The following is a 62,063-nucleotide window of genomic DNA, read 5'->3' on the forward strand; positions in this document are numbered from 1 at the left end:
AGTATAACTAAGAGCAAAACTTTTTTTTTTTATTGCTGTCTGTGCCCCGGTTTAGGAAGTTCACCCTCTCTATTTGACCTGTTTTTGAAAGTAAAAGCAAAAGAAAATCCCATCTTTTGGGTTGTCCCCAGAAAAGTAATAGAGAAGAAATCTTCCAAAGGGGACACTAGTTCTGGTAAACTGGGGGTCCCCAAAGAAATTCCCATAATTTGCAGAGATTTCCTCTTACTTCCGGTTTGTCTTATTGTACCTTCATTTCCTGTTCCATAGTCACAGAAAAATATCTGACAGGCAGTATTAGCTTATAGTTCTACTTTAAATGTCAGCAGCTACAAATACTGTAGCTGCTCACTTTTAATACAAGGATTTTTTAATCGGCGAGGTTCCAGATGCTGGCGTCTTAACTAAGGGAAACCGGTAGTGAAGCCTTGCAGCACCACAGCTATTTTTCCATTGCATGTGTACGAGCCACGCTACGCTTTGTTAATGAACCTGTGATGCTACCCAGAAGGCTGCATGGGAAGGAGGATGAGGCAAAGTTCCACTCGGATTTCTGTTGCGATATTACCATAAGTTGGAGCTGGTACCTGTCAAAACTAGGTACCTGACCCCCCCCCCCCCCAAAAGAAAGTGCACATAGTTAAAGAGGAAGGGGGGAATGATGCAAACAACAATTAATAGAGACGCGCCATTCGTACATTTTGTCACGCATGTGCTCACGATTTTCTGCTCAAACTAAAAATTGTAAAAACATAGAATAGCAAAAATATATGAATAAATAACTGTAAACTAAATTCAAAAATAACTAATACATTAATACAAATTTTAAAAATATGTAATACATACAGTAAATAAATGATAATTAACCCCTAAACTTATAAAATATTAAATTTAATTATTATAAATAATAATAGCTAAACACCCAAACCTGAGAAAATAATAAAAATGAATTTTATTATATAGGATTTTTATAGCGCAAACAGTTTGCGCAGCGCTTTACAAAATGGGGGCAGACAGTACAGTTACAATACAATTGAAAACAGAAGAGATCAGAGGGCCCTGCTCATTAACTCTTACAATCTAGAAGGGAGGGTCAAGTGGAACAAAAAGGTAATAGCTGTGGGGGATAATCAGATGGAGAAAATTAAAATATAGTTGTTAGGTGTGGGTAAGGTAGGCTTCTCTGAAGAGGAGGGTTTTCAGGGATCATCTAAATGCTAATAGAGGACAGATTGGGTTAAGGAGTTCCATAGGATTGGAGAGGCTCTGGAAAAGTCCCTGGAGGCGAGCATTATAATGATTTGTGTAATAATATTGTGTTAGGGTTAGGGTGTTTGTTTATTTTTTAAGGGTTAGGGGTTAAGGTTAGGGCTTAATTATGTATTTACTATATTTATTTATGAATATTTTTATTTATTTGTGTATTTTACATTTATTTATTATTAGTGGTAGTCAGGGCTTTTTTTCAGGGGGAACTTGGTGGAACTCAGTTCCACCACCTTTGGCTCAGACCCTTTGGTGCCTGCTCACCAAAATCACTTGTAAACACAGAAGGCTGGTTTCTGTGTTTACAAGTGACAGCTCTGCACTCTGTGTGTAACCCCCCTGAACTCTGCACTCTGTATGTAATGCAATCCTGGTATTTAATGCCCCTTTAAGACCCTTCTACTGTTTGTGAAATCTGAACGGAGTCATGGTTGAGTTCCTGCACCTATTTTCTGCGAAAAAAAGCTCTGGTGGTAGTAATAGTAGTAGTAGTATTAACACCTTAACCCTAACAAAAATAAATAACTCAGGAAGCTAGTCCAGCTAATACTCATTCATACAGCTAATGCAAATTCTTCTGCAGTTAATGCTAATTAGGGAATGAAAAGAAAAATTAGCATTAGCTGCATGTAACTGGACTGGTGAGTGGGAGTGGACCACAACTGCGGCTAGCAAGGATTTCAATGCACTTCTTTATGTGAGAATCCAGTATTGGACCCCAGGCGTCACTCCACACAAACAGGAGTTTGGGGGTTCTCTACATCATCTCTCTCTCACATAAACAAAGGTGTTGAGCTTCTAAGGTTGGACGCATTACAACATGCGACCAGAGCTTAGCGTTTATAATTATAGCGTACACGAGAAAATTCCAATGCACTTCTGTATCCAAGTGATTATCACTTTAACGTAAAGAATGCAATACGTCGCCAAGGGAGCAGGTATGAAATACCTTAACCCTTAGCATAGTAAAGTTAGGGAGAACATGTTCAGTAACTTGGGACATAGGCCCATAAACAAGTTATAACTTATGTCAAGCACGTAGTAAATAGGAATAGTAATACCAACTAGCAATTGCATAAGAGAGGCGAATATAGCTCAGGTAATTTGAGAGTGTATGTCCCTTTAAGATATTCCTTAGCAGACAGTCATAGGCACAACAGTCAGTCCCAAGCAGTATCTTAGTATCCAACAAGCCAGAGTTAAATACAGCAATGTTTAGAAGCAATAAACCTAGCAGGTCTTTCTAAGGCACTACAAGTGAAACTACTTATCCGTTTGCAGGGCTTGAGTTTAGCAGCAAGGGATTCCGTAGTGTAGGGTGTCAGCAAGAAGAACTCTTAGGTTTTGTCCGCAGCGATGGCTGCCTGGACATAGTGAAGGTCTCTGCTAGCTGGCCATAATGTTGCTGTCTCACTTGAAATCCAGTATGGAGAGCGTTGGTACCTGTATTGTAGCGTGGCCAATACGGCTGACAATAATAGAAGAATGTTTCTATTTAAAATGAATGCCTTTATAGGCTGGGAACAGGTGCAGTGCATTAGCACTGATTCCTCGGAAGCGATGGTGAGCGGCGCACTTCCGTGTTCCAAGCTGGAATGCACGCAGCACCGGTTAAAGACGACATCGCGCGGGCGCCGCATGCGTTCCAGCACGGAACGCATTACGGCGCTGAGAGGAGCGCATGTTACACTGCAGAAGAATTTGCATTACCTGTATAAGAATTAGTGTTAGCTTAACTAGCTTTCTGACATAGGGTTTATTTCTTTATTTTATTTTTTTAATACTAATACTACTAATAATAATAATAATAAATATATGTAAAAATAAATATACAAATAAATAAAAATCATAAATAATTAATAAATTCAATAAATTAATACTAAGTAATGGTGAATAAATATTTAAACCCATAGAGAGGAAGAAGGGGTGGACTTTGTAGGCATATTTAAAAAGTTTTACAATTTTATTAATGAAAAACATATAAAAAAAAAAAAGGACTCAGTGGACTTCAGTTGGAGGGCTCCAGAGAGGCATAAAGATAACAACACCCCATAAAAGATAATACAAATAGTAACCTGAAAGGGAACAACCCTATAGTTATAAACCAGATAGATAGATATAGATATAGATATATATATATATATATATATATATATATCAGTTCAAAATATGTTAATATTATATTTCAAAGGATCAGATGACTTGCTCGACTAGTTTCACGTTAACAAACCCTTCTTCTGGAGCTGGATAGGCAATGGTATTAAATATGTTGTACAGCCATTGAGACGGAGCATGCAACTAGCCAGAAGCTTCAGGGGGACCACCAGGTAACAAAAAAGTAGACAAAGAGGGGTACATAGACAGAGGGCCGCAAAATCCTATATTGATAAGAGATGAAAAATGGCTCAAATAAGCAACATCATGGGGTGAGTAGTGATTTGTTCACAACCTTTTATAGGCAATTCCAGATGAGATCCAGCACTTTAAAAGACATACACATCAGATACGAGTTAAAAAAAACTTCACATACATTTGTGCAGGTACAGATACTATACAACTGCACTAGTGTGCCAATGTACCAGCGGTAGCCTATGTAACATCAGAATAAATCCACGTGGGGCCTGGCTAATGCCTCCTATTTCTGGGCTTCTACCTTGGTGACACTGAGGAGGGTTTAACTCTTACTCTGGAATAGGAGGGATTAGCCGGCCACATGGTGGATTTATTTTGCAGTTGTATCGTATCTGTATAAAAAGAAAAGCTGCGCTGCAAATTGAATTAACATAAATGTTCAATTATGTATAATAGTGCACAAATTCCCAGTGCAAATCTGAAAAGAAAATAAGTGCAAAAGGTCCATATATGAAGTATCACAGAGGAATGCAGGAAGTGACAGGGAGTTCTCCAAGTAAGTGAAGCTAGATATCCAGGCATATATCTCGTGACTCAGATGACAGATCCACCACCACTTATGTATCAGCTGCTTACCAGAGCAAGACTAAATTCAAGCATGTACAACAAGGGTCAATATGGATCCTGGATAGACTGTCACTCTTTCTCCTGTATCGCCAATCCTCTATGTCAGACCAACTTTCTCCATAGATATTACCCAAGGGAGAAAAACACTCACATGGTGTGATAACGTTTTAAAAATGTTTAATGTAAAAGGTATTGCACTCACATGAAATACGGTTGAAAAGTGCGATCAATAATCATATAGCCGGCCGGCTCTGCTGTCTGCTCGTCCTTCCGGGTAGACAGCGTGGATCGTGGTGACGTCAGCACGTCGCTCCTCCCTACGCCGTTTCGTCACAAGGATGACTTCTTCCAGGGGATACGAGCGACGTGCTGACTCGCCACTCTTATAACAGTACACAACACCCGGGACCGCCCAGCTCTGAACCTTGGAGATCGCGGGCATCGGCCGCCATTTTTAAATTGGGATCCCTGCCAGTACTCACACTATAGGAAAAAGCTACCAAATTAAAAGAAGCGGTAAATATAAAAACATATATGCTAATGGGAATCTACAAACCCATCTAGCAGTTAAAAAGCGGCATGTTGACTCGCCGCTGGTCAAATTAAGCATCGCATCAGGAACTAAATTCTCTGAAGTACAATGCTAAATATAACTGTCACTAAATACTAAAAAATTGAAAATAAGAGATATTGACAGGCTTCTGATCTGTCCACATATCTAGGACTACTGTATTGATACAATGAAGCCAACATACAGTGTAGATTAATACAAACAAATCCGCAGTTAATTGCAACCGCAGTATCTGATGCCAGTACATACAAAGAGAATACTGTCCAGCAATTGATACCCATACTAATATAAACATTATATGCATGACATCAGACACTGTCTGAGAGCTTATATTAAAGCTATCCGACAATCAACACCCAAAATGCTGGAAAAGAAAAATTCTAAATTCCAAGATTGAGTATCCTTAAATGTTACAAAAATATAAAAAAAATTATATAAAAATTTAATGTGAAAATTAATGTATGGTCACACAACATGGATCCAGCTAAATGCCAGCAGATTTAAGCAGACATAGCTTTACCCATATTGTAGCGACATAAAAGCCCCATGGATGTAATTAAACATCAACGAGGATAGAATTATTAAATGTAAGGATCAAGGTGATCTTGATCTAAATAGCGGAGCAAAAAGTATAAAAATATAAATAAATGAATAAAAATAAAAAATTATTATTTCGGATAACCAAAAGCTGGCCACCCATCACTAAATACACAACAAAATTGTTTTTATAAATATACAAAAGAATTCACAAAAATATAACCAATTGGTTGAGAATAGTTGGCTTAAAAGGGTAAACCATCAGCAAGGCCCAGATGTACCAAGGTTCAGAGATGGTTCACAAAAATTCGTCAAATGTACACAAGAGTTAACCATTGTCTATGAACGCATTAACGTCAGTATCTATGTTTAGTCCATAAGGACTATAGGTGCGGACTCTATGTATCCAGGCCATCTCCATCCTAGAGAGTTCCCTAACCAATGAGCTACCTCTCCAATGGGGCTCAAATTTATCTATTCCAACAAAGAGGGTCCCCTCAGGGTTTCGTTCATGATGTTGGTCATAGTGACTGGATACTGAGTGTTGCGGGAATCCTGATCTAATATTGGCGATATGCTCACCTAGTCTGACATTCATTGGTCTTTTGGTCCTGCCAATGTATTGTAGCCCGCAGGGGCATTCTAATAGATACACCACACCTGTAGTACTACATGTAATGAATGGCTCAATTTTATGTTCATTCAATGTGCTCGTGGATTTAAAACATAACGTTTTCTTGGATTTTAATTTATTTAATTTACAGACTGTGCAATTCCTGCATTGGTGGTAACCTTTTATGTTACGTTGAAAAAAGGACACCTTTTTGGTAGGTGGATCAACCACATTAGGGGCTATCTTGTCCCGTAATGAGGGAACACCCCTAAATATCACCTGAGGTTTGGTTGGTAAAAAGGTATTTATGGTTCTATCATTGGCCAGTATATGCCAATGTTTTTTAATTAATTTTTTTATGGCATAGTGCTGGCTTGAATAAGTTGTGATAAATGGCACAATAGGTCTATCCTTACTGTGTTTAGGGTCTGACACAAGCAGAGTATTTCTTTCAATTGTAGCCACCTCATTATAGGTACTTTCCAAAGATTCAGGGTCATAACCCTTCTCCAAAAGCCTATCCTTAAGAATGCCAGCCTGAACTTCATAGTCCTTCAATGTGGAACAGTTCCTCCTCATCCTTACAAATTGGCTTTTTGGAACCGAATTCAGCCAATTATCATGATGACAACTTCCTTTAGGAATAAAAGAATTCCTATCGGTTTTCTTGAAGAAAGTCTTAGTCAAATATTGATCATTGTCTTTCATTATAGTAAGATCGAGGAAGTCGATAGACTCTTGGCTGGCCTCATATGACAAATGTATACCACGCCCATTGTTATTGAGCGTGGCAATAAAGGAATCCAATTCTGTTCTGTCTCCTGTCCATAGGAGGAGGACGTCATCAATATACCTGGCCCACAACTTAATGTGGGGGTGGGTATCACTATAGATGACGTCCTCCTCCCATTTTGCCATAAACAGATTGGCCAAACTCGGCGCATGTTTAGCGCCCATGGCGACTCCACGGATCTGTCTATAGTAGTTGTGGTCAAACCAGAAATAATTATGGTCAGCCGTATACTCCAAAAGTTCAATCAAAAAATCCTTCTGCAGGGGAACCAAATCAGAAAAAAGATCTAAAAAATGTCTGACAGCTTCAAGTCCCAAACTATGGGGAATGATTGTATATAATGATTGAACATCGGCTGTCACCATCCATGTGTCTTTATTGGCCTTAATCTGTGAAAGTAAATTAATAACTTGTTTAGAATCTTTGAGATGTGATGGCATTTTCTGTACCAAAGGCTGAAGATAGTAGTCAATGTACTTGCCCACCCTGGAAGTGATCGAATCTATGCCACTAATGATCGGGCGTCCAGGGGGGCAAGTTAAACTTTTATGTATCTTTGGCAAGCTGTACATAATTGGAACTCTTGGGGCTTTAGGAACCAGAAATTGTTGCTCCTTTTCATTAAGAATCCCTGACTTGGAGCCTTTTAGAACTAGTGTTTCTAATTTTCCCCTATATTGAATAATAGGGTTACCTGGTAAGAGAGCATAGGTATCTTTATCATCAACCAGAGTTTTCAGACCCTGAATATAAAATGACCGGTCCATGACTACAATCCCCCCTCCTTTGTCCGCTGGACGTATAACCAGGTCTTTATTGGTACATAGCGTGTCGAGACCTGTTTCTAGATCAGAGTCCATTTTGTGACCAGAGACCTGTATCTTCTCTAGGTCCCTTAGAACTACGTCTCTAAAGACTCGCAATGAAGGAGCCAAGTTGCCTGGAGGGTTCCAAGTAGAGGCGTTGGCAAGACCAGAATGTTGAATAGTTGCTTGGTTAGCAACTACATCTTTGGAGGGCAAGCCTGCAAAGTAACGTTTAATGTTAACCTTGCGGATATATTGGTGGACATCCATATACGTTTGAAATTTGTTAAGCTTCCTCGGAGGGGCAAATTTGAGGCCTTTGTTTAACAAATTAATTTCTGGTTGGGTTAGGTTGTGTGAACTTAAATTATAAATACCCTCCCCTTTTAAGTTTTTGATTTCTTTGGGGTGTGTCCTCCTCCCCCCTCTGCTCCCTCTTTTCCTTCTACAGGTCTTTTTATTCCTCGATTTGGTTTGGGAAAACCCCAATTTTCCCCTCCATTTACCTCCCATTGATCTGAAGGGAAATCTCTTGAGGGTCCAAATCGGTATAAATCTTGTACCTGTCTTGCCTGTTCATAATCAGCCTGACTATTACTTGGGCCTTCACGGTCCCTCAACGGATAAAAACGATTTCGAGTATCATAATCGCTATCATAATCTGGACCATCCCTAGATCTATCCACAAAGTGTCGGGGATCTTGATGGGATCTCTGATCCAAAGGTGGACCATATTGATAATAGTCTCCTTTGTTTCTCCCCTGGTCTCTCTCTCTCCTTGGAGAATCCCTATAGTGATGGTATTCTTGAGGTCCATCATCACGGCCAGGGTTAATTCCATAACCATCATGCGCGGACTGAACCCATCCAGGATGTTTAGTTTGTAAGAAATTTTTTGAGGGACCTGCTGTCCTATTTGGTGAATGATAGTTCACCTTTTTGGTTCTTTTCCCCATTTTTTTGAAATGTTTGGGGGTCCTTGTTTGGTCCTTGGCAGGCATTTGTTGTTGTGAGGTAGTTTCTACTTTTGCTGGAATACTATCCCCCTGTACTATAGAGTCCATTCTATTGTTAGCTTCATTTTGTTGCTCCGCTGCTAACTTTTTTTGCCATTCAAAAACCAGACTGGCCTGATAGTCTCCATAGTCCCTGTTGTATTTTTTTCTCTTTTTAATTTTTTGTTCTTTTTCCTCTTTATCAAGGATCCCCAAAAGATAGGAGGATCTTTGTTTGTACTCATCGCTCTCTTTGCTTGACGCTAAGGTTTCTTTAAGAGTCTTTATCTCAGTATCTAATTTTTCTAATTTACTGGTTTTTCTAGTGACTAAAAACCGTAAAAAATTAACTCCGGCTTCATTAAAATATCTGAACCATTCTTCCAGCTCAAGGTCACCATTTTGAGGGCTCACCTGCCACCTGAGACTCCTCGGGACCATATTGAGCTTAATGTAGGTGTTGAGAAATGCTATATCCCACTGGGTATGAACCTCAGTGATAGTGAGATTTTTTAGTCTAATAAAAAGACCTTTCATGTCACTCTCATTAACATCATACATTTTAAAAACACCGTCAGTGTTAACGACTTTGGCAGCCCTATATTCAAACACATCCATAATGGGCTTAGTGTTAAACCAAAAACAAAAATAGTAAGTGAGTGAATATAAAAATAAGTGCTAATTATGTGATAATCTAACCACTTAAACCTGTGAAGGTTAATATATAAGTATTATAGGAGACCGCTGCTGTATATGGGTATCTAAGACAGAAATATACAAAATAAGGAATATACTGCGCAGGTCTATGAGTGAATTGGTGATGACACTATAAGCATATGTAAAAAAAATTAAAATAAAAAAATGTAAAAATTAAAAAATAAAAAATTATAATAGGCTGCTGCAACTTATATGTAAGATACACACACAGATACAATATAAAAAGAAAAGCTGCGCTGCAAATTGAATTAACATAAATGTTCAATTATGTATAATAGTGCACAAATTCCCAGTGCAAATCTGAAAAGAAAATAAGTGCAAAAGGTCCATATATGAAGTATCACAGAGGAATGCAGGAAGTGACAGGGAGTTCTCCAAGTAAGTGAAGCTAGATATCCAGGCATATATCTCGTGACTCAGATGACAGATCCACCACCACTTATGTATCAGCTGCTTACCAGAGCAAGACTAAATTCAAGCATGTACAACAAGGGTCAATATGGATCCTGGATAGACTGTCACTCTTTCTCCTGTATCGCCAATCCTCTATGTCAGACCAACTTTCTCCATAGATATTACCCAAGGGAGAAAAACACTCACATGGTGTGATAACGTTTTAAAAATGTTTAATGTAAAAGGTATTGCACTCACATGAAATACGGTTGAAAAGTGCGATCAATAATCATATAGCCGGCCGGCTCTGCTGTCTGCTCGTCCTTCCGGGTAGACAGCGTGGATCGTGGTGACGTCAGCACGTCGCTCCTCCCTACGCCGTTTCGTCACAAGGATGACTTCTTCCAGGGGATACGAGCGACGTGCTGACTCGCCACTCTTATAACAGTACACAACACCCGGGACCGCCCAGCTCTGAACCTTGGAGATCGCGGGCATCGGCCGCCATTTTTAAATTGGGATCCCTGCCAGTACTCACACTATAGGAAAAAGCTACCAAATTAAAAGAAGCGGTAAATATAAAAACATATATGCTAATGGGAATCTACAAACCCATCTAGCAGTTAAAAAGCGGCATGTTGACTCGCCGCTGGTCAAATTAAGCATCGCATCAGGAACTAAATTCTCTGAAGTACAATGCTAAATATAACTGTCACTAAATACTAAAAAATTGAAAATAAGAGATATTGACAGGCTTCTGATCTGTCCACATATCTAGGACTACTGTATTGATACAATGAAGCCAACATACAGTGTAGATTAATACAAACAAATCCGCAGTTAATTGCAACCGCAGTATCTGATGCCAGTACATACAAAGAGAATACTGTCCAGCAATTGATACCCATACTAATATAAACATTATATGCATGACATCAGACACTGTCTGAGAGCTTATATTAAAGCTATCCGACAATCAACACCCAAAATGCTGGAAAAGAAAAATTCTAAATTCCAAGATTGAGTATCCTTAAATGTTACAAAAATATAAAAAAAATTATATAAAAATTTAATGTGAAAATTAATGTATGGTCACACAACATGGATCCAGCTAAATGCCAGCAGATTTAAGCAGACATAGCTTTACCCATATTGTAGCGACATAAAAGCCCCATGGATGTAATTAAACATCAACGAGGATAGAATTATTAAATGTAAGGATCAAGGTGATCTTGATCTAAATAGCGGAGCAAAAAGTATAAAAATATAAATAAATGAATAAAAATAAAAAATTATTATTTCGGATAACCAAAAGCTGGCCACCCATCACTAAATACACAACAAAATTGTTTTTATAAATATACAAAAGAATTCACAAAAATATAACCAATTGGTTGAGAATAGTTGGCTTAAAAGGGTAAACCATCAGCAAGGCCCAGATGTACCAAGGTTCAGAGATGGTTCACAAAAATTCGTCAAATGTACACAAGAGTTAACCATTGTCTATGAACGCATTAACGTCAGTATCTATGTTTAGTCCATAAGGACTATAGGTGCGGACTCTATGTATCCAGGCCATCTCCATCCTAGAGAGTTCCCTAACCAATGAGCTACCTCTCCAATGGGGCTCAAATTTATCTATTCCAACAAAGAGGGTCCCCTCAGGGTTTCGTTCATGATGTTGGTCATAGTGACTGGATACTGAGTGTTGCGGGAATCCTGATCTAATATTGGCGATATGCTCACCTAGTCTGACATTCATTGGTCTTTTGGTCCTGCCAATGTATTGTAGCCCGCAGGGGCATTCTAATAGATACACCACACCTGTAGTACTACATGTAATGAATGGCTCAATTTTATGTTCATTCAATGTGCTCGTGGATTTAAAACATAACGTTTTCTTGGATTTTAATTTATTTAATTTACAGACTGTGCAATTCCTGCATTGGTGGTAACCTTTTATGTTACGTTGAAAAAAGGACACCTTTTTGGTAGGTGGATCAACCACATTAGGGGCTATCTTGTCCCGTAATGAGGGAACACCCCTAAATATCACCTGAGGTTTGGTTGGTAAAAAGGTATTTATGGTTCTATCATTGGCCAGTATATGCCAATGTTTTTTAATTAATTTTTTTATGGCATAGTGCTGGCTTGAATAAGTTGTGATAAATGGCACAATAGGTCTATCCTTACTGTGTTTAGGGTCTGACACAAGCAGAGTATTTCTTTCAATTGTAGCCACCTCATTATAGGTACTTTCCAAAGATTCAGGGTCATAACCCTTCTCCAAAAGCCTATCCTTAAGAATGCCAGCCTGAACTTCATAGTCCTTCAATGTGGAACAGTTCCTCCTCATCCTTACAAATTGGCTTTTTGGAACCGAATTCAGCCAATTATCATGATGACAACTTCCTTTAGGAATAAAAGAATTTCAGATTTGCACTGGGAATTTGTGCACTATTATACATAATTGAACATTTATGTTAATTCAATTTGCAGCGCAGCTTTTCTTTTTATATTGTATCTGTGTGTGTATCTTACATATAAGTTGCAGCAGCCTATTATAATTTTTTATTTTTTAATTTTTACATTTTTTTATTTTAATTTTTTTTACATATGCTTATAGTGTCATCACCAATTCACTCATAGACCTGCGCAGTATATTCCTTATTTTGTATCGTATCTGTACCTGCACATGTACAGTATATTAAGTTTTTTTTACCTTGTCTATCTGATGTGTATCAGACATTCATTTTTTACGATTTCATTTTAAAGGGGTTGTAAAGGTTCGCCTTGCGGCTTCACTTCCTGGTTCCCTACTGCACATGGGCGACTCACGCTCTGCAATGCCACTGGTCCCTGCTGTTTTCTGGGACCCATTTGTCTCCCAGAAGACAGTGGGGGGGGGCACCGGACGTGGCGTAGACTCGCGTAGATAATGCAGGGGTCTATGCCCGGAAGTGGGTGCAAATACCTGTCTTGGACCTCCCTGAAAGGTGCTAAATGTGACACCGGAGGGGAGGGGGGGAGGAATCCGGACAGCAAAGGTTCCATTTTTGTGTGGACCTTCGCTTTAAAAACGAACCTGCTGCTCTTACTCCACCCATTTGACCTATTGTATTAGGATATTTATGCATTTATAATCCCTTCAAATATCATTCAATAACAGGATTTAAGGTTGCCACCAAACTAAACAGTTCACTATGAAAATAAGATAGAAAACTTTCCAATGGAAATGTGATATTGGTAACGAAAATTAGGTTGTATCGAAATGATTCTACTTATGAGATGAGGGCTGTAAACAATAGACATGTGTGTGACGAAAATTTTTTGATTAGTTTTGATTCACTTATCTAGTTCTTTAGTTTCGTTAAATTTGGTTGATTCTTTCAATCTGTATTTGGGATTCGTATTCGGAACTCATTTTATGACTTTTTCAAATTTTCTTCTAATTAAAAAATTTCCCGATTTGAAACATTCGAATCAATAAATTTTGAAAAGTTGAATCTAAAATGTTATATTTTTTTTCTATTCGAATGCGGCAAAGTGAACAAACAAAAGAAAAATATTCATCAAATGATTACAATGACTCTTTAACTCACCTTAGACTTTGAAATGGTACTCTAATAACACACACAGTCTTTGATTTCAGAAATATGCGTACAGTTCAAATTAGAATGGAGTTCGATGTAAAATTTGATTTGAATTTTAATTAGAATTTCGGAAATTTAGACACATTTTGTTTCCTTATTCGGAGCATTCAGTAAACTTTGTTTCTACTGTAATTTGGGTATTCGGATATATCCGAATCTCCGAATAACGAAAAATGTGTCCAAATATTTATTCGGAACAAAGCCAACCGCACATGTCTAGTAAACAATTATTCAAATCATACTGCTGAGAGTTCCATTGATGAACTGTTATCCTTGAACTGAGAATGCATTCTTGATATGGAACATACTGTATGATGCCAAATTGATGTAAAGACCCAGCTTAAAGGAGTGCAGGTTCTATTGATTGTTAGCAAAGATCAATGGATTCACCACACTGTGGGCTAGAGGAGGTAACAAGGGGGGATGGGGACACACAGTCCTCAGGTAATCAAGGATAGTTCACACTACTCAACCCCAGTCATCTCCCTTACACTGATGAATTAATTAGTGCTTGGTATGCAGAAATATATTCCTAGTCTAGAGAAGGTAAGTGAGTTTATACTGACATGTTTCATCCAATTTTAATTTTTTACAAATAAAAACATTTTTTATTTGCTTAACTTTTTTTCATCACACGGGACAAAAAGTCTAAAAGAGCCTGGATGTCTCCCCTGTGCTCCACTGAATATAATCCAATGCACATTGCACTGCATGTCATTCTTTCCCTTGATGGCCGGAGTAACTGTCAATGGGGACCCGGAAGTGTCCACTCCCCTTTCCCCTTCCGGCGGCACCCGCTATGCAGATCCCAGGGCCGCAGATAGGGAAGTGGAGCCTGGGATAAATAGATGAGGGGGGCACACGTGGGGTGTGTGGAAACATTCAGGCAGCAATGCCACTCCCCTGAATGACTCCATCCGGCAAATAATCCCTGCTGCTTGCCCGAAGTAGGGCTAAATGTAAAAAAATACTACCTGCCCAACGCCCAGAACTACATGTCCCAGGCATTGGGCAATAGGAATTGTGCATCCTTGTGCCTAGTGCCAACAGTGAATAGGCTAACAAAAGCCCAGGAGCCAGGACGCAATTTCTAGTCGCCATGGTGACCTGGCACCTGGGGTTTGTCGAGCCCTGCCTTACCCACTTTCCGAATGGCTTTGGCGATGACTTCCTCTACCTCCGGCACTACAGGCTGTGGGTGGTCCTTTGTCATCACCACATACAGTGCAGGACTATTAACCCTGCATTGTGTGTGGAGGAGGCTGGCGGTCATTGGCACCTTAGAGATAACAGTGCAAGACCTGTTTCAGGGATTGAGACAACCTGTTGGATCAGGGGATAAAGCAATCATTACTTCTTTTTCTAACACCCCTAGACTTAATCCTTGAAGTGTCAAGAGAGGGAGAGGATTTGGCAATTGCAAGGGTACATTTTGCCTAATTCCCGGAGTTCGGCTGGTCGAAAGACAAAGGGCAGAGCTTTTCTGGTTACTGAATATTCATGTACTATTCAGGGAATACATTATGTCTGTCCTTGTACAATGTCGCAGACTGTCACAGACAGTAAAGAAAAAAACAGCAGTGGGTTGTATGCGTTATGCTGATTGAGCAGTCAATGCCATTGGGGGGGTCATGTTAATCTTTCACTTCTTCATTTAACAATGACCTAATTGAGCTGTGCCCCCCTCCCTTACATGGCCTTGCTACAGTGCAGAACATTGATTATGGAACAACAGATCTGTTAAAATGGTGAGGTCAGCTTTTAGTATTTCTGATAGAAAAAGAGGTTTAAATTCTCATAACCAACTGAATGAGTCACTGGTACACCATGCAAAAAGTGCTGAGACAGGGAACTGGGGCTTGTGGTAGGAAAACAATGAGTGTGTTAGGTCTGAGGGAGGGCTGTGAAAAGTTAGAACAAAATAGGTTCTGGGTAAAGTTTTAATAAAAATTTCTGAAGGAGCTGAGAGCTTGTGGCCAGGCTTGCAGAGATTGCATGGACTAAGCTACAGTACATGGTTGACATTAATATCACACTAATGAGATGACAATGATTTGTGACTGCGACAGAGGTTGAACCTGTCATAAGCCTTGGGAACTCAAGGCGAGCTAAGGGCTCATTCACCTGTTTTTTTTAGGCCTGTACAGTATGAAGAGACCTTTGCTTACTTTTCTGTTCTAGCGCTGAACTAGCTGCTGCCCTCCCTATATTAGTGAATGTACACGGATAGGAGTAATATGCTGCAGAAACAATAACTGTTACAAAACACAACCCTTCTTGAACCCTGTTCTGGGAAACCCTAACTAGGGGAGATGTACTGTATATACTGGATATACCACAAGAACAGCTCAGCATTCAGTATTATGCTACCATATTGATTCTGTTGTCCATCTTGTTGAGGCCCAACTGTTATGGTGGAGCACTCAATGTAGTATCCCTTTAAAGTAGAACTATAGGCAAAACTTTTTTTCATTTTTGATAGACCAAGGGAGGGTCATAACCACTGTCAGTTTTTTTTTTCCCAACATCTGTGTCCCATTGCAAAGATTTCCCTTCACTTCCTGTCCCATAGCCAGACAGGAAGTGAGATGAAATCCTTGCAAATTAAGGGAATTCATTGGGGGCCCCCAGGTCACCAGAACTAGTGTCCCCATTTAAAGATTCCCCCTCTATTACTTTCACTTTCAATGACAATAGTAAACAGGACAAATAGAGAAAAAAACTGACAAGTGTTCTAAATCATCTCCATTCTGTTCCTCCCCTCCCTATCATGGTGCTACTGGGAGCTGGAGTCTTTTCCTCTCAGAATCTAAAGCCAGTTCAGTCTGTGGAAACTACATTTTCCACAATCCGCCACATTTCTCTCCAGAGCCTCAAGCACAGCCCTCAAAATTTCCATTCGCCTGCTCGCATTAGGCGAGTGGAAATAAGCTGAGGGTGAGTGTGAAGCCACATCGGAGAGGGGGGGTGGATGAGTTGGAGACACTGGAATAAGGTGAGGATCAGAGAAGACAGGATCAAACAGCCTTTTTACACAATGCAGAGGATTAACCCCTTAGGTTCTACACTAAGGGGTATTACAGGCATGCTTTACTACATATACAGACTGATTGTACTGTTGTGGGTTTAGTAAGACTTAATCATTCACCTGGGGTGGCATCTTTATTGTTAACATAGTGTTCCATATCTCAATATGCCCCGTCCACAGACCATGTTACCTGCTACTGCACATTTGTGGGGAAGAGACCCTTGTTCTCTCAACTTTAGAATAAGCTGCTTTGTCAATGCAGGTGTTTGGAAGCTGGCAGTGGGTTTGGGGGGGGGGGGGTGAGGGTGACAGGGGGTAGAGGGTTAGAAAGGTGACAGTGGGGTGCCAGGTGTGATGAGGATGACAGGGGATAGGGTGTTAGCAAGGTGCCATTTAGGATCTGTTTACACACCCAAATGTGTGATGTCTTTATCATGTGACCTGACTAGCTCCCATCAAACAGGAAATGTTCCTTCAAGCAATAGAGAACAAACTGAGCACGTGCAGCCTGACTCCACTCACTGTCTTATCCGGACTTGTATAGGGGGACAGTGCAGGAAAGGGGAGGATCTTTTACACAATTCAGAGGATTAACCCCTTAGGTTCCACAGTGAGTATAACAAGCATGCTTTACTGCATTTACAAACTGATTTTACTGTTTTGGGTTTAGTAACACTTTAAGGCCTGGCGAGTAGCTCAGGTCTTGAAATTTTGAGCCCTACTCTAGCAGTCCTCATCCTCAGTGCACCCCCTAGTGGATGGAGAGCAGCTTAATACTAACTGCTCTGTGTTCTGCAAAAGGAGTCTCTCCTGCTGTTATTTTCTTTCTCCCCCCCAGCAACGATTTAAAATGCTTTTTTCTTTTTGGGGAGCGAATCATTTTTTTCCGGAGGTACTCGCTCCCACTTCCTTAATTTCTGCCTAGGCGATGATGGTGTTGCCTTACTGCCCCCCTTCCCCGTCTTCAGCCTTTTGGGATAAGATCATAAATCCCAGGAGGCTGCAGGACCAGTCTTTCAGTGCTGCTCGATCTCGCACATGGTCAGTGGGCTGTGAATTATCATGGATTGACAGTCGGCTCCCAAATTCAAGATGGCGGCAACACAGTTCTGCCTTCCTGAGAAAAATTTATTGTGAGGAACATAACACTGCACTCCATGGTCTTATAAGTACCTGTTTCTTAAAACTTAGCAGCTATGGCTTTTGTGAATGCAATCTTTGGACATTTGTACTATACAAATATATTACCACCAATAAAGAACTTAAGATGTTTTTTTAATCAAACAGGTGCTGAGTGAGTGACCCCTTGTGAGAACTGTTTGTAGTCCACACACAATTATAACTCTCAGTGCCAAATGTTTGTTGCTTATAGTTATTGCAAATCATAGCTGGCTGAAGATTAAAATGGAAAATAAGTATGTTTTTATAACATTAAAATACAAAATGGTTTCAGCAGCTACATTTACAATATATAATGTGTTAACAAATCTGAAGTTTAAATTAGACTTATTGCTTCTGTGACTATACAGATATCGCTAACATATAAAGTTAGAATTGGAGTCCAGTGAAAAATGTTGATTAACTCCATTAATTATTGAACATTAATTAGATGGAAAACCAAAGCGTATGATTCACCTAACAATATAAAGAACCGCTGACCTCTAGTGTTAAAAAAGATGTACTAGCACAATAAAGAAAGACAATAGGTCATTCGTTTCTATTTTATTTTTGTTACTTTGTATTGTTGCTGCAATCCATAATTAACATTTACAGTGGATATAAAAATCTACACACCCCTGTTAAAATGTCAGGTTTGTGTGATGTAAAAAAAATGAGACCAAGATAAATTAATTTCAGAACTTTTTCCACCTTTTAATATGACCTATAAACTGTACAACTCAGTTGAACAACAAACTGATATATTTTGGGTGGAAAGAAGTAAAAAATTTAAAATAAAATAATATGGTTGCATATCTTGAATTGGCAATATTTGCCCACTCTTCTTTGCAAAAACACTCCAATTCTGTCAGATTGCGAGGGCATCTCCTGTGCACAGCACTCTTCAGACCACCCCACAGATTTTCAATGGGATTCAGGTCTGGGCTCTGGCTGGGTCATTCCAAAAATGTAATCTTCTTCTGGTGAAGCCATTCCTTTGTTGATTTGGATGTATGCTTTGGGTCATTGTCATGCTGAAAGATGAAGTTCCTCTCTTTTTGTTCAGCTTTCTAGCAAAAGCCGGGAGGTTTTGTGCCAATATTGACTGGTATTTGGAACTGGTCAGAATTCCCTCTACCTTGACTAAGGGCCCTTTCACACGGGCGGATCAGTAATGATCCGCTCCGTGTGTCCGCAAAAGCTCAGCGGGGATCCTCCGTAAAATTGTGTGTGTCTGTGTGTGCAGCCGACGGGCGGGGGGCTCAACGGAGATGGGAGCATTGAGAGGAGCAGCTGACGTCCCGCCCAGCGAGCGAGGACTCTGTGGAGCGGGTAGATGACGCTGGCCTGGCCCCGGCGGGACACCGTGGAGCGGGCAGATGGCGCTGGCTTGACCCTGGCAGGGACAGTGTGGATGCCGCTGGCCTGGTCTCGACGGGGACACCGTGGAGCGGGTGGATGGCGCTAGCCTGGCCCCTGAGCAGAGCCCTGATGATGGTCGATGAAGCACACAAACAGCAGGGGTAAAGGAGGAGGACGGATCCTCCCCGAACTACATTAAGCTGTACGTGGGGTGGGGGTGGTGTGTGTGAGAGTCAGGTGGGTCAGTGTATGTGTCAGGTAAGGGGGGTCAGTGTATGTGTCAGGTAAGGGGGGTCAGTGTATGTGTCAGGTAGTGGAAGGTCAGTGTATGTGTCAGGTAGGGGGGGTCAGTGTATGTGTCAGGTGGGGGGGTCAGTGTATGTGTCAGGTAGGGGGGGTCAGTGTATGTGTCAGGTAGGGGGGGTCAGTGTATGTGTCAGGTAGGGGGGGTCAGTGTATGTGTCAGGTAGTGGGGGGTCAGTGTATGTGTCAGGTGGGGGGGTCAGTGTATGTGTCAGGTAGGGGGGGTCAGTGTATGTGTCAGGTCAGTGTAGGGGACAGGTAGGTCAGTGTAGGGGTCAGGGGGGTCAGTGTATGTGTCAGGAGGTCAGTGTAGGGGTCAGGGGGGTCAGTGTATGTGTCAGGAGGTCAGTGTAGGGGTCAGGTGGGTCAGTGTATGTGTCAGGGGGTCAGTGTAGGGGTCAGATATGCCACATGTGTTGCAAGGGCAGAGTAAAGTGAAGTCAGGGGCGCGGGGGGGGCAGCAAAATTAGGATTCGGCTAGGGTGTCAAAGATCCTTGCACTCGCCCTGGTAGTTCCTATTGGTTATAATATATGATAAAAAAAAGTTATTTCCAGGTTTTGTCAAGATATTAGACCTTACTACTGAAAACAAGTTATTCTCACTGCCTCCCACGTCTAGCAAAACAGCTTATGACTTGGTAGTGACTGGAGAGAATCTGGAACCACCACATATGTGGGAAGGCATTTATCTTTGTCATCTCTGCTTGCTTACCTGTAAAACAAATAGCTGCGCTGTCAGAGGAGCAGAACATCAATTATCTAGACACACAGGCACATACTGAAAAAACGAAATATTTATCACACCATTAGCTGCCCATAAACAGGCTCTTAAGAAATCTGAATTTAAAGTTTAAAAGAAACCCCAAAATTAGTCCACGTCATCCAGTTGCTAAATAGAATTGCAAACATCATATACTAACATAACATTATTTTTACTGCTTGACTTTGCTTATTAAAATGTTGCACAGTGAACAGTTCATGGTAAAAAACATTGTGTCCTGAGAAAATACTGGGGGAAAAAAGGTAAATGTTTCCATGTAATGCACACGACCGTTTTTCATGACGAGAAAAATGCCATTTTTTAAATTGGTCGTGAAAAACGGGCGTGTGTAGGCTCCATAGCATTTTTCTCAACGAGAAAAATGCTCGTTAAAAATTTCGAACGTGCTCTATTTTTTCTCGTCGTTTTTCACGTTGTTCTTTTTCACGTCGTGAAAAATCGGTCGTGTACACTTTAACAAGGGGGAAAAAAACGCGTATGCTCAGAAGCAAGTTATGAGAAGGGAGCACTCGTTCTGGCCAAACTAGCGTTTGTAATGGAGATAGCACATTCCTCACGCTGTAACAGATTGAAAAGCACGAAGACTGAAAAGCGCGAATCGTCTCTCACCAAACTTTTACTAACACGCGGTAACACGAAATCAGCATTCAAATGGAACTTCCCCTTAAAGGCCCTTTCACACGGAGCGGTTCAGTAATGATCCGCTCCGTGTGTCCGCTTTGCTCAGCGGGGATCCTCCCTAAAATCCCCGCTGAGCTGGCAGCTGATAGGGTGGTCCCCGCACACTGTGAAGGGACTGCCCTGTGTTTCCTCCGCTCTCCCCTATGGGGGATCGGACGAAAACGGACCGTATGTCCGTGTTCATCCGATCCGATCCGGCAGACGGAAGGAAAATAGGATTTCTTTCGTCTGCAAATGCGGATCTTTGCGGAGGCGGACAAATAACGGGTGTCAGCGGATGTTCATCCGCTGACACCCGTAATCACATAGGGACCCATGTATGTCCCGTTTTTCATCCGCAAACGGACGGATGAAAATGCGGGCATACGGTCCGCTAGTGTAAAAGTGTTGTACGTCACCGCACTTTGCTCGAGCATTTTCTTCACAAACATGTGTATGCAAGGCAGGCTTGAGAGGAATCACGTTGAGAAAAACTTTGTTTTTTCCCATGACATGAATAACGGTCGTGTACGCGCCATGAGATTTTAGAAGATGCCATGACCAAAGCTGCATGTACACATGTTCCATCTTAGGTCAAACCAAGTATGGAAGCAAGCACTTATACTCTGCAGTATTACTCAACACTGTAGCCTGCATTTCACAGCCCACTCATAAAAATGCAGGCCATGGCGTAGTTATGGACTCAGCCTGCATTTTACGGCCCACTCATAAAAATGCAGGCCATGGCGTAGTTATGGTCTCAGCCTGTATTTTACGGCCCACTCATAAAAATCAAGGCCATGGCGTAGAGTTATGGACTCAGACTGCATTTTACGGCCCACTCAAAAAAATACAGGCCACGGCGTAGAGTTATAAACTCAGTAAATGGAGGAGAGGCTAGTCACATGACTTTGACAGGTCATGTGGTTGGGCCCTCCTAGAAGCTTTTTTTTTTTGCACTCTGCTTGCCTCAGAGACCTAAAACAACCAGAGCATAATACACATATCTAAAGCATCTTTCTGTGCTTTATTAATGTGTGGTTTTCATTTTTTTTTGTTAAAGCAGCAATAGGGATTGCCACATAGACGTGCGCATAGTGTGTGCCAGGTGTGCCCAGGCACACCCTAATCACCCTGTGCAGCACACATTCCCTCTACTGCCCTGGCTCCCATCTCCCCCCCCCTCACAGCATTGCCAGCTTCCCTCCTCTCCTATCGGCTGTTGCTCCTGGGATGTTTTAGGAGTGTGGAAGGGGCCAGTAAATATGTAATTTCCCGGCCCCTTCCCTTTCTGAATGAACATTGTAAATGATCGGTAGTGTGCGATTGGGCTTTGGGGTGCACACCCTAATGCAATAGGCTGTGCAAACCTATGGATTGCCATAAGGCCATTCCACTGCTTTATAAATGGGCCCCTAAAGCCTTTTACACAAGATCCGATTGTTGGCGGGGGATTGTGTGATGACAGACTGTTGGCCTAAAATCCGACCGTTAGTACGCTCCTTCAGACAATTGTTGTCCAACTTTCAGCCAACAAATGTTGGATGGCAGGCTAATAAATTTTCGGTGGACAACGGTCTGTTGTCAGATTTTCGTATCGTCTGTACACAAGTTCGTCACACAAAAGTCCAAAGTATAAACACGCATGCTCTAAATCAATGCTCACCAAACACGACATTAGCAGAAGGTGCCCAAACGGTGGCGCTCAAGAGCTGAAATTACATGTAGTACATCACTACGTTCGTGTTTGTTGGCCGACAATTGTGTGCCGTTAGTGTATGCAAGACAAAATCCAGGCACACGCCCTTTTAACAAAAGTCTAACGATCGGTTGGCCAAAAATCGGATTGTGTACGAGGCTTTAGACTGTATCTAATGGTTTGTCTACCCCATGAGGCAGTTCTGAACCAGTAACCGAGCACCGGCCCTGTCGCATAGAGTAAGTTACTTGCACCTCCATACTAGGAAGTATTTGGTATTTTTTTTGCTCCCAATGGCTGAAGGGGCAGTGGACAAAGGAAGCAAAGTTGAATATGTACTGCTGGGATAGTTGGGCTTTAAATGTAACCTAATGCTTTTCACGGCACAGACAACACACAGGTGCGCATTAAAACCAAGGTTGTATAGCTAGCAATGCTTTTCAACAGCCTGTTCAGTAATGCAGTAGAAAAAAAGTATCAAATGGCGTTTAACTAATTTCTAACAATCTCTACATCACAGCTTGAATTTAAACAAAACATTACATAGGGGGGGATTTACTAACACTGGTGCACACAGAATCTAGCGCAGGCTAAATCATGACAACTAATGGTGTATAAGCCCTGGCTTTCACTCTCAGGTGTGAATGTGCTAGTGGCTAGTGAGTGCCAGGGGTTACTGTATGGACGCTCGCCCCCTCCCTTGGACTAAGGGAGAGTCAGGACGCCCACTAACACACAGCTCCTTTATCTGCAATGTAGAGAGCGTCCTGACTCTCCTGTAGTCCAAGGGAGGGGGCGAGCACAACACTCCACACCAGGGAGAAAGCCTTGCATTACTGTGTGGAGTTACAGACAGAAAAGAAAGTGAGGATTTCTCAGAAGAAATAAGGACATTTAAAAGTAAAATGGAAAGATGAGGTAAGTGAAGGAGGACTGCACTAAGGTAAAGGAAGCTATTTAGGAAAAAAAATGTACCTTTACAACCCCTTTTAATACTACAAACAAAAAATAAATAAGAAGGATATTCGGTTTTATATATTTGTTTTCTTTTCACTGGTACACACATTATTTTATTGTCTTGTGTTTATATTTTATTTTTATTTGATGATAATATATTGATCCTCCGTATCTTATAGTATGATTTCATATGAACATTTCTTACATACCATGGTATAGTATGCTTCTTTGAGATTCGTATAAATAATAGTATAATATCTTTTTAATTTCTTCATTAAAGGGGTGGTTCACCCTAAAAACTACTTTTTTTTATTACAATGGCCCCCCCACATTACAATACGATTAAGGCTATTATTATTTTTTTGAAGCTGTACATACCTTTGTACAGCATATTCACCCGTTGCGAGTCCCGCGGGAGTGGGCGTTCCTCACATGTCTGTGATTGACATTTTGACCAAAAACGAGCTCCCCCCCGTCGCGTAAGCCGCGTCACGGTTGGCGAAAGGAGCCGAACGGCGAGTCGGCGCTATACTGCGCATGCGCATCGCCGTTCGGCTCCTTTCGCCAATCCTGACGCGGCTTACGTGACGGGGGGGAGCTCGTTTTTGGTCAAAATGTCAATCACAGACATGTGAGGAACGCCTACTCCCGCGGGACTCGCAACGGGTGAATATGCTGTACAAAGGTATGTACAGCTTCAAAAAAATAATAATAGCCTTAATCGTATTGTAATGTGGGGGGGCCATTGTAATAAAAAAAAGTCGTTTTTAGGGTGAACCACCCCTTTAACATTTCACTGTAACTCTGTAATTTTATTATCAAATGTTTAATCCTTTATATTGTTGTTTTAACTTTTTTCCAAAAAAAGTTTGTAAATGAAAATTGATTTAATGATACCTGATACTATCTCCAAACTACATTTTTAGACAAGGACATGTGAGTTGAGAGTATTACATTTTCGTTCTGTAGAATACAGAATTGACCTATTAGTAAATCAAGACAATTGTCCATTTCAATTACTGAGTAGTGAGGATGAGCTCCGGCGTGTTTGCAAAGCCAACGTGCAGAGCCCGCCAGGAAGTCGGCGCTGCGCTAATCACAGGCAATGAGACATTGTCCTGATGCGTGGCTGTAGAGATCGGGAAATGTCTCACTGCCTGTGATTAACGCAACGCCAACTTCCTGGTGGGCCCTGCACATGGGCTTTGCGAACACGCCGGAGCTCATCCATACTCAGTAGGCTGGGTAACACAGCTTTGTATAAACAAAGATTTTTTTTTTCTATATTTGAGTGCAGATGTCTATTTTCAGCTTTTTGGTGTTTTGTGGCACTATAGTGGCTGAGTTTATATACACTGCTCAAAAAAAATAAACAAACACTTTTTAATCAGAGTATAGCATCAAGTCAATTAAACTCCTGGAATATTGATCCGGTCAGTTAAGTAGCAGAGGATGTTGTTAATGAGTTTCAGCTGCTTTGGTGTTAATGAAATTGACAAAAGGTGCATTAGATGGGCAACAATGAAACGACCTCCAAAACAGGAATGGTTTTACAGGTGAAGACCACTAACATCTTTTCTGACTGTTTTTCACTAGTTTTGCATTTGGCTAGGGTCAGTGTCACTACTGGTAGCATGAGGCGATACTTGGACCCTATAGAGGTTGCACAGGCAGTCCAACTCATCCAGAATAGCACTTCAATACGTGCCATTGCCTGAAGGTTTGCAGTGTCTCCCAGCACAGTCTCAAGAGCATGGAGGAGATTCCAGGAAACAGGCAGTTACTCTAGGAGAGCTGGACAGAGCAGTAGAAGGACCTTAAACAATCAGCAGGACCCGGTATCTGCTCCTTTGTGCAAGGATGAGCACTGCCAGAGCCCTACAAAATGACCTACAGCAGGCCACTGGTGTGAATGTCTCTGACCAAACAATCAGAAACAGACTTCCTGAGGGTGGCCCGAGGGCCCAACGTCCTCTAGTGGACCTTGTGCTCACTGCCTGGCTACAGGGAGCTTGATTGCCATTTGTCATGGAACACCAGAATTGGCAAGTCTGCCACTGGCACCTTTTCACAGATGGGAGCAAGTTCACCCTGAGCATATGTGACAGACGTGAAAGGGTATGAAAAAGCCACAGAGAAGTTTATGCTGCCTGTAACATCATTCATCGTTACCGGTTTGGTGGTGGGTCAGTGATGGTCTGGGGAGGCATATCCATGGAGGGACGCACAGACCTCTACAGGCTACACAATGGCACCCTGATTGCCATTAGGTATCGGTATGAAATCCTTGGACAATGGACCCATTGTTAGACCCTATGCTGGTGCAGTGGGTCCTGAGTTCCTCCTGGTGCACGACAATGCCTAGCAACATGTGGCAATAGTATGCAGCCAGTTCATGGAGGACCATGCTCACCTGACCTAAATCCAATAGAACACTTTTGGGACATTATGTTTTGGTCCATCTGACAACACCAGGTTGCACCTCAGTCTTTCCAGGAGTTTAGTGATGCCCTGGTCCAGATCAGGGAGGAAATACCGCAGGACACCAGCCGTCATCTCATTAGAAGCATGCCCGACGTTGTCAGGCATGCATACAAGCATGTAGGGGCCATACAAACTACTGAGTACCATTTTGAGTTGTTGCAATGAAATTTCAGCAAAATGGACCAGCCTGCTGTGTAATCTTTTCACTTTGATTTGAATTCGGGCCTCTTTAGGTTGATCATTTTAATTTCCATCAAACAATGTGGAGTCCTTTCATTCCGAACACATTACCCAGTCCATATCAGTATAGATATCCAGCATGAGATTTTTCCCCATTGACATCTGATGTGTTTTCAAAGTGTTCCTTACATTTTTTTTGAGTATTGTACATTTTAATACCTAATTTGTTTAATAAGGAATTTGACCAATAGAAATAAAGCATAGAAACCAATTAGATTTCATCAGAAAAGAAATGAAAGATGAAATCTATGTGTCTTTTTTGTATAATACTGAGCTTTGTCCTTTACCAAACTTTCTACATCATGGGTGCCAAACCTGTGGTCCTCTAGCTGTTGCGAAACTACAAATCCCATCATGCCTCTGCTTTTGGGAGTCATGCTTGTAACTGTCAGCCCTGCAAAGTCTCATGGTACTTGTAGTTTCGCAACAGCTAGAGGGCCACAGGTTGAACACCCATGAGCTAGACCAGGGGTGTCAAACTGGCGGCCCTCCAGCTGTTGCAAAACTACAAGTCCCATGAGGCATTGCAAGGCTAACAGTTACAAGCATGACTCCCACAGGCAGAGGCATGATGGGACTTGTAGTATCGGAACAGCTGGAGGGCCACCAGTTTGACACCCTGAGCTAGACCATGGGTGATCAACCCGTGGCCTTCCAGCTATTGCATAACTACAAGTCCCATGAGGCATTGCAAGCCACTGACAGGTACAAGCATGACTCCCAAAGGCAGAGACATGATGGGACTTGTAGTTCTACAGAAGCTGGAGGGCTACAGGTTGAGCACCCATGCTCTACAATATATGGCTGCTAACGTTCTCACTGGTTGAGAGGCTTTGAATCTAACAAAGGTTATGGATCTATAATTTACACAGCACTTGCTATCGGGATAGTTCCACAACAGCTGCAGAGCTACGGGTTGTCTAGCTGTGCCCTGAGGTATGTAGCTGTGAAGCAGACTGTGGATCCTTTGTGCATTCATGTGTTTTTAGTTTGGGAAGCAGCTGTTTCAGGTTATCTCTTGCACCTACAAGGTTCCCAACTGCCAGTTACGCTCTGGATAGGAAAACACAACTTTGTTCTGGTGAGGAATCTGGCAAACACTGCCTCAAGCTGCAAAAACACAGAAAAGCATAAAAACACAGCTACAGTCCTATGAGTTCATCTACGCAATATTATTCTTTAGACTTCATCTATCAGAGATCAACATAAAAATATAGATATTACTCATTGAGGTCTAATATAAACTGTTCTCTTTATAAACAGGGAAAGTATATATATTTTTTAAAAGAACTCTAAATAGTCATTTGTATATAGACTGCAATGAAGCTGACTAGGACTGAGGTGTTGGTTTCTTGGTTGAATGAGAGCTGGTATTGCAGATGTGTGGTTATGGTACCTTCTTAGGCTGCAATCATACCTGGGCATTTTGAATCGCAGGAAGATTTGCCATGATTTTGCCCGCAATTTCAAAACGCTCACGTGTGAGTGACAAATCACACAACGCACATTTCAGATGCCATTCATTTGAATGGCACCTAAAACCGCAGTGCGGTTCTGGCACGTTTGTTCAGGAGCTTCTTTTGGGGGACATGCCTCACGTGACGTGGTTTGCCGCGACTAAAATGTGATTTTATTAAATAAATGGCATCTGAAATGGGCATTGTATGATTTGTTATTCACACCCGGGCGTGGCAAATCTGCCCACGAGTCAAAACACCCAGGTGTGAATGCAGCCTTATGGTGTGGAGAGGTGTCGCTGTGATAGGTAGACTTTGTTAATGTAGCACTACCCCTGAAGGAGCTACTGGTTTGTTTTGGGCGGCATGTTACCTCTAATCCTTCGCCGTCTAGGGTATTAGATGAGAGTTGAGAAAAACTTCAATGTCCACACTTTAGGCTTCTTTTTCTTTGCTTTATTTAGCCAACATGGTAAAAGAATAAAAGTATTAGTTGAAGAGGTGGAAGGGTAATAGGTAACGGGTTCAGGTGTATAACTTTTGTTCGGAATCGCTCCTGCTTCCAGGAACGTAGCTTTAGTCCACACTCTAGCCAGAGTGGGCAGGGCCGCTGATAGGGGGGACCACCAGCCCTCCTGTAGGGGGCCCAGGCAAACAGAGGGGCCCGGACAGCAGAGGGAATCATTGTGGTCGGATGGAGGGGCAATTACAGAATTACTTCCCTTGCACCAATCCCCCTCCCTGTTGTGCCTGCTTTTGATCCCCCTCTGTGCCCCCTGTCACTGTGCTGCCCCCCACGGCACTGCTGGCTTACCTGTCTCGTAAAAAAAATAACAAATTGTAAAATAAAATACATTTTAATACATTTTAACATTCTTTAAAAAATTATATAAAAAAAAAGTTTAAAGATTTTTAAAAATGGCTAACTCACACAGGTTCTCTGTTATGTTTGTGTCTGCTAATAAGGATTTCAGTGTATTTGTTTGTGAAAATATTGTTTTGATATTTTTTGTGGGGCCCTGTCAGGTAGGCTGTACGGGGCCCTGTGATTTCTAACTGCAGCCCTGAGAGTGGGTATTGTGCACCTAGATAGGCCTCTCTCACTAACCTAGCAGCCAGAATGTCACACGGAAACTTGGTAAAGTCTCTGCCACAGACCTTCCCAAAGATGGAGATATATTCGGTCCAGAATCCTCTCGGCACAGGATAAAGCACCCGGATCTCTCTTGAATAAATTCTTGTGAACTCAGAACTGACAGGCGATCATCACTCAGCCTCTCAGCAATCGCGCGTCCTTCGATGAAGTTCAAGGCCTCTCCTGAGATGCCAGCCTCTTGCTCGGTGCTCTCCAAGACAGGTTCTTCATCGAGTGGCTTCCCCCCTCAGGACAGACGGCACAGGACCACTCTGCCAACGTAGACCCAGTCTGACTACCAGGCCTACTTAGTAGATCACAACCCCGGACCAAAGTGGTCCCGGAGCCAGGAACACTTGACCACGCACCCCCAGCCACGAGGGCCACACACGGGGGTGGTGGGACGACAGACCAGGGTTGGCGATGACCCCAAACTAATGACGTCTGTCCCTTAAGTACTCCTCACCAGCATGCACAGCGGGACGATCGACTCCCTCTGATTGGCTGCTGAAGGGGAACACCCAAAACACCTTGACCTGACTGCTGCCACCCTCGGCCTGGAGTGAGAACGACACCCCAGACAACAATAGTGGTCTCTCACAGTACAGCCATGGCTGGAACAGAGGTCCAAATTTAGTGAAAACAGTCTGAGTCAACTAACTCTCAGACTACCCTCTAAATTTAAAGCAGAAAAGAGCAGGCCGCTACATTGATATAGCAGGAGCCTTGCACTCTGATTTGGCAATCCCATGCTGCAGAGTCCAGACATGGCATGACCTCAGGGTTGGTGGTTATGAAAACTTGGGGTGCACTTGCAAGGCTGGGGCACAGCATTATACTACAGAAAGATAAAGGGTAACTCCACTTTTCATGGTAAAAAATAATAATATAGAGTATACAATTTTGACAGAAGTCATTTTGTAATTGAATGTTATTAAAAATCATATCTCCTTTTTAATCTGCAGCTTTGTAATTTTCTAAAATACAACATGCTAATCTGGAGGCATTATGTACATAGATGGTCTACAAACCGCCCCTCGGAAATGTAATTTCCTGCTTGTTTTATTAGCTTACAAATTTTCCCTGAAGTCTGCACTAAGATAAACGTCAGATTTTGGGCATCCCCTGTAACAAAAATTTCATTTTTGGTGAGATACTCGAAAAGAGAAATCACATCTGAAAGGATGCAGACCCTGCCACCTCGCCGGAGCCCCCCCCCCCCCTCTTTTATTGCATGTGATCTCTATGGATGAGTTGTGAGATTGATTCCCTCTGTTGGTGTTTTCTTATCGTGGATTCCCTGGAAACCAATTGATTGCCGTGGAATCAGTACTTCATCTACAGAGAGGCTTGTTTTGTCCTGTTTGAGGTGAGAGGCAGCGGGGACCAGTTGAGACGCGCAGCAGGGAACTGGGAAGTGAAGCTGCAACGCTTCACTTTCTGAGTCCCTCACCGAGGATGGCGAGGACCGAGGACAGAGGAACGGGTCGGCTTCGGCTGCCGAAATCACGGGCACCCTGGACCTGTAAGTGTCCATTTATTGAAAGTCAGCAGCTGCAGTATTTGTAGCTGCTGGCTTTTAATATATTTCTTTTTAAGGCGGACCTCCGCTTTAAACGGCATTTAAAACAGAGCAGCTTAACCCCTTCTTTTGCAGGTAGAGGTGTTGGGGCAAATGCGCAGAAGGGAGAAATATCTGTTTGCCATCAGAGCCACCAATTGGAGGTCTGTACCTGAGCAGCCAATTAACATTTAACCCTGCTCACAGATTAACACTGCAAACACAGTAGCTGGAAAAAATATCTTTATTAATGGTTAAAATATAAACACCCAAAAAGACCACCTAGGTTTAAAAAAATGTAATATTGAAAAGAGCCACACTCTTTTTTTTGCGATTCGGCACTGCGTCACTTTAACTGACAATTGCGTGGTCGTGTGATGCGGCTCCCAAACAAAATTTACGTCCTTTTTTTTTCTCTCACAGATAGAGCTTTCTTTTGGTGGTATTTGATCACCTCTGCCCTTTTTTTATTTTTTGTGCTATAAGCAAAAAAGAGCGAAAATTTTGAAGAAATAGCTTTTTGCTATAATATCCCCAAAAAAGATATAAAAAAACGAATTTTCTTCACAGTTTCGGCCGATATGTATTCTTCTACATATTTTTGGTAAAAAAATCGCAATAAGCGTATATTGATTAGTTTACGCAAAAGTTTTAGCGTCTACAAAATATGGGATCTTTTTATGGCATTTTTATTATCATTTTTTTTTTGTAGTAATGGCGGCAATCTGCGATTTTTATCATGACTACGACATTATGGCGGACACATTGGACACTTTTGATGCTATTTTGGGACCATTGTCATTTATACGGCGATCAGTTCTTTAAAAATGCACTGATTACTGTGTAAATGACACTGGCAGGGAAGGGGTTAACCACTAGGGGGGGAGGAAGGGGTTAAGTGTGTCCTAGGGAGTGATTCTAACTGTGTGGGGGCTGAGCTACCAGTGACACAACACTTATCACTGCTCCCAATGACAGGGAGCCGTAGATCAATGTCCTATCACAAGGCAGAACAGGGAAATGCCTTGTTTACACAGGCATCTCCCTGTTCTGCAGCTCCGTGACATGATCGCAGGCCTCTGGTAAACATCTAGTCCGGGTCCCACGGGCATGGTCACGGAGCTTGCGGCAAATTCAGAGCAACGAACCTGTACGTTGCTATGGATGCGTGGCATTTCGTGGGGCAGCGAGCGTGAGAAGCACAGCTTCCAGCGGCGATATCCAGCGCGATCCCATCAATCTACATGTAATAAGCTGGTTAGTGGGCATGGAGGAGGAGGGAGGGAGTGGGCTGTCTTTTACCACTGTGACTCTATAGTCAGATGGGCTGCTCATATGTGATAGGGAGGAAATACTCAGCATTGAAACTCACTGAAAACTGAGCATTTGCAGAGTTGCCACCACAGCTGCAAAATACGGAGTTAGGAGAGAAGGTAGAGATGGAGAACAGCAGGATCACCCCGTTTTTTTGCACAATACAGAAAACAAATCTAATAGTGACTGAGTATGAACAGCATGTAATACAGGGTTTATTGAAAGTTTTTTATGATGTGGGTTTAGTGACACTTTGAGCCTAGGTTCACACTGACAGCGGGAACTCAGCAGAACTCAAACTATTTCATTCCCGCATTTGTCAGTCCTGACTTTGGGGGCGATTTCAGAGACATTTGTGTGAGTTTCTGCACAGATGTCTATAGAAACCGCACCCGAAGTCACGAAAAGTAGTAAAGAAACTACATTTGGGAATCATGCGGTGCCGCAAATGCGGCGTCGCATCGATTTGAGCGGTGCCATTGCTGGCAATAGCCGCCGATTTGGCATGTGATTTGACATGTCAAATCGCATGCCGAATCGCTGCAATGTGAACCAGGGATAAGGCTTGATACAGTCAGGAAACTGGCATTTTCAGAAGGAGGACGGCAGTGGTGTCTCCCATATTTCCCTGCAGTACAGGCTTCCTGTAGTGCATGCTCAGAATATCGGAGGGGATTTTTTCACACTCTCTGCTACAGAAGGCAACGTGACAATGACTGTGTTTAATATAAGCAGACAATCATCCCCATCATTTCATAACAGTTCCCAGCTGTGACTGCCCTGGGTTGTTTTCAAGCTTTTCTCAGCCCAGTATGTGGTGGGATGGCTTTGGAAGAAGCATGCACATGTGCTTACACTTATACTTCATCTAGAATGACTCACAGCCTTCTCACAGTACTACACATGTGACTCACTGACTCCATGGAAGTTTTAGCAGGAGGAGGAAGTTGATTGTCCTAAATTTCTCAGCCACTATAAACTGAGAGAAACGTCTGATAAATTCTAAATTCAGAAGCTTAGGTAGATCATACTGTGGACCCAAAGTGCAGCGCTTTTAAAACATGTATCAATATTCCTGTATCGATAAAGTGCAGATGTGCAGAGAAATGCAACTACATAAAATTAAATATACATATATCAATTAATGTGTAAACAAAACCATGTGCCATGTGATAAAATGCAATGTCATGGACCTGGGGGTGCTAAAGTGGTTCTATTTGACATCTGTTACACAGGAGAGGGTTGCTAATAAATCATAATTCATGTATTACATGATATGGGACAATTTACAGGTGATTTCATGTGGACCAGAGTGACTCATTCCTCTGCATAACAGACTGTTGAAATGCTAATGTCCCACCACCAGCCAGCTCTCTATTTTAAAGGTTAATTGATCTATTGTGTGTGTGTGAAGAAGACCTGTGTTTCCCCTTAAGAGATGTGTATTGTATAGTGGGGAATTACAGACGAGACGCCTATTCACCTCGTCAGGCTAAATGATTAGATAATTGGCTCAGGTTAATTATTCTGATTGCTTCGTTGTTATTCTGTTATTCTGTATTCTGTTACAATTAGTAATTAACTTCACTGATGTCATTATCTAAAGAAATGTGTCTTGTCAGGGTCGGCACCAGAGTGTCTACCTATAATCTGTATGGAAACCCCAGTGTGTGAAAAGGGGGTGGAGATTTCATTGTTCTTTGATTGATGATAAACTTGTAAACTGTATATAACCAGGAGAATGCGGCCATTAAAAAGTGTCCTGCTTGAACATACATACAGCCTGCCTGGTGTGTGTTCTTAATGGGTCTGAACGGCACATAGCTGTAGTTTGGATCCCGGGACCTTGGATGACTGGACCATCAGACGTTGCAATCGGCAATCTGATCCAATAGAAGCAGAGGAGTGTCGGGAGAGCAGAACCGGGCGAGCAAAGGGTCTCGTCACATGCAATAATAAGTGACATATGTGATAAAAAGTCCATATAAGAGACTAAAAATCCTTGTGGAAATAAAGTGACTTGGTACAAACGCTTGACCTCGAGAGAACCGTCACGCCAGTGAGATGAAAGGCTTACCGAAACTCCAGCGACCCCCCCGCCCCCCCTTACTCAGGGAGGTCACGAAGCGCTAATTGTATCAAAGATCCCCAACCATGGATATCCAGATCTCCTGGGCGTCTCCTAGGAGTCTCCCACCAGGAGCCTTCGTAGCCTGGGGCGGAAATTCAAAGCAAGTGTCTCACACGCACTGCGCATGTGCGATCGCTTCTACACGACTGTGAGGATTTTTTTCTACTTGTACGGAAGCTCCTTGTTTTTACCTTGTTTTATGCAAATTGGCGACTCGGTGGAGTCAGATTACCTATATGCAGCATTCACATGTAGCATTGCAGCTGTTTTATTTCATTAAATGAGGTAGACGTGTGTCCATGCCGCTTTACAGAAGGCTCTGGCGTGCTGGGCCTTTTAAACCCGAGCAACCACGGCCCTCCCCCTCTCCACCTGCCTCCACCTGCCTATAGACAGCTAAAACCATTTGGGAGGGGTTGTATAGGGGAGGAACTCAATTCTAATTGGGTTTGCCAGTGTCAAATCACCTGTGGTGACTACATAACCCATTAAAGGGGTTGTAAAGGTCCAATTTTTTCCCCTAAATTGCTTCCTTTACCTTAGTGCAGTCCTCCTTCACTTACCTCATCCCTCGATTTTGCTTTTAAATGTCCTTATTTCCTCTGAGAAATCCTCACTTCCTGTTCTTCTGTCTGTAACTCCACACAGTAATGCAAGGCTTTATCCCTGGTGTGGGGTGTCGTGCTCGCCCCCTCCCTTGGACTACAGGAGAGTCAGGACGCTCTCTACATTGCAGATAGAGAAAGGAGCTGTGTGTTAGTGGGCGTCCTGACTCTCCTGTAGTCCAACGGAGGGGGCGAGCACAACACACTACACCAGGGAGAAAGCCTTGCATTACTGTGTGGAGTTAGGCCCCTTTCACACGGGGCGGATCAGTAATGATCCGCCCCGTGAACCTCTGCTTGCTCAGCGGGGATCGCTCCATTGATCCCCGCTGAGCCGGCGGATGACAGGGCGGTCCCCGCACCCTGTCTTTTCTCCGCTCTCCCCTATGGGGGGATCGGATGAACGCGGACCGTCTATCCGTGTTCACCCGATCCGATACGCCAGACGGATGGAAAAGTAGGTTTTTCCTCAGTCACACTTTGGCGGATCGGAGCGGGTCGGATGTCAGCGGGCATGTCACCGCTGACATTCGTGGCTCCATAGAGGAGCACGGAGCGCCCGTTCAGGTCCGCCTAAAAAACTGGCAGGCGGACCTAAACGGTCCGCCCGTGTGAAAGAGCCCTAACAGACAGAAGAACAGGAAGTGAGGATTTCTCAGAAGAAATAAGGACATTTAAAAGCAAAATGGAAGGATGAGGTAAGTGAAGGAGGACTGCACTAAGGTAAAGGAAGCTATTTAGGGAAAATAAATTGTATACCTTTACAACCCCTTTAAGTAATTAAGGCTCTTTGTCTCGTGATGTATGAGCAAGAAATTTACTTTATATTAGGGATGAGCTTAGAGTTCGAGTCGAACCCATGTTCGACTCGAACATCGGCTGCTTGACCGTTCGCCGAATTTCGAACATTATGGGCCGTTCACGCCAAATTCGCGCGTCATGGCCCATAATTCATTGCGGCATCGCAGTGCATTTCTGGCTGATGATTGGCCAAGCATGCACTATGACCCGCATGCTTTGGCCAATTACAGCGCGGAAAAAACGGAGAGCCATTATTGGCCAATTATGTTTCAGGGGGTTTAGTACACGCCCCACACAATACAAGGCCACCTGCGTGGCAGCCTTGTGTAGTGTGTTGCGGCGGTGTTTAAAGACAGAGAGAGAGACAGTGTCATTTCATTTGAGTTAGATAGATCAGGCAGGCATGCGAGTCAGTTAGCTGCAGTTGTAGAGGATATATATGCATCCCAGGTGTTGTGTGTGTGTGTGTATATATATATATTTATATATAATATTTATACATTGTATTCAGTTTAGCTAGATCCGTTCCTGTATTCTCTTCCTAATATACTGACAGGCAGGCAGGTGATTGTGCTAGCTGCAGTATTTTCACTTAGTTTACGGTGTCCTTTGCACAGTGTGCACCTAAAGCTTACCTGAATACAATTGTTGGTGTTCTCATAAAATTCAGGCAGGGACCTCCAGTATTTTGATTTATAGTGCCTGTCTTGTTTGCACCGCCTGTATACTGCTGTTCAGAGTATATAGGGCCTGGGGGCCCCACACCTTTCCTTTTTTAAATTTGGGTGCAGGGTTCCCCTTAATATCCATACAAGACCCAAAGGGTCTGGTAATGGCCTGGGGGGGGGGGGGGGGGCATGCCATTTTTCTCAATAATTTTCATCCATATTGCCGGGACCAGACATTACATTAAAGCCGCAAGCAGTTTTAAATTACTTTTTTCCTATAGAAATGTCATTTTGTGCAGGGACAGTTCTAAACACGGGAAACATGTGCCACTATACAGCCATACTATAGACACCGAGCAGGTACGATATTTAAAGGAATATTTTTTTTTTTTCACTTTAATCATCAGTAAAATCACAACTCCCGAAAAAACGGCAGTTTTTAAACCTTTTTTTTTGCATTGATAAATGTCCCCTGGAGCAGGACCCGGTTCCCCAGACCCTCTTTAGGACAATGACTTGCATGTTAGCCTTTAAAATTGGCACTTTTTCTAACGTTCGAGTCCCATAGACTTTAATGGGGTTCTAAAGTTCGTGCGAGCGTTCGGTCCGTTCGCGGGTTCTGGTGCGAACCGAACCAGGGGTTGTTCGGCTCATCCCTACTTTTTAGCACATATGAAACTTTTTATTATTGCACTTTATTGTTGCATCTTATTATATGGCACTAATTTTTGTTTACACATTAATTGATATATGCATATTTTATGTATTTGCATTTCTCTGCACATCTGCAATTTATTGATACATGTTTTACAAGCGCTTCACTTCTTTTCAAGCCTCTCTCATTTTTTTAAGTGAGAGAACTTGCACAATTGGTGGCTGACTAAATACTTTTTTGCCCCACTGTACATATAGCGCGGGAGCCTTTATCACATAATCACCCTTGGACAGCAGTATTGTCAACCTAGGGAGAGGGTAGTGATACATGGACTAGTAGAGTTAGATGGACTTTACATAAGTGACTACCAAGTTATAGCCCAACTCCAGCTAACCCTTTTTTAAACAGTTACAGAAACAATTTTGGGATCACGTTTTAAACTAGCTAGGAGGGAAAAGCTAGATGATGGTTGAAGTCCTCCAGCCAGGAAGTGTGACAGTCTCTTTCTGACTTCTTATGCACATTGTGAAAAGCTTACAGGGCCAGATTCACGTAGAATCGCGGCAGCGTAACGTATCCTAGATACGTTACACCGCCGCAATTTTTCATCGCAAGTGCCTGATTCACCAAGCACTTGCGATGAAATTTAAATTTAAATGGGCGTGTGCCATTTAAATTAGCGTGTGCCATTTAAATTAGGCGTGTGCCATTTAAATTTGGCGCGCTCCCGCGCCGGACCTACTGCGCATGCTCCGTTTCTTAACACCTGCCGTGCTTTGCGCGCCGTGACGTAATTTTCTCTAGTCGTCTTCCAGGACAGCCTCTTGAGACCTTGGGCTCCTCCCTCCGGGACAGGAAACACGTACACCCTTTTCTTTAAAGGGCAGTCCTCCAGGTCTCCTCCTCAGTTATTTGTGTTTCCTGCCAGAAGGGAAGGAGCACGTCAAGGGACTAAGAGAATGCTGGACTTCCCTCTCTGCCTTGGTACCCCTCTGTTCCTGGTCGGAAGAGGAGGTCACCAAGTTCCTGCTGCTGTCCTTTACGCTCGGGGAGAGCGGGGACCCTTGGGGCTTAAAATCCTCCCCCCTATCCCCAGTACCTGGCCTCAGTAGCGTGGATTCCACAGCAGGGACTCAGCATGGCGGCGGTGAGTGACGCTGGCTTAGCCATGCCGCCCGGCACTTACTTCCTCTTCCGGCGGTGCTGAGGGGCGGGGCGGATTCGTTCCTCGGGCGGAAGTGCGTCAGAGGAACGAGTCATCAAGGGGCGCCGACGGATGTGGTCCCGTCCGTCAACAGGCGCAGCAGAGGAACGAAGGCTCCGGAGCGGCGTGTTTCACGGCAGCAGCGCTGTTTACAACACGGGGACTGATGGAGGAAGCGAGGGCTACAGACTCCGGGTCCACCGGCTCCGGCATCTCCCAGGTAAGGGGGCGAGGCCGTTCTGCCTTACTCTGGGGGATTAGGTCTGGAAACAGACCACTATCACTTCTCCCTCCCTGGGTGGGGAACTTGGTGGAGGGACTCCCCCGCACTTATTTTCTGACTAATCTCACAGTGGTGTGTGGTCATAGGGGCTGTTTCTGACGACTATGCTTGGCTATGTGTTTGCTTGCAGGTCAAGGCTCAGGACAAGACAGCAGTCCAGGCCCCAAAAAGAAAGTGCGCTGTGTGTGGGGAGAAGTTAGGCTCTAGCTGGAAAAAGCCTCTATGTGCTGAGTGCATCACCAGCTTAGTTAAAGACAACTCCACTGCTGAATGTCATAAAGTTTTGACATCTGTCAGGGACGAATTGGCATCCACATTCAGCTCCTTTAGGGGGATGATGGATAGGGTGCAAATGCCATCCCCAATTTATAAAGCCTCTAGTGCACCATCCGGAGTGTTTGAGCAGGAGGAAGAGGAGGCTGGTGGGTCCACACGGTCCCAAGCCTCTTCCCAGATGGACTCAGCATCGGGCTCAGAGGTAGAGGAAGATTCCTCCAGGGGGACAAGATACAAGTTATCTCTAGAGGACGTAGGAGAATTGCTTAATGCTATCTACGAAACCTTAGAGATTCGAGAGGAACCGGTCCAGTTATCAAAGCACGACCAGTTATACCAAGGGTGCAGTGCTCAAAAGACCAAGGTCTTCCCTGTCCACAAGTCGCTAATAGAAGCTATCTTGCAGGAGTGGGAGCAGCCTGAAAAAAGGCCCTTTTTTGCAGGGAATTTAACCACTTGCCCACCAGGTGAATTCTGGCACTTCTCTCCTTCATGTGAAAATCACAATTTTTTTGCTAGAAAATTAATCAGAACCCCCAAACATTATATATTTTTTTTTAGCAGACATCCTAGGGAATAAAATGGCAGTCATTGCAATACTTTTTGTCACACCGTATTTGCGCAGCGGTCTTACAAGCGCACTTTTTTTGGATAAAAATCACTTTTTTGAATTAAAAAATAAGACAACAATACATTTTGCCCAATTTTTTTATATATTGTGAAAGATAATGTTACGCCGAGTAAAATGATACCCAACATGTCACGCTTAAAATGCGCTCGTGGCATGGCGTCAAACTTTTACCCTTAAAAATCTCGATAGGCGACGTTTAAAAAATTCTACAGGTTGCATTTTTTGAGTTGCAGAGTAGGTCTAGGGCTAGAATTATTGCTCTCACTCTAACGATCGCGGCGATACCTCACTTGTGTGGTTTGAATACCGTTTTCATATGCGGGCGCTACTCGCGTATGCGTTTGCTTCTGCGCGCGAGCTCGTCGGGACGGGGCGCTTTAAAAAATTTTTTTTTGGTTTTCTTATTTATTTTTATTTATTTTTATAATTTTTTACACTGAAAAAAATAAATAAAAAAATTGATCACTTTTATTCCTATTACAAGGAATGTAAACATCCCTTGTAATAGAAAAAAGCATGACAGGTCCTCTTAAATATAAGATCTGGGGTCAAAAAGACCTCAGATCTCATAATTAGACTTAAATGAAAAAAAAAAATAAAAAAAAAAAATGTCATTTTTTCAAATGACAAAAAAAAAAATGTTTCTTTAAGAGGCTGGGCGGGACTGACGTTTTGACGTCACTTCCGCCCAGCAGAGCTATGAGGACGGGTGAAGGAGATTTCTCCTTCAGTCCCGTCCCCGCTCAGCTGCCGGACACATCCGATCCCCTCCGCCGCTACCGACGGCTCCGGTAAGCGGCGGAGGGCGCGGGAGAGCGGCGGGAGGGGGGGGGCCCCTCTCCCGCCACCGATAACGGCGATCTCGCGGCGAATCCGCCGCGGAGACCGCTGTTATCGTGTACACCACCGCCCCCTGAAAAGATGAATATCTCGGTTGTGGCAGCAGCTGCTGCCGTTATCGAGATATTCAACTTTAAAAAGAGGACGTCTTTTTGACATGGGGCGGTGGTCAAGAGGTTAAAAAGGAGATTCCCTTTTGAGGATAATGCATCACAGCCCTGGAACAAAAACCCCAAGCTTGATGCACCCCTAGCCAAGGTCTCTAAAAGAACCGACCTGGCCTTTGACGACCTTGGATGTCTTAAGGATCCCATGGACAAAAGGGGTGAAATACTACTCAAAAGAGCATGGGATGCCTCCACCATTGCACTAAAACCTGCTCTGGCGGCTACGTGCGTGGCTAGAAATCTAGAATGTTGGCTCAATCAGCTTCAAGCCCACATTACAGCGGATACTTCTAGGCAACAGATTCTGAAATCTTTCCCGTTGCTTATGAAAGCTGTAGGCTTTCTAGCTGATGCTTCTTCTGAATCAGTGAAGCTGGCAGCCAGATCAGCTGCCCTGGTTAATGCGGCCAGAAGGTCAGTCTGGTTAAAGACGTGGACCGGAGATGCAGCGTCAAAACTAAAACTCTGCGGTTTGCCTTTTTCGGGGGACCATTTGTTTGGTCCGGGCCTCCAAGAGGCTCTGGAAAGGACGCAGGATAAAAAGAAAGCTTTTCCCGAGAGAAAGAAAAAAGATGGGAATAGAAAGTTTTTTCGAGGGTTCAAGCAGAACCAAAAAGACGATAACCGTCCTAAAAAACACTGGGCTAACCAAAAAGGACGAGGTCGAGGGGGTATCTTGTTTAACCCTCCTCAGGCTACCCCCAAAACCCAGTGACATTCAGGTCCCCGTGGGAGGAGGACTGGGGGAGTTCCTCCTGCAATGGACAAAGTCTACAGTCAGTCCGTTTGTTTTGGATATAATAAAAAACGGTTACAGACTAGAATTCCTGTCCCCTCCCCCTCCATTACTTCTAATCACCCAACTACCAAAAGATCGGGAGAAAGCGGAAGCCTTGAGCCTCCTCATAGGAGACTTATTAGACCAGAGAGTCTTGGTGGAGGTCCCCCTAGCGGAAAAGGGTCTAGGAGTGTATTCACACGTGTTCGTGGTGAAAAAACCCTCAGGAAAATACAGACTGATATTGAATTTGCGCCCCCTGAACAAGTTTGTCAGGTACAAGCGCTTCAGAATGGAGTCAATTTTTTCAGTGACCAATCTTATCTTTCCAAATTGCTTTATGGCCACGGTGGATCTAAGGGATGCATACCTGCATATCCCAATTCGCCCGGAAAGTCAGAAATTTCTGAGGTTGGCAGTGAAGATGGGGACAACAATCAAACACTTCCAGTTCAGGGCTCTCCCCTTTGGACTGTCGTCCTCCCCAAGAATCTTCACCAAAGTGCTGGCAGAAGCCTTGGCGCACCTGAGAACACGGAATATCACAGTAATTCCATACTTGGACGACCTCTTATTCTTAGCCCCATCAGGTCCCCAACTAGAGAGCGACCTAAGGGTGTCCCTGTCCTTCCTGAGCTCCTTAGGGTGGTTGGTCAACAAAGACAAATCACAACTGGTACCTTCCCAAGAAGTCATGTATTTGGGATACAGAATTTCCTCGGTGGAAAGAAAGACCTTTCTCCCACTGGAAAAATTCCACAAATTGGAACAAGCAATTGCACAGCTTCAAACAAATTTAGAAGCCAGCATCAGGGAGGTGATGAGAGTCTTGGGACTCATGTCAGCCTGTTTCCCAGCGGTGCCCTGGGCCCGGTTCCACCTACGCCCCCTACAGGGGCTTATGCTCAAACATTGGAATGGCAGGAAGGAAGGGTTGGACCTTCCAATGCCTATCCCAGACAGAATCAAAAGAGATCTGTGGTGGTGGCGGTCCAAAAAGAACCTAGAGAGAGGGCTCTCATGGCAACCCCCAACTGCCCTGGTGCTGACCACCGACGCCAGCGGAAAGGGTTGGGGAGCCCACTTAGAGGAGACTTGGACCCAGGGACAATGGTCCTCTTCAGAAGTCCTAAAGTCATCAAACCAAAAGGAGCTGTTGGCCGTCCTGAGGGCCATACAGACTTTCGGGAGTCGCCTAGTAGGACAACACCTACAAGTAAGGACGGACAATGCGTCTACGGTAGCCTACCTAAACAAACAAGGGGGCACAAGAAGTCCAGCCCTTCAGGCCACGGCGACACAAATTCTAAGCTGGGCAGAGAAGAATTTGATATACCTTTCGGCAGTCCACTTGAAAGGATCTCTAAATACCCTGGCCGACTTTCTCAGCAGACAGTCAGTAAATCAGGACGAGTGGTGTCTGAACCAGGTTGTGTTCGAACAAATAGTCTCTCTCTGGGGATTACCAGAAGTGGACCTATTCGCAGCAGAAGGGAACAAGAAAGTTCCAGTGTTCTTCTCTATCCACCATCAGGACAGGTCGAAGGGCATAGATGCCTTCGCCCATCCCTGGCATTTCAACCTAGCATATGCCTTTCCCCCAGTGAGATTAATTCCCAGGGTAATTCAGAAGTTTATCAGGGAATGCACGGACTTGATTCTGGTCACGCCGTTTTGGCCGAAGCGACCTTGGTTCTCCAGCCTAAAGAGACTGGCTCTATATCCACCTTGGTCACTTCCGGAAAGAGAGGACCTACTGTCCATAGGTCCAGTTTTTCACCCTCGGATAAAGAGCATGAAATTAACTGTTTGGTTTCTGAGGAACAACTCTTAAAAGCTCGTGGCTTTTCAGATAGGGTAGTGAAGACCCTACTGGAATGTCGCAAGCCAGTGACAAGGGCTATCTACTCCAAGATCTGGAAAAAGTTCAATTCCTGGAGGTTGGAGCAAGGGTCTTTCCAAACTAATATTCCAGCAGTGCTGGATTTTCTGCAAGCTGGGGTAGAACTGGGCTTATCCTTAAGCACCCTCAAGGTACAGGCTGCGGCCTTAAGCATTTTCTTGGAGACTCCCCTTCATCAGGATCGCTTTGTTAGAAACTTTTTCAAAAGCCTGGCAAGATCCAAGCCTGTTAGGGTTAAAGCATGCCCTACGTGGGATCTCTCGCTGGTACTAAAAGCTCTCACCAACAAGCCTTTTGAGCCGCTGGAGGAATCTTCTCTGAAACATGTGACATTAAAGACAGCATTCCTAGTCGCCATAACCTCGGCTAGAAGAGTTAGTGATCTTCAGGCCCTCTCTATTAGAGAGCCCTTCCTGAAGGTTTTAGATGATAGGGTCATTCTTAGGACGGACCCAAATTATTTGCCAAAAGTGGCATCTACCTTCCACAGAACTCAGGATATTATCCTACCAACTCTGCATTCCTCGTCAGAAAATGATGAGGGGGAATTGTTGTCCCTACTGGACGTTAAAAGAAATATTTTATTTTATTTAGAGGCCACTAAGCAGTTTAGACTTAGTGATTTCCTTTTTGTTAATTTTTCTGGTACCCGTAAAGGTTACGGGACGTCTAAATCCTCTATAGCCAGATGGCTAAGGATGCTAATTACTGAGGCTTATCAGATAGGGGGTAAAGAACCACCGATTCTCAAAGCCCACTCTACCCAGGCAGTTGCAGTTTCTTGGGCAGAGAGAGCCGGAGCTTCCCCGGAAGAGATCTGTAAGGCGGCAGCCTGGACTTCCTATTCAACCTTTGCAAGGCATTATCGGTTGGACCTTATGTCAGATAAAGATCAGGCCTTCGGACGAAGGGTCCTACAGACAGTGGTCCCACCCTAAAAAGAGTAAGTTTCTTGCTTATCATCTCAAGAGGCTGTCCTGGAAGACGACTAGAGAAAAACCGGAGTTAGGCTTACCGGTAACTCTGTTTCTGGGAGTCTTCCAGGACAGCCGGAGTTTTTCCCACCCGGTGTCAATCTAGGAACTGGTAGTGTGGTAATGATCTAACGATGTGTAGATTGTGTCTTTCAGAGTCTTCTGTTATTTCTCGGGCAAACTGAGGAGGAGACCTGGAGGACTGCCCTTTAAAGAAAAGGGTGTACGTGTTTCCTGTCCCGGAGGGAGGAGCCCAAGGTCTCAAGAGGCTGTCCTGGAAGACTCCCAGAAACAGAGTTACCGGTAAGCCTAACTACGTTTTTTTTTGAACGGCGACGCGCGTAGCGTACTTCCGTATTCCCGGACGGCTTACGCAAACTACGTTAAATTTTGAATTTCGACGCGGAAACGACGGCCATACTTTAGACAGCAATACGCTTGCTGACTAAAGTTAGGGCACCAAAAAAAACGACTAACTTTGTGACAGGAAACTAGACTATCGGCGACGTACGAACGCGAAAAACCATCGTGGATCCGCCGTAACTCCTAATTTGCATACCCGACGCTGGTTTATGACGCAAACTCCCCCCAGCGGCGGCCGCGGTACTGCATCCTAAGATCCGACAGTGTAAAACAATTACACCTGTCGGATCTTAGGGATATCTATGCGTAACTGATTCTATGAATCAGTCGCATAGATAGAAACAGAGATACGACGGCGTATCAGGAGAAACGCCGTCATATCTCATTTGTGAATCTGGCCCACAGTGTGCAATGAAATCAGAGTAAGCAATTTCAGTAAAGGAGAGGAGCATTTAAATGCTTTTTTTATGTTTACCTGGAGTGTGCCTCTATGTGGACAGCATGCTAATGTCAGGCCTGTCTATAAAAAAGCCAAAAAGCCAAATGGGGGCAATGTTTAGCAGCAAGCTATGGCCGAAACCAATCAATAAAATATATTTAGCCTGTTGATACCAGGCTAATCTTTTCAGATGGTCATCCGAATTGACTGTTATTCCTCTAAGACAATGCCTTTTTCATGCAGTCTATGGCCATCAGTACAGTATGTCACCGGAGGCAGTGTATACGGTAAAGGCTCAGCGCAGCAATACAAACCTGTACATGGATTACATGATCCAGTCATTTCAATTCAAATTTTAATGTTACTGAAATCCATATTTCTCATATGACATGCACATAACATTTCATCTTTCAGGTTGAACAAAGATCAGACTACACATTCCATAAAACAGTACTGGCCTCATTTATGAATGTATACGTAACGAAAAGCAAACTACTTTGTTCCTATTAGTCACAATTTTAATTGAATCTACTAAATGGCAGCAGGAATTTGGTTGGTTGTCATAGGGAATGCAAGAACTTTCCATTCAGATAGACACTTTCATAGGAGGCCAAAGTTATTTTTCTACATACTGTATTGCTGTGCCTGTAGCAGGAATGGACATGTTACCTTGTTCACACAGGCTTCAGCTTATATCAGAGCAATGTGTATAGAAAACTTTCACAAAGTATTTGCAGAGCTTGCAGCACGTTTTGTTTAAGCCTTTATCTCCAGTTTGGGCATTAGGGCTTGTTTAAATGTATGACCAGGGGCAGTAAAAGCAAACGATTGAGCAGTGGTTTTACTGCCCTTCAACCACCCATCTGAACAAGGACAAACAGCCACTCAGGACTGTTCACATGCTGAGATTGCAATGCTTTGCTTCACGGCCATAGAAAACATTAAAGGCAATACCACCACCGAAGGGAACTGATTCAAGTTAATGGGGTTGCTATGCAACCACCGTTTGTGTATGCATGCGGCACTGATGCGTGCAAATTGGCCACTTACAAAAAAGCTGACAGTCTCCCAAAAAAAAAAAACGATACCAGGATGATGCCTGTAGCAGCAGGCAGCATCCGGGTATACACTTGAAAGCCGTAATGTATATGTACGTTAGGCAGTCTTTAAGAGGGTTTAAACAATAAATGAAAAATAGAAATAAATACGGTCACTATCGCTGGAAGCCTACTGAAACCTGCTAGTTGCTTATGTATAAGCACTCATGTCAAAATCTTTATTTAAAGTGGATGTAAACCCTCCATACACCCAGTGAAGGGAACAGCCTCAGATGATACACTGAGATGAACCAAATCTCCCTACATAGGTTTTACATATATATCTGCTGTCTTCGCATTTATATACTGTTTAGAAAGTTCAGATCATGTTAGAAAATGTTCTCTTCCTGTTTAACACAGAGTGTGATGTCTGGGCATACAGCCAAGATAGATAACATTGCTGATTGGAGGAAAGGCACACACCCCCTCTTATCATAGGCAGAGACTCTCAGAGGTGTTTTGTAACAGGGCCAGCTCCCTGCTAATCTATTTTACCAACCTCCCCGGATAGAAATGTAGGCTGCTTTTATCTGATGTGTCCGAGAATTTTCAGGAGTTATCAGGCTGATAACAGAGGAACAGGTCAGGAGAGAGTTACGGGACATAGCTCTTTGAAGAGAGATAACAAAATACTGCAGATATATGTGCCCAGCTCAAATTTCATGAATCGGGTTTACATCCACTTTAACATTTCCCAAACTGGAACTGAAGAGGCTTCAACAAAGTTGCTCAAAGCTTGCCAAAAACTTCACAAATGGTTCGTAATAGCATGCTGTACACACTGCTCTTTTACAACTATAGCCATAGCAGCCTTCAGAATTGCATTTTTCTGACCTGATATAAATATACTAAATTCTGATTGGCTGCTACTGTTAACAGATCTTTGCACATCTTCAGTCTTCCTAATGAAAAACATAGCTTTGGTTACCATGGAGACACCCATGGATCTTGACTTGAGTGGACATCAACCCAAGAACAATTTTCAAATGGGGACAAGTCCTTTAACCAATTGTAGAGACAATTCGTTGAGAGGTTGGTTAAGCGTTATGCAGTCCAGAAGTTAGCTAAACACCAGTTAGGGTTCTTTCTTTGGTGTTGTTTAGTGCGCCTAATCTAAAGTCAGGAAACCATCATCTGCTTTCCATAGCGGCACTTCTTGAGTGTAAACAAGTTTGCTCCATCTGTACCTTTTCAGATGTGTTCATAGTTGGTAGGCAAGGACTTGATAAAGTTGAGTTGAAGTACATCAATCTATCAGCTGATGACCAAGAGGCAGAAACCTAACGTAAGGGCCACTAGAAGACGTGCATAGCTGCCACTGATCTGCTTACTAGATCCCTGGGTGCCACTATTGCAGTTGTTGGAGAAGCAGCATTGGATGTTGACACCAGCAGCTTTGGAGCCACCTTGCAGTGCCCGGTCACAGAATGACTTGAAGGAGCAGGACTTCATCACTCCACCTGCACAAAACACAAGGCAGTACAGTGATATACATTTTAATACTGGATTAGCTTCGCACTGATATTTAAGAAATACAGTCATGTCCGAAATTGTTGGAACCTCCAGAAAATCAAGTATTTCTCACAGAAAAATATTGCAGTAACACATGTTTTGCTATACACGTTTATTCCTTTTGTGTGTATTGGAACAAAGCAAAAAAAGGGAGGAAAAAAAGCTAATTGGACATAATGTCACACAACACTCTAAAAAAGGGCTGGTCAAAATTCTTGGCACCCTTAACTTAATATTTGGTTGCACACCCTTTGAAAAAAATAACTGAAATCAGTCGCTTCCTATAACCATTAATAAGCTTCTTACACCTCTCACCTGCAATTTTGGACCACTTTTCCTTTGCAAACTGCTCCAGGTCTCTCTTATTGGAAGGGCGCCTTTTCCCAACAGCATTTTTAAGATCTCTCCACAGGTGTTCAATGGGATTTAGATCTGGACTCATTGCTGGCCACTTTAGAACTCTCCAGCGATTTGTTGCCATCCATTTCTGGGTGCTTTGACGTATGTTTGGGGTCATTGTCCTGCTGGACTCTACAGTGCGACCTAAAACCCTTTAGAAAATCTTCAGATTTCATGATGCCTTGCACACATTCAAGGCATCCAGTGCCAGAGGCAGCAAAACAACCCCAAACAAATCATTAAACCTCCACCATATTTCACTGTAGGTACTGTGTTCTTTTCTTTGTAGGCCTCATTCCATTTTCGGTAAACAGTAGAATGATGTGCTTTACCAAAAAAGCTCTATCTTGGTCTCATTTGCCCACAAGACGTTTTCCCAGAAGGATTTTGGCTTACTCAAGTACGTTTTGGCAAACTGTAGTCTTGCTTTTTTATGTCTCTGTGTCAGCAGTGGGGTCTTTCTGGGTCTCCTGTCATAGGATTTCATTTAAATGCCGACGGATAGTTCGTGCTGACACTGATGCTCCCTGAGCCTGCAGGACAGCTTGAATTTCTTTGGAACTTGTTTGGGGCAGCTTATCCACCATCCGGACTATCCTGCGTTGCAACCTTTCATACATTTTTCTCTTCCGTCCACATCCAGAGAGATTAGCTACAGTGCCATGGGTTGCAAACTTCTTGATAATGTTGCGCACTGTGGACAAAGGCAAATCTAGATCTCTGGAGATGGACTTGTAATCTTGAGATTGTTGATATTTTTCCACAATTTTGGTTCTCAAGTCCTCAGACAGTTCTCTTCTCCTCTTTCTGTTGTCCATGCTTAGTGTGGCACACACAATGCAAAGACTAAGTGAACTTCTCTCCTTTTTATCTGCTTTAAGGTGTGATTTTTAGATTGCCCACACCTGTTACTTGCCCCAGGTGAGTTTAAAGGAGCATCACATGCTTGAAACAATCTTATTTATCCACAATTTTGAAAGGGTGCCAAGAATTTTGACCAGCCCATTTTTGGAGTTTTGTGTGACATTATGTCCAATTAGCTTTTTTTCCTCCCTTTTTTTGTTTTGTTCCAATACACACAAAGGGAATAAACATGTGTATAGCAAAACATGTGTTACTGCAATACTTTCTGTGAGAAATACTTGATTTTCTGGTAAAATTTCTGGGGTGTCAACAATTTCGGCCATGAATGTAAATACTACTATTGTGCATTAAAAATATTACATGAATTTGACTTAGGCCATTTGAATCTAACTGCTAATGGGTAGACTAAATGTACCAAGTTGATTGATCGATCAACTTGGGTACAACCAGGGAAGGGAGTCACCGGTCCAGGTGGATCTTTAGCAGACAATTAGAGGAACCTCCCAGGAGTCCAAGGTGCTGGCAATGCACTAGGCAAACATGGAAAACATGGAAATCGCCATGACTAAGCACTAATTGTCCCCTTATGTGACTGTATCTTTGGATGTACATGTCTTGCTTTTATCAATAAAGACAACTTCCTCAAGTTTATCCGGAGTGCGGCTGACCATCGATTTCCATGTTTTCCATGTTTGGGTACAACCAGCCTGCCAAGATTCTCTTGCAATTATTGCTTCTGGCTGCTATAGCCACTAGTAAACATTACTGTTTTCTTCGCTATGAGAAGACAATTCCTGATTCCCCTTTCAACACTGTCTGTGTTAATGGGAGAATCGTGCAAACAGGTTGCAGGAAAGAAATTGGCACCATGCATGGCCTGTCTAGGTATACGTCTCTTGTAATTTTCTGTGCTTTATAACAAATTGGGAGAGGAAGGGAAAGCACTACGAGCAAATTAGGTATGCTGCATGCAAATGTTGTGCTAAGAGGTAAGCTTATAGGAGGAGAGAGCAGACTAGGCAGAGAGGAGACCTCATCATTCAGCTGCTGTTCCTTAATTATCTAATCACAGACTGAGGCGGGGAGGTGACCAGGTTTTACTACTTAAAACCAGAAGAAAAAAGTGTATCACCCTCTAGTTAGGTAGGTGCTAGAGTGAGGATTTTCCTGGAGAGTAGGAAAATTTAGGCAGGCCAAGCTGAAGCTAGGCCTGTTTGTTTTCATTCTGGGCTGGGAGTGGCTCAGGGTAGTAGCTGGTGACTCACGGGGAGCATCACTGAGACCTCCCTCTTCTTTCTAGAGCTGGCTAGAAAGATCTGGAAAGAGAGGAGGAGAGGAGAAGTGGAGCTGCCTGTGGTATTCTAAGGAACCCTGACGAATCCCCAACCTGGATTGGCAGGGGACAGGCCTCCTTAAATACTCACGGGTTAGCCCAGCTGGGGAGGAGTTGTCTGGAGGAAGAGCTGAAGTGAGAGAGTGCGGATGCTGTCAGGGTCAGTGCGGAGGCTGTCAGGTATTCTGACATCCCCAGACCCTCTGTCAGAATACAAGCGTCATGTCGTCTGGGTGAATGGTTAGTAATTAGCTCATATCGGTGCCAGAAAGTCTGACTAAAAATGTGTATTGAGTGCCTTGTGTCATGTTGTGGGTGGAGTTAAGCCATTGTTATTTTATTACTGACTGTATATAAGAAGCCTGAGTTTCCCCATTAAAGAGCTATTCGTTTGGAACCAGAGAACAGAGCTGTGTGTCTCGTTTTCTAGGGGAAATCCAATGGGTCCTGTCTGCTGGATTGTGGAGTGTCGGAAGCTGTCGTGGGTTGGTGGAATGGAATATCGTAACGGCGTTAACCCTTGATCGTTGCACAGCTATTTTAGATTTTTAGAATTATAAATTTATAGTAAATCTGATTTTCTTAATCAACATGAAACAGCTTAAAAGGGACCTGAAACCACTTTTTTTTTTGGCTGATCCTGGCACACTTCAGTCATCTATGTACTCCTTTATCACTTGGGGAATATGGTGTGATATCTGCTTGCTGGAATTCCAAACAATGGTTTCACTGCTTTAAGTCTCACTTCTGCTGCAGCAAAAATAGTCTCATTCCTCCTGCTGCATTCTTTATAAAGTAGAAATCCAGCAAGGGAAGTGAGCCCCATTCTCAATAGGCGCACTACCAGATTCCTCCCCCCGTGGACTGTCTGAGACATAAAAAAAACTAATTGAGCTCTCCAGTATCAACCAAAATCTAATGCTGTGTACACACGATCGTGTGTGGGTCCCATCTGACTTTTTTCCATTGGTGTAAAAAAATAGAACATGTTTTAAAATTTTCAGATGAGGAAAAAAAACGATAGGAAATTCCGATTGACTGTGTGGAATTCCATTGGAGAAAAATCCACGCATGCTCAGAATCAAGTCGACGCATTATCGGAAGCATTGAACTTAATATTTCTCATCTCGTCGTAGTGTTTTACGTCACCGCGTTTTGGACGGTCGATGAAAGTCAGCTTCGGAATTCCGACGAAAAAATTCCATCGGATTTTATCCCATGAGAAATCTAATCGTTTATACGCGGCATAAGAGAACAAAAAACAATGATAAGAGAATAGCCAAAGCAGCACAGAATGGTGACAAAGATTGCAATTACTTACTGGACTGGCCACGTATTATGGCACATGCATCTGAGTCTCTGGGACATTCTTGTGAACCTTGCCGATTACATTCTTCATCATTGGAACCCACACAGGAGAAACACTGTAAGCCTTTGCCTGGCAGAAGAAATATATTTGTATAAAATAACTCCACAATCATATATAACAGATATGTAAATCACATAGGTGTCCATTATAATGGCACTCCAAATGGCCAGGGCTGAAATCCTACTTAGTTCTACTTAATGTTTTTAAGGTGACTGGAGAGTTGTGTTGGTCATAGTTAATCCTTTCTGGTATAGTTTATTGTCACTTGTAAATTAAATGTATATTGTATGGTATATGTTATTACAAAAAAAACTGCCCCCTATGTTTTTCTCCTATCTCCATATTGCCATCTATTCAAAGAAATAGAAGTTGCCTATAGCAACCTATACATATTTTTGGGTTTTGCTTTGTGAATAGAATTCACCAGGTCTGCTATGGCCACCCATCATCATTTTGGAATCTTCCCCTGTCCTCTCCTTCTGTTTAGTCTTTCAGACAGACTAAATACACTGATTTGGGTTATTTTTACCAAATAAATGTGCAGAATAAATTTCGGCCTAAATTTATGAACAAAGATTTTTTATTTGCAAAATTTTATAACGGAATCAAAGTTTTTTTTATTTATTTTTTGTTTATATAGCAATTTTTTTTACCAGTGATTAAATACCACCTAAACAATGCTATGTCTCAAAAAAATTATAAACATTTAATTTGGGTACAGTGTTGCAATACTGAGTAATTGTCATTCAAATTGTGACAGTGCATAAAGCTGAAAAATGGCCTGGGCAGGAAGGGGGGTGAAAGTGTCCGGTATTGAAGTGGTTAAAGAATTACAAGTAATGAAGTTTACTGCAAGTACAAAAATCTATTCTTTGAATTTTGATGTAGTAGGGAAGGGTAAAACCCCCTGTCCTTTTTATTTTTGCTGTCTTTGTTCAATTGCGTAGCTTTACCTTCACTTCTTGTCCTTGAGTCGGAAAAATAAGTGATCAGAAATATCTATTAAATGAGGGGGAGTTTCCTACTTGCTCACTGGAAGATTTACTCCCATCTAATATTCTGGTGACAACTCAAAAATGATTTATTTTTTATCACTTTGTTTCTGGTGACAATAGTCCCCAGGACAAACAAACATACTATATAGGTAGAATGATGAATTTAGAAGGGGGAGTGGCCAGAAGAAAAGATATATCCCTCCCCCACTGTCTAAGCTGAAGCCGATTATGTGTTATATGAACTCTGCTGTGGAACACGAGCAATATGCACAGAAGGCAGATCTCCGCTTTATTGCATTTATTGATTACAATTTTTGCTGTTTTTTTTTTAAACATTTAGCCTTTAAATTTCTTAATTCAATGTCCTTTTTTTTTTTTTTACAATGTAACATTTGGATGCACTTTACAAATAAAAGTATTGCTTATTTTGTTATTCCAGAAAGTTTGAAGGCTCCAGCTGGGTTAGTGCATCACCTTTAAGGTGAGCCAAGAACTACTGCTCCTACAAGGTAACTAAAATAGTCAAAGATCAGTATATTTATTATCCTGAAAACTATTGCCTTTGGATAGAAGCCCACACTGACGAATCTGCAACTATGCAGCAGTAATGGATTTTGACAGGATGCAGAGGATGTCAACATCTGTAAAATACCCTAATGAGCACAAAATAGCTCACGTGTAGTTCTAGAAAGTCCTGAAGATTTCAAACAGATTCAATTAGAACAGAACTATTTATAGTTGAACTATAACTGGAATAATATACTATAGTATTTTTTACTCAGCATTTAAAAAATAAATATTTCTTGAAGATACTCTGAAGTATAATAAGTCAACAGAGATTATTAGCCCTAATTTACACCAAATACTTCAAATTGATGCCAATAGAGTAAAATATTAAAGGCAAACTAGGACTAGTCTATGAGTGCCAATATGTTCTGTTCTATACTACAGTATACTATACTATACTATACTATACTATACTATACTCACATAGTGGCACAAACATGATTAGCAAAATATATTATGTTATACTGTAAGGAGACCAACTCGGGTAATGTTTTCTTACACTGCACTTGGTTATGAAATAGCTAGTGTAACCTCTATGCTTTTTAAATAAAGTGCAATAAAAATTGTAGATATATACAGAAAATAACAGAAAACCACAGAATTGAAAAAGTCATACATGGCACATTGTAAGTTAGAAGCTCCAAGTTCATATGGGGATAGGTTTCAGGGAAGGTGTCTAAAAAAAATCTTTGAAAGAGCACAGAAAAAACGATTTCAAGGGAATCTCATAAGTAAAGACGTATAGGAGCTGCCATTGCTGACTTGCAATTTGAAGTCCTGGGCCTATCATATTAATCTTCACTGTTTACTGACCTGGAACAAGTATGATGTGTCAAAACACCTAATTTATGCATATTTTCCAAGTTAAGGACTCACTTAGTGGTGAAGCAAGTGTGATGGAAGTCACTTTGGGTGAGGGGCTCGTGGAACCCAGCTTACTTTAGAGAGGTCGGGAAACTCCTTGTTCAGCTCCCCAGGCTCCTCTTCTGTGTAAGCTACCCTGTGTCTATTACGGGCACAGGGTGACCGAGAAAATAATGGACAACTACTTAATGGATGTTAGGAATGTGGTTTGGATTATTTCAAAATGGAACAGTAAATTTCTTTTAAGAATATCCCTCAAGAAATGTATGAAGAGAAGTTGATTCCACCATTTCAGACTGAGAGACTCTTGGCAGGTGTTAATATGATCAGCAAGCCACCTGGTGCTGGTGGTTTCCTGCTATTGTCTGTTTATTAAGTAGTTATGTGTTTTCTGTTAAACATGTCTGTCCCATGGTTAGTTGTTAATTCGGTCACCTATTGTCTGATTAATCACAACATTGAGTCACCTAGGCTGGTTTAAGTGACTAGTTACTTAGCTCATGTTAATTAAGTTTCTAGTTATAGTTTATATTGTTCTGGTAAAATGATCAGGAGGGGATTGTTCTCCTGTGGGGTATAAAGTATGTGTCTGAGATTTAATAAACAGTTCCAGTTCTCATACAAGCTATTGCCAACTAGTCTTGTATGCTGAGACTATAATATCTGGTTCCTATGTCCAGACTGGAGAAAGCAATATACTGACGGAAGCACCAAAACTGGGTGCTGGGACGGTTCCGTCACAGCAAGTATAAAGATGCCAATCCCTGAGCTCATAATAGGACAAAAATGGCAGTTGCAATAATTATTTCCAGAGAGTTTCCATTAATAAAGCAAAGAGCATTGAACCGGCTGCTATAGCTACCAAACCCAAATAACCTTTCATTGTTCTGACTTGTCTAAATTGATGAAAGTTAACACCCAATTGATTGTAAACAGTTTCTGTCTTCTATGTTTTATCTTCACACTATCTTATTAAATTAAAAAAATCAGTTAACCATTGTAGCTATGAAACATGTCATAGAATAACCACTTAACGACAGCCCACTGTATATATATGTCTTATTTTTAAAGCTGAATATCTCGGTAACGGCAGCAGCTGCTGCCAGAACCGGGATATCCACCTTTACAGTGGGCTGCCATGTAAACGATAACGGCAGTCTCCACAGCGGATTCGCCGCGAGATCGCCGTTATCGGTGGCGGGAGAGGTCTTTTTGACCCCAGATCTCATATTTAAGAGGACCTGTCATGCTTTTTTCTATTACAAGGGATGTTTACATTCCTTGTAATAGGAATAAAAGTGATATTTTTTTTATTTTTTTTCAGTGTTAAAAATTCTAAAATAAATAAAAATAAATGCGAAAAGCAAAAAAACATTTTTTTAAAGCGCCCCGTCCCGACGAGCTCGCGCATAGAAGCGAACGCATACGCGAGTAGCGCCGCCATATGAAAACGGTATTCAAACCACACAAGTGAGGTATCGCCGCGATCGTTAGAGCGAGAGCAATAATTATAGCCTTAGAGCTACTCTGTAGCTCAAAAAATGCAACCTATAGAATTTTTTAAACGTCGCCTATCAAGATTTTTAAGGGTAAAAGTTTGACGCCATGCCACGAGCAGGCGCAATTTTAAAGCGTGACATGTTGGGTATCATTTTACTCGGCGTAACATTATCTTTCACAATATATAAAAAAATTGGGCCAAATTTATTGTTGTCTTATTTTTTAATTCAAAAAAGTTAATTTTTTCCAAAAAAAGTGCGCTTGTAAGACCGCTGCGAAAATACGGTGTGACAAAAAGTATTGCGATGACCGCCATTTTATTCTCTAGGGTGTTAGAAAAATATATATATATAATTTTTGGGGGTTTTAAGTAATTTTCTAGCAAAAAAAACTGTTTTAGTCTTGTAAATCCCGAATCTGAAAAACAGGCTCGGGGCTTAAGTCAGGGATCCTCAAACTACGGCCCTCCAGCTGTGGTGGAACTACACATCCCATAAGGCATTGTAACACACTGACATTCATAGACATGACTAGGCATGATGGGAATTGTAGTTCCTGAACAACTGGAGGGCCATAGTTTGAAGTTTGGCTTAAGTGGATAAAGAAAGGGGCTGATGTATCAAGTGTCAGAATTTTCTATTGTATTTTCTATTCTATTGTTGCCCCATTGCCAACAAATTCAAACAGTAATTCCATGAATGTCACATTACAGGTTTGATTGTGATAAGTGGCTGTAAGGAAACAGGGGTTGATTTACTAAAACTGGAGAGGACAAAATCTGGTTCCGCTCTGCATAGAAATCAATCAGCTTTCAGATTTTATTGTCAAAGCTTAATTGAACAAGCTGAAGTTAGAATGGAAAAGCTGCACCAGATTTCACACTCTACCCTTTTAGTAAAGCAACCTCACACATCTATTCTAGAAGGATCAGTCCAACTAGGTTGTCTACATTCTTGAGAGATGCAGAATAATACATTTCTTATTAAATTCTGATATTACTAGAGGACTCTGTTGGTAAGCTCCCATTATGGCCAGGTGGCCATTATGAATGGTTCTTTTATCATGGTTAAAGATATGCTGGAACATACACAAATGGGTGGAAGAACACAATTCTCCAAGATGGACAACACGTGAATAATTTTATCAAGGAGCATCCAAGCCATATCAAAAGCCAAGATCTGACTCGGGCCCCCCAAGTTCCGCCTACATCTGAATATCATTTTGTGAACTGATTGTTTAACAATCATACATCAAGACTCTACCTTTGAAATGGCCTTTTTTATCACTAGCTGTGGTTGTTCATCTTCTAGAGAACATAGATGCCATCACCCTACTAAACATTTACATGGTATTTGATTCAGGCTTGATATAATACAATAAATCAAAGATAAAGAAAAAGCTAGTTTACCCTAGTTGACAGTAATGTGCTTGCTTACCTGTAATGTGCACTAGAAACACAATCGCTGGAATACTATTGGCTGCTGTCATCAGTTTAAAAACTGTTTTCCACAAGCTGTAATAACCTACTTCTAGTCTTTAACAAAAGCTGCTAATTTCATTGAAGAAGGAGAAATTTAGTTGAACGTGCTGACCTTATACATAATGATGAGAGCAGGTGTAAAGCAAAGTAATTATTTTCTTACGGATTTCAAACTTCACATGCCACTGTAGACAATTATAGCAACATTTAAAAAAAAAACACTTACCTTCTTGTATACTGAATGCAAAGAGAAGCAGAAGGGTGTGCACCAGCTGCATGGTAACACGTCTTTGTATCTCCCCACAGTCTAGTGAAGATGGGCCTGAGCTAAGTCAAGGATTAACATCTTTTCTTAATCTGGTGCTGAGGGGGGCAGCACACACTGATAAAGACAAATCTTTCCAATTAGAAGCTCATGTCATTGACATTATCCCTTGAAAAAAAGACTCCTAGCTTAAATCTCCAATTCCAACCTCCTCCTGATCTCCTTTAGTTCTGCACACTGTTAACCCTATGGAACTGCAGAAACACTGAGCTATCAATAATTTAATTTTAAAGAATGATGGGGCAGTGGTATCTAAGATAATAATGTACAGTATGGTGGTCAGGGTCTGTTTATCCTTTAACAAGACAATGTAAACAGTTGTATATGCTTTTAACTACAGTGCCGTTATAAATTATTACCCCTTGAAATTTCCAACAATTGTCATGTTACAACCAAAAACGTAAATGTATTTTATTGGAATTTTTATGTGACAGACCAACACAAAGTGGCACATAATTGTGAAGTGGAAGGAAAATGATAAATGGTTTTCAAAATGATTTTTTTTTACAAATAAATATGTGAAAAGTGTGGCGTGCATTTGTATTCAGCCTCTGTGAGTCAATACTTTGTAAAACCAGGTCGTTGTCCTGCTGGAATGTGAACCTCCGACCCAGTCTCAAGTCTTTTGCAGACTCTAATGCCGCGTACACACCATCACTTTATGTGATGAAAAAAAACGACACTTTCTGTGAAGTAAAAAACAACGTTTTTGAAACTTCAATTTTCAAAGACGAAGTTGCCTACACACCATCGTTTTCTCAGAATGATCTTGCAAAGTGAGGTTACGTTCCACCACGTTTTAACATTGAAGCTTGCTTCATAAGTAGCTTCTGGGCATGCGTGGATGAAAAAACGTCTTAGAAAACGACGTTTTTTGCTACACACGGTCAATTTCTGTGAAGTAAAAAGTGCACTTTTGAAAAACGACACATAAAATTGAAGCATGCTTCAATTTTTTTTGGTCGTTTTTTACAAGACATAAAACGACGTTTTCCCCCACACACGGTCAATTAAAGTGACGTTTTTAAAAACGTCATTTTTTTTCATCACATAAAGTGATGGTGTGTACGCGGCATAACAGATTTTCTTTTAAGATTGCCCTGTATTTGGCCCCATCCATCTTCCCATCAACTCTGACCAGCTTCCCTGTCCCTGCTGAAGAAAAGCATTCCCACAACATGATGCTGCCACCACCACCATGCTTCATGGTGGGGATGGTGTGTTCAGGGTGATGGGTAGTGTTAGTTTTTCACCACACATAGCGTTTTGTTTTTAGGCAAAAATATTCAATTTTGGTCTCATCTGACCAGGGTACCTTCTTCTTACACATGTTTGACTTCTCGCAAACTGCAAACAGAACTTCTTATTTATTCATTTCAACAAGGCTTTCTTCTTGCCACTCTTCCATTAAGGCCAGATTTGTGGAGGGCATGACTAATAGTTGTTCTGTGGACAGATTCTCCCACCTGAGCTGTGGATCTCTGCAGCTCCTCCAGAGTTATGATGGGTCTCTTGGCTGCTTCTCTGAATAATGTCTCCTTGCCCCGCCCGTCCATTTAGGTGGACAGCCATGTTTTGATAGGTTTGCAGTTGTGCAATACTCTTTACATTTTTGGATGATGGATTGAACAGTGCTCCATGAGATGTTCAAAACTTGGGATATTTTTTGTAACCTAACCCTGCTTTAAACTTCTCCACAACTTTATCCCTGACCTGTCTGGTGTGTTCCTTGGCCTTCATGATGCTGTTTTTTCACTAAGGTTCTCTAACAAACCTTTATTTACTAATTAGGTGACTTCTGAAGGCAATTGGTTCCACTAGATTTTAGTTAGGGGTATCAGAGTAAAGGGGGCTGAATACAAATTTATGCCACACTTTTTAGATGTTTATTTGTAAAACAAATTGAAAACCATCTATCATTTTCCTTCCACTTTAAAATTATGTGCCACTTTGTGTTGGTCTAAATGCTCCAGGGTCAGTGGGAACAACAATGGCTTAGCCTTGAGAATAACCTGTGGTCAGTAGAAGGAGAAATAGTGCCCTATCACTGATATTAGTTGAAGGAATAGCACTTTATGTTGTCAATAGAAGAAACTATGCCTCATTGTTGGTGTCAGTGGAAGAAATAGTGCCCCATCTTTGGTGTCAGTAGGAGAAATAGTGCCTTGTATTCTGATAACCAGATATGCAAGGGAGATAAGTCGGAGGACCATTGGCCCCTTTCAGCCTAGGTGTAGAGCACTTTAACACAGAAAAACGGAAGATCGCATAATTGTTCGCTTTTAGAAGAAAATTTAGGGGTGGAGCTGTCGGAATGGACTTGCCAATATAAGGGACTGACAGCTCGTAGCCCCTTCCCGTCCAGACAAAGCTACACTATCCCTTTAGCAAAATGCGTTGACGTCACAGCAGTCACATGACCCCAGCCATGCAACTCCCCATCCAAACTGTATCGCGGGCTGGAAGGCGTCCGCTCCTGCATCCACCCCAGCCATACTTTGTGAACGGCGATTGCCGTAGATCAAGTGACAGTGCCCAGGAGGTTTGCCTTTGTTCAGAGAATCTCTCTTTGAGCCAGGGAACTATTGGCTCATGTGAAATTGAACCTCGGCTCAGCAATGATCCAGTGAAGTATGACAGCCAACGGATTCCACTGGGTGGTAATGTATACAGTATATGCGGCTCCCCTTGAATCAATTGACTTTGTTTGCTGACAATACAATCAGTTAGATACTCTGTTCTTAATAGTGCAGTGTGTTATACTTGGTCATACATGAGCCAGGTTTTAACCACTTTATTAATGCTAAATCTGGCAATGCACTGTACCCTCAGCAACTATTTGTCATCAACTTTTGTTCCATGCATGGGAACCACAGCCTGACATCCATATTCTCTGTAAAGCCTAGACATATTACTGAGGATTTCACCGTGGATACTATTAATGATTAGAACCTTTTGATTGAAGCATATTCTAAAGACGGCTGCCAATTTAAGTGGGACTGTGTTCTGTTCTAAAGGAGTAATTCACATAAGGAGCTCTGGTTATCAAATAAATTCCATAAATTGACATCAGAAAACATACTGTCCTGATTAATTAGTGACAGGACTGGACCACTGGCCATCTCAGCTATACAACAATTTATTTTTATTTTTTGTATGGATTGCTTCACAAAGTTGTGTGTCATCCTTGCGCAGGGGCCATGCTAATCTTCTCTGTATCGTTCCAATTTTTAGGCCATGCAGGAAATATTTAGGAGATTTTCAGTTTAGGGAAGATCTTAGAGTGACCTAGATCCCCCGGCGGTCATTCACGGTGAAGCGGTCACGTTTATTTTATTAAACAAAGTCATTTTCTTGTTCATCAATATTTTTGAATTAATGTGATTATTTTCACACGACTGTTCCCCTGTGAATGTATGCTGGTGTCCGGAATTTTGTTTTTGATTGTGTTTGTATTGTTTTGTGTATTTTTTGTTTTTCTGTCTGTTTTTATAGCATCATCTATGAGGTTTTTTTTCCTCTTGGAAAACTCTTGCAGTACTGTTAATGAAGTTGTCTTAACATTTCAAGTCGCACTATAAATTTAATTATATTTTGTTCTAACTATAAAATGAATACATTTTGTACCCTCTGTTACCAAAGTAACCGCTTTCTGACCCTGGTAGACTTACCCAGGTCTCACTTTGTATGCCTTGCTTGATTGGTTACGGTACCAGTACTTTATTATTGTATGTGGTATTGGGGTATAATCAATCTCATTGTGGATTTGATTGGATAGGATCCGTCTATTTATTTTTCTTTCTTATCACAAATGTAGGTGCTACCGATAACCGATGACATGAATAAGGCTTGATTGTGAAGAGTGGGAGATTTTTCTTTGGGAAGATAAAACTTATAGAAGTGTAGTAAAAAGACACTGTCAAATGCTTCTTCAGTTGCTTGTGTTCACTAAACGTAAATGCATTTTTACAAAGAATAAAAAAATCAACATTTTTAAGGTAAGTTTACGATATTGTGTTGGGCCGCATTCATAACAGTCTTGGGCCACCCTTGGGAAATATATATTTTGGTATATGAAATGTAAATCTTTTTTTTTTTTTTACACGTTAAATAAAAATGTAGCAAAAGCTGTAATCACAAGAAGGTCTGTGGACATGGAGGCATCACTATCAATCAAATAAAACTGTTATCTTTCATAAAATAATTGAAAACAATTTTAATGGTACAAAGAGCCTAAAAAAATATTATAATAAGGTTTCAGCTAAGCAGCTAATGGTAAATAAGAATATAGCCACATTTTTGATTTTCCAGTCATTCTAAAATTGACACCCTGCCTTCCTACCTGCTGGCAGTGACTTGTGGCACTTCACTCCATAACACCGTGGGCATGAACCTGGACTAGTACAGCTGGTAAATTATTACCGTGGGGCAGACAAGCTTTGCCGGAAAGCTTCCTTGGTAAATATTCCATATATTTGTATAATTACTGTGAGCGATACGAGAAGAGTAACATCATCTGGCCTTAGCTGAGATGCCCATCTGCTGCATGCCATTTAGACCCTAGGCTGGGTATTGAGCCACAGGCGTTTTTGATCCCCCATAATAAGGGATCACAACATTGCGGTAAGCTGCAGTGTGTTTCTAGGTGGAGGCTTCTCTTCTATCATCACCTTTCCTTTTGGTGCTTGTCTGTTTTGGATTTTGGTGCCACGGTGGAGAATGCATCATTAGCATATATTGAGGGACTAAATATTTTTTCATTTTAATTTCATGTTTTTGGTGTTTATACATAACCTTTATTATTACTCATATTGGCATTTTTTTGAGATTATACTGGACTTCATTATATGGATTTTTTCGTATTTTGCATGTAATTTAAGCTGTTATATGTGGATTATATTAATTTTAAGTGTCCACTCTTGTCACGGCTATTTCGGTTTAACACACTCATATTAGTGCTGGTCATTCTAGCACTCTAGATATAAATTTTTTTAGAGCAACTTCTTTCTTCTTTTACATTTTGCTCGGTGTTGTATAACACTTCTAGTTGCAGCTTGCAGCACACCACTTAATAGCGCAGTTTTTTTTCCCTTTACATATTTGATTTGAAGTGTTTCTAAATCATTATTTATTTTTGCTATTTTTTTAATTTAAAAATACAGTAAAATAATAAGAGAAATGTGAAGATATATGGGGAGAGTCTCTTAACACGTGTAGAGGAATTTTGGCTGATAGAAAAGACATAGATTATTATAAGAAGAGGGACATCTTGTGGAATTAAGTGGAGTAGTACATAAGGGGTGGAAGGGGAAGAATGTCACATGAAATTCTCCAGCAAAGGGCAGAAGCAACAATAAATTTGTATATATACCGCAATTTAAATCACATTTGTGTCTATATTTTTATTTACCATTAGCTGATTTTATGAGGCCTCAGTATAGTCATATTTTAGGTTCTTTGTATATTTTTTTTTTGTAAAGTCTTAATGTGCAACGCATACTAGCACATTATGTGAAACTTACCTAAAACAAAACTGTTCCAAGGCCGCGATGCCAGCGCTGCAGGGGCTCCCATCTT

The 62,063-nt window shown here is 42.1% G+C and overlaps 1 protein-coding gene and 1 pseudogene across 1 annotated transcript; both read right to left on the bottom strand.

Moving 5' to 3' along the window:
* Positions 1 to 45,713: 45,713 nt before the first annotated feature.
* LOC120947024 (urokinase plasminogen activator surface receptor-like) lies at positions 45,714 to 56,771 on the bottom strand. Its single transcript, XM_040361945.1, has 3 exons — positions 56,388 to 56,771; positions 50,708 to 50,824; positions 45,714 to 46,738 (listed from the first exon to the last, which is right to left on the bottom strand). Exons 1-3 carry the CDS (start codon positions 56,437 to 56,439, stop codon positions 46,533 to 46,535), a joined length of 375 nt encoding a protein of 124 aa, XP_040217879.1. The 5' UTR covers positions 56,440 to 56,771; the 3' UTR covers positions 45,714 to 46,532.
* Positions 56,772 to 59,636: 2,865 nt separating this feature from the next.
* LOC120912613 lies at positions 59,637 to 59,737 on the bottom strand (annotated as a pseudogene).
* Between the last annotated feature and the right edge of the window lie 2,326 nt (positions 59,738 to 62,063).

The sequence above is a fragment of the Rana temporaria genome, chromosome 8 (genome assembly GCF_905171775.1).
Source record: "Rana temporaria chromosome 8, aRanTem1.1, whole genome shotgun sequence".
Lineage (NCBI taxonomy): Eukaryota > Metazoa > Chordata > Amphibia > Anura > Ranidae > Rana > Rana temporaria.

Excerpts from the sequence above, each read along its gene's own strand:
- LOC120947024 (XM_040361945.1), bottom strand. The coding sequence starts at position 56,439 with ATGCAGCTGGTGCACACCCTTCTGCTTCTCTTTGCATTCAGTATACAA. Across the intron at positions 50,825-56,387 it reads TGCATTCAGTATACAAGAAG|GCAAAGGCTTACAGTGTTTC; the intron begins GTAAGTGTTTTT and ends TTCTTCTGCCAG. Across the intron at positions 46,739-50,707 it reads CATAATACGTGGCCAGTCCA|GTGGAGTGATGAAGTCCTGC; the intron begins GTAAGTAATTGC and ends TGTTTTGTGCAG.